This window comes from Amphiprion ocellaris, chromosome 22 (assembly GCF_022539595.1).
Source record: "Amphiprion ocellaris isolate individual 3 ecotype Okinawa chromosome 22, ASM2253959v1, whole genome shotgun sequence".
NCBI classification, from domain to species: Eukaryota; Metazoa; Chordata; class Actinopteri; family Pomacentridae; genus Amphiprion; species Amphiprion ocellaris.
Window position 1 is genome coordinate 20846545 of NC_072787.1, and position 60948 is coordinate 20907492.

The 60948-nt window shown below is 39.3% G+C and overlaps 1 protein-coding gene across 2 annotated transcripts; it reads left to right on the plus strand.

Annotated features, from left to right (window-relative positions):
• Nucleotides 1-33404: 33404 nt before the first annotated feature.
• Nucleotides 33405-60708, plus strand: cdh19 (cadherin 19, type 2). Of its 2 annotated transcripts, XM_035942690.2 has the most exons (13): nt 33405-33591; nt 38630-39009; nt 39165-39459; nt 41667-41786; nt 42926-43093; nt 44124-44314; nt 48021-48274; nt 49506-49642; nt 53093-53214; nt 53595-53712; nt 56679-56930; nt 58109-58150; nt 58785-58921. In XM_035942690.2, the coding sequence occupies exons 2-12, from the start codon at nt 38764-38766 to the stop codon at nt 58123-58125; spliced, it is 1920 nt and encodes a 639-aa protein (XP_035798583.2). In that variant the 5' UTR covers nt 33405-33591; nt 38630-38763; the 3' UTR covers nt 58126-58150; nt 58785-58921. The 2 variants fall into 2 exon arrangements, with proteins under 2 accessions (XP_035798583.2, XP_023153510.2); XM_023297742.3 differs by lacking the exon at nt 58109-58150 and having other exon boundaries at nt 58785-60708.
• Nucleotides 60709-60948: the final 240 nt, after the last annotated feature.

Here is a 60948-nt window from a genome sequence, read left to right on the forward strand (position 1 = left end):
TAATCAAAAATGAGTGAACATTTTTAAAATCACTTTCAAAATCTCCTCCATTCATTTATTCATTTTTTTTGGCCATTAGTGGGAAACACAACAAGCTCAGGACATTTAACAGCTTTTAGTGTGATGTGCAGGGCTCCTGGCTGCTTCCATTTTGGTCACAAATATGACCATTTTTTTTAGTTTTATAGTTAAAATGGTCTCTTTCATGCGAGCGTCAGGTACTGCCTTAGTCATTGTGGTTGAAAGTTGTTGTTTTTCTACTTCACCGCTTCAGTCAGCGTCTCTCGCTTCCCTGATGCGTAAAATGATCCAATTAGCCATTAACACGTTCCAAAGACAAAGCAGTCTGTTGTTATTTTAAAAAAGTCAATGAGGAAAGAGAAGAGGAAGCTGGAGATGGAGAAGAGGCTGTGATTCAGATGGCGCAGGTAGAGAGATACTGATAGAGCCAGTGAAGAAGAAAAAGTGCTACTTTTAATCACAATAGATAACACAGTAAGTTTAAATCAATCAGGTTTTCAAGAGATGAAGTAAAAAAATCACCTGCGATATTGAGATTTAAAATGCGTAAACTTATCGGAAACTAAAAATTAAAACACTTTCTTTCAGTTTGGTTAAATTTGACACTTGAATGGCTTATTTCACCCTTTTTAAAAGTCATTTTGAGCTGCTGCACTGCTGTAACTAAACAGGGAGACTAGAGGCTTCTCTGTGCACAACTGACTAGCTAATGGTTAGCGTAGCCTGCACAGGAGGCGTTTAGGTATCATCTGTAAATTGCAGAATCTATCAATAAGCAGTTGTCCAGCAAATGAGGAGTTTAGCCAGATAGTGTCCAGTTTATAGTAGTGATATCAAACAATTTTCAGGAAAATTATTCTGTTTTCAGTGTGACCAAGTCATATTCTTGAGCAACTGACTGGGAATGATAGTAGCACCTCTGCTACCAGTAGAAATATGGACTACCCTGATATGGCCAACTTGTTAGCACACTGTTACCTGTTTAGACACCCAGCCTGCAGAAAGCAACATTAGCATTTATTTTGCATTTCTGTGATGAATGTTAGACTAGTGTTCGCTCTGCTTTTAGCTCTATTTTGCAGGGAGAGTAATCAGGATCGGATGCTGGGTGAGACGGAGCTGAAGGGAGGCCTTAAGAGACAATAACCGGCACTTTATTTGCATTAAGCAAATTGGAGTTTTAGTTATATAAACATTTCTCAGAGGCAGTGCTACTCCAGAGGCACAAGTAATCTCATTAGTTCAACCTGGCAGAGGTAAATGACCAAAGTTTGTCTCTTCCACAGTTCGGCCAAGTTCTTTCCAAAAGACTTTTCTTTTAAGGCCACGAACCATTTGCTGCAAATTATTTATACTCGGACTATAAGTTAAGGTCAGAGGCACCCCCACTAAAAGATGCCATTTGTTCTGAGCACTGAAATGTGTATGTATGTAGTTAAAGTCAGCTTTATACTATTGTTTTTTATTAAAGACTGAGCAGTTTAATACATTTTATTTGATGAAATTAGGGGTCATGACTTGCTTATATTTCCCTGAAGTACGTTACCATACATAGTCACCCTGTTCACTTAGAAATTATGCTTGTATACAACTAATCTGCAACGGAAAATACATTTTGAAAAAATTAATTATCTGTTAGCATGATGAGAAAATGATTTTAATTACTGTATTTGTCTGGCAATGGAAGGTCTAGAATAGTTGATGCTGACCGGACTTGTATGATAAGGTTAGAGAAATATTGCGTACTAATTTAATACGAACATCATCAAGAGTCATATCTGACACAATAACTTGGTAAACATGTCGATATGATGTTTAAATACGTTAAAAGACACCGTGAGCAAAATAAGCAGTCATTAAACGGTAATGCATCATATAGCAACTCTGTCCCCTGGAAATTCCACTTATAGAAAGCTAATTTGCAACAGCAAATATATTTTGAGGAAATTAATTATCTATTAACACAATAAGACAAGTTGTTAATTAATGTATCTAGCAAGTCTTGCAGTGGAAGATCTGCTTGTAGTGCCTTCAGCTTTCTTTAAGTTTTTATGGTTTTGTGTAGCAACCCTACTTTATTAAGGTTAGGGAACAACTGTGGATTGGTTTAAGACAGAAAATGTCTACAGTCCTCTGAGAGACAATGTGTTAAAGACTGCTTCTGATGAAAATGAAATATTTAGCCTTGTTAATTAACATCTTTTTTTCTTTTTACATGCTAGAAGACAAATGACAAGTGAGATAAACAGTCGTTATCACCACCTTCGAACTGCAGTGTAACAAATTGTCACTTGGATTTCCGACAGCCACGATTTCATATACGAAAACGTGCGAATTATTTCAATATTGCTTCTTGCCATTTTATAGCATATAACACATTTACAGTGTTTGAGTGGATGCAAAACTGGGCAGGTGTGCTCAAGGAAGGAACTAGTTTGCATATTCACATAAATAAATATACACATAATAAAAGAACTGACCACATTTGTCACTATATTATAATAAAACAAAAAGGCTTATATAGGGATGGGTCGTCTGACAAGCTATTGATAATCCTAATTTAGATTTAATTTGCTTTCTATAGGAATTGTGCTGAATGCATTGTTGCAAAAGTATTTAATTTTAAGAGCGCATTCACTTCCTGCCAGTTTGATCTGCACCACCTCATGTTTCCCACCTGTATCCAGGCAACCATACGTTACGATACAATACAGTACGCTAACTTTTTTTAATCCCACATTGGGGAAATTTGCACTGTTACAACAGTAAAGAGGATACTGCAAACATTTAAGAAATATCAGTAGAAAAATAAAAATGAACGTCCAAATTCATCTGGATGTGAAATAACTATATTGCACATATCAATGGTGTTGCAGCCATATGCACGGCTACGCAAATGATCATGACTTCAGCTGAATCTGTGGGGAAAATCGTGATTCTACCCCAAAAATCGTCATATAATCTGTCCAGATAGTTCTTGTACTATATAAATGCTGACAGGATGCATATGCAGCCAGCCCTACATATTCATTTATATTTTCTTGAGAGGAACTAGCATGTAAAATAGCCACTACATAGACATTTTTGAACTGAAAATGATTCTTACTCAGTTTTCTAAAAGCCTCAAACTCACAGAGAGACACAAAGGACGTGTCTCGGTGTTCTCAGCAGCCGCTACAGCCCTGGGCCTGGTGTGTCCTTGTATGATTTTAGATTACAAAGGTGTCTGGGGGTGTATATGGACAAATTTGCATAAATTAAGTTTCTATTAGATGAGAGGCAGCCCTCATTCACAGCTGCCCGGTGCCTTTTCTAGTCAGGTGACAGACACAAACCAGCCAGGATGAAAGCTTTTTTGGAACAACTCTGTAATACACAGCAGACAGAGGGAACAAAAAAGATGCAGCGGCTTTTACTGTCCTGACACTGGACGCCTGTTTTAGGGAGAATAATGACACAATATGAAGTCATTACAAAGCTCCATAAAGAAGAGGCTGATTATTTATGTTGAATACTTGTGGTGTTATTCAAAGAAGAAGAAAAAAAAGCCCTGTTGTTCATTTTACCCAAAAGAGAGTTAGAAAAAATAAGAAAAATATACTATAAATATTTAACACAATTGGCTCGTTCGACACCAACGTGTGTTTACCCTTCCAGTTGTTTTTTTTTTCTAGCTACGTGGCTTGCTGTGGCATGGTCTATTGCCAAAAATCCCAAAGTGGAAAGGTTGAGAGCCCCCCAGTGAAAGAATTATTATTTTTTTTAATATTGAACTCCACCCCGACTGCATGTCACTGTCTGATTAACGAGCGCACCCTGTAGGTAGTGTTTCTGCTGCCGAGATACTGCCTGGCCTACTTTTAAGTGTCCTCCATCTTCAGTGGTCCTGATTTCATTACATTTCTTTCGCCTTCTGTCCATTTAATTAATACATTTACTTATAATGAATTTTTTTTTTTTTTTTTTTTTTAAAAAGCAGAGCAGCGTATGTGTGATCTGCTGCACACAAAAACTGCACTAAACGAGCCACAAGAACTTTGGAAATGAAGAACAACAAACAAGAAACCACAAGAAAGCTTTGCGGTGTAGCTTTGTCAGCAGCATCCACACAACGGCAGCTTCCTCCATGTGTGTATTTTTGTCAATTTTTTTGCAAAAAAACAAGAAAAGGGTCTTAAAGTTTCAAATGGCCTCAAAGGAAGTCAAATACATATTAATGCAAGTCATTTGGGTGGTTGATTTTTGTTATTTTAAAGCAGCCCTCACTGCTTAAAGGTGCCCTGAGGAACTTCTATGATGTTTTTATGATTGTGGGTCTGTATGTTTGTTTGGTGTTCACAGATGGTAAAGTGCACTGCCAGTGCTTTCACGTGAAATGCAATGCACACAGAATTGATTTTGCTGTATATAAACACAGACTGGAAAAAAAAGAGAGTCCACGTGGCACGCTGAAGTCCTACTGTACATTGTTGTTGTTGTAATCAGCTCAGATGGGTAATTTAAATGTCATGATCACGCAGTGCACATGCAAGCGACACACATGTACAGATGTTTAAGCAGGAGCAGCTTAAGTAGGGCACAGCTAAAAACCAACTAAAGTCTTTTAAATTAATCGCGGAAACGCCAAGGGAAAAACTGGCGTGTGGAAGGGAATTCTGTGCTTTTGATGCAGCAATGGAGAAAGCCTTTAATGCCTTAAATCCTCAGTCTTGGGACGGACAGGAGCCGCTGGTCAATGAAGGTAAACTAAGTAGCTGACTGGAGACTGATTATGTTTCAGTACAATTCAAAAGCACCACAAAATGCAGCCTGCAAAGGGATCATAAAGTTGACTGCTGAACTCTCGGTCCTACATGTAACCCATATGAAGGCATGTGTAACTGCAGAGTTGCCCTATTGGATTTCAATTGTTTTTGCCATGTCAGTCGATTAAAATCTACATATATGTTTGCATAAGCTAAAATACAGCACACAGCATCTACTAGGGAATACACCTTAAAGGTTTATCATGATAAAATGCTTCATTTCAGTCAATATTAATGATTATTGATGATATTTAATAACATTTTAATAACCCTCTAATAACCTCTGCATGACAAACCCTATGGACACTGTTGACCCTTAGATGGAAACTGTTAAAAAAAAAGTCAGATTTTAGATTTTCTCATGGTTCTTGAACTACTCATCTGTAACAGGAAGCTTAACCAAAACATAGCTTAAAATTGTGACATTACATTAAAATGACTTTAGTCTAAATGTCTCATTTAAAAATTAGCCCCAGAAATGATTAATCCAAACAGATTATGTTAAAAAAAAAAAAAAAAAAACAACTAAAAATTCTTCTTGGTGCAACATGAAAAACGATTAGTAACTGATGCACAACAGTTTTGTAACAACAACTTTTCGGCTGAACTGCAGGCAGTGTTTACACAGAGACGATAAGAGCTGAGTATGGGAACAAAGTGTAAATTACAAAATATCTCTTTTTTCAAAATAATCAAAGAAATTCAACTTTTTAATGATTTATGGCCTTAAAACTTCAAACGTTATTCATCATACTGCACAGACAACACTTGTTAGTTCTCTTTACTTCTGGTCATGGTTGTACCATTTCCATAGAGGTGTAGGACTTTATATTGTAGTAAAAAAAATGTTCATAGCGAGAAAAAATCTGACAGGAGTAAAAAAAAAAAAAAAAAAAAAAGCCCAGGAGCTGCTTGGGGTTCAGAGTGTTAATAAACACCAGCGGAAAGAAGGCTTATTGTGGATTTAACCACTTTATCCCATTAATCAAGGAAGACAGGAGATCATTTTAATGATAATGGATCCAATGGAAAACACACAGCAGTGTTGGAGCTCCATTTTCAAGGTATGTCAGGTTGTTAAGAACATGCATGTGATTTGTTCATACAACCAAACTCAGCTTTAAGAGTTTTCATTGTGGTTTACATCATTTAATGCTTTCAAATGAAGTCATCTTCTTATTGCAGCTGAGGAAATGTATCATTTTATTGCCTAGGCCTAATATAAGCTATATGAAGATAGGAGTTGTAGCTTACTCTGCCTATCAAACCGCATCACAAAACATATGTTTGCATAAATACTACAGCATCTCCAGGTTCATTTAGTCAGATGTCAGTGCACCAGTGTGATTCGTCTGCTTGTAGGGCCACACACACCAGATGTGTCCTTGTGCTCTGACTCAGAGTCTCACAGTTATATAAGCTAAAGCCACTGCTGACCACCGTCGCTGTCTAAAAACACAGTCGGTCCAGTTTGTTCTAACCGCAATCACTGATAAAAAAAAAAAGTTCTCTAGCTGCTCTCCTTGCTGCCGTGTTCCTGTTTGTTCACTTTTCCGAAGAACTTCCTCAACAATTATGTAAATTTCCCTAATTATTTTGATCTCTTTAATTAGTTTCTTCCCCAAGTAACTGTGTCTCTAGGTGATTTCCATTACGTGTCCTTTTATGTTGTATGGTTATCTAACGGAAAATATTAATAATATTTTAGCAGAGCCAAGCTGTGTGGGCTTTTTTTTTCTGTATATATTTTTTTTCGATAAACTCAGATTCTCACTTGGTGGAAACATACTTTTTACACCAGCTCTGGGCTGTTGACAGAGGGATGCCCACACTGTCTGCTGTACAGTACGTCCCATCCTTTCTGTTTGCCACAGGGATGTTGTAAGACAGCAGAGCACCCGAGCTCCAACCTCCATACATCAGCACTGACTGGTACTGCATGTGCACTGGCCTGCCTGCCTGCCTGCCCTGGGTCGACGTATGGAGCATTAAGTGTGCTGGGAAGAAAGCGCCACATCTGCAGTTCCACTATATTAGCTCGTCCTCACCAGGGCACAGGCGACAAAGGCGGCATTGCCATGTATCTGCTGACAGATCAGTCTCCGAGCAGTGGGAAGAAACCCTTATGTCAACTCGGTGAGACTGCACAGCTCACCCTCCCCTCTGAACAAATAAGATCAGAGTCAAAATGAAAAGCATTATTACTGCTGACATCTTTATCTCCGGTCTGCCTTATTTAATAACCAATTTCTTTCAAGGCTTCCTGGAGGAGTTTATCCTTTGGGCAAGCCTCTCTTTGCTGCTGAGAATCGGCTGTTTAGTTATGTACACTCCGTTGCCGGAGGGGAGAAGCTGCTGCATAGCTGTTAGCCCTATAGCTGCACACTACCTGTCACCCTGTCTGGTATTATGTTTATTCCAATAAAGCTCCTGGGAAGTGTTTCATTTGGGCGAAGGTGTTTAGAATACAGCGCATGAAGCAGCGGGGGGAGAAAGAAAAGACAGTTTCTTGAAAAATGTTTGCATAATGCTGCATATAATTTGTCTTTGAAAGCAGGGAAATTAGTCATATGATTAATCATTTATTCAAATCCCCCTCATTTTACCTGCTGTACCTGTTCATACACATGACTAATATAACCTTTACATACCTAATGACTAAGGAAAGTGCTGACAAGAAAGCAAGGCAAACCCATATTACATATTAAACATGCACAGTGTACACTACATATCATCATAGCATTCTGTTATAGGAGTTGATATATAAAATATGACACGACTGGACTCTTCTGCTGGGAGTAAACAATAGGCTAAGAGCAAATGCCCCTGCCTAAAGGAGCCTGGCAGCTATTTCACTCAAAACGTCTATGTTGGAGTTTCTGAGAGACAAAGATACTAAAAAAAAAATCATGTGACTCACAAGCTCGAAGCTGTGTGGGCAGACGTCTACAACAGTGGGTTTTGGAAACTAAGAAAAGTCTGCAAATGTGCATCCACAGAAGTTCTAAAAATAAAGATTTCTGAACTGTCAATGTGTCAGAAGAACGCCCCCACCCCAACATATGCACTCCAGGTTTTAACTCGTGATTTATAAGGTTTTTAAACCTGGAAAAACTAATAAACTAGCAGAACAGTGACACATTTGATACTCAGAAACCAAAACACTGTGCCAGCATTCAAAACTTAATTTCAATCTTGCAAAACCTTTCTTTCAAAAACTAGATTTCAAGCTTTCAAATGTGGGGTTTCAACCTTTTAAAGCTTTGTTTTCTCATTCTGAAATCTGACATCTCATGCAATGCTGCTAGACTACGATTTGGAAAAAAAAATTTGAGTGTTATTTCTGTGATCTATAATTCAATAAGAAAAAATACAAAAATATTCACCAGATGACTTGAATAACCCCAGTTTAAAAGAGTTAAGCTTTCTAGAATGACTGGGGTGATTGTGTAGAGGGGAGTGTCTGCACTGACAATAAAAAAGCTGAAATTTTTTTGTGCAAACCTTCCTCATATGGTGCAACACTGGCAAACAGCATCTGAAATAGCAATTAGCTTTGAACAGCATTCAGATCTGACTTTGCACTATGGAGCTTTGTGCTGCTGATTTAAATGGTCAAACAAATCAATCCGGTTGCAGCATTTGGAAAACACTGCTGACAGATAAGCCGTTTTTGGTCAGCGCCATCCTTTCCGCAGTCGAAATATTTCAATACACCTGACATTGCGTTTCTTTTCACAACCAAATCTTCCCTTTCAGTGTTTCTCTCCTGCTCATTTTGCTGTGCTCATGTGGAGCCTGCATGTCAACAAACTGAATAAAGTTACAAAAAAAAAATAAACCCTTAAATCGGAGGGAATTATATTCCATCAGACAGACTTCTCTTGTAGATTAGTCATGGAAAATGAGAGCCGTGCAAGTTTTCTTTTTGCAGCTTAAAAGTAGCAGCATGACGTGTTGGAGGTAATTTGCTTTACTTGGAATGTTGATGCTGAAATAATATATCATGCGGCTCTATGTTAGAGTGGTTAAAATGAAAGAAAACATCAATTATTTGATTCTGCGTGGTTTGTATATTGGCGTTTTGACACCAGGCCTCAGTGTGTTGACATCTTGATGAGCTCTCAGCTGTTTGTTGTCAACCTTGACCTTTAAGTCATTCGGACGCCACATACAGCAGCAAAAGCTCAACGCTGTGAGTGAGACAGTGCATCTGAGGTCCAGCGCTGTCTCCCCACAGCACGGTCATATTGAAAACCGATGCCGAACCCACTGATGAATGAAGTTTTAGTTTTAGAGTGCAACGTGTGTAGTGTGGAGTTTGTGATTGAGAGAGGATTTACAATTAATGGTACAGCAGAGGGGATCAATTGCAATTAGGTGTCTGTAACACAATGTGGCTGATAAGCATCCCCGCCATCGATCAACGTGCCAGCGCTACGGTCTCGTGAACCTGTAGGCGCTTCTCTATGTCTTCTCGCAGCGAACGTAATTGACCCCACGGGGTCAATGAACAAAGCTCAGGGTTTGTCATGGCTCCAGGATGATCCCCCATGTGAGGAAGGAGGGGGGGAAATAGCCGGCTTTGCATTTGCAGTCATACTTATTATTATGCAAATCTACAAACACACTGACACAGTTGGGGCAATATGGTGGCATCATGGTGTATGCTAATGCTAAGCAACAAGACTGTGGGTTGTTTTGAATTCTCCTGCATTCTCAGCACTGCTCAGCAATCCAAAGATTAGCTCATGGAGTAGTTTCTCAAAACAGGCTGAAAATGTCAAGTCTAGTCTTTTGACATCTCGGACTTTTCTTTTTTTTTTCCCCCACTTCTCATGCTGTTGGCCACATCTGGATATTGAATGACATAGCTCTTTTTCCTCTTTTATAAAAACAAACGGAAGAACTGTTTTCCATGCTGGTTTATTTTCTCTGTAATACTACAATAATTCAAGGGATTTCGGCTGCATAAACCAGTATTGTACGGAGCCTAATATGTCTGTGCTTTGAGTCTGTTTAGCTGGATGTTGCTGCTGTGAGTAGATTTACAGAAGCCGTAGATCTGCATGTGTTTTGATCTTTTACACAAAATGAACAGCCCAGCAAAATACCGGATTATTAAACTTAATGACCTGCTTTTGAACCAATTTTTTTTCATTATCAAACTCAAACCAAAAACTGCACATGAATAGAGATGCTTTCAGAGAAGTAAAGTTAGTAAAGTTAGGTGCTCCCATCTAATTATTTTTCCAATATCTGATGCACATAGAAAAGCTAAACCTGCGACTTAAAGTTCAGAGATAATGCCAAAACCGTATATTTTATAAGTTCTATTAAAATGTCATTAAATGCTCAGGTGGATATATGAATAGTCCTGCCATTCGCTTCACCGCAGCGCCAGCTACATCATCAAACCTTGTCATTGTTCTTCTGTAACAGGGTTGGCATTATGCAGAGCAGCCTTTACTCAAACATAATCATAGCTTTTATGATTTAATTAGGAAGATGGTTTCAACGTTTATTTAACAGTGGCCGTAACTTCAATTCATACAGTTTTCAATGGCGCTAATCAGAGCAGCACAGCGGCAGAGACAGTGCTGTGCCTGGAGGGATGCTGACCCAGTCAAAGGCTGCTGGGTATGGAGGCAGGATAGATTAAGTAGTGGGAAAAAAAAGGAGCATTCAAGAACTGACTGCAAGGGAGCAAAGCTCAAGTGAAGGAAATTGAGAGAAGTGTAGGCAGAAGCTATAGAAGTCAGATGTCACCACATGTCAAATGTATCCACTTTATACAGTTGTGCTCAAAATAATAGCAGTCCCACATCGCTAGCACGATAAATCACTGTTTTTGTAAGAATTTCAACTTCTACACTGCAAGTAAGTTTCTAGAAGGTTTAGTAAAGGTATAGAAAACCAACAGACCCAACAGGCATGACGTGCATGCTGCTGATTCTGTGAAACTGGATCATCAACTGAAAGGGGCTTTTTCAAAAAAACAGCAGTGCTGAGTTCAATTAGTGAGGTCATTATGTGAAAAAAATAGATGTTAAACAGGTGGCCCTTATTTAAGGATCAAGGCAACTGACGCTGCATATGCTGGCTGTGCATTTGTCCTTGAAAAACAGAGTAAAATGGGTCGTTCAAGACACTGTTCAGAAGAAGAGCGTTCTTTGATTAAGAAGTTAATAAAAGAGGGGAAAACTTATAAAGAAGTGCAGAAAATGATAAGCTGTTCAGCTAAAATGATATCAAACGCTTTAAAATGGCAGCCAAAACCAGAAAGGTGAGGAAGAAAAAGAAAAACGACTATTCGAATTGATCGGAGAATAACCAAAATGGCAAAGGCTCAGCCAATGATGAGCTCCAGGAGGATCAAAGAAGATCTCAGGTTGCCTGTGAGTACTGTAACAATCAGACGACATCTATGTGAAGCCAAGATACCAGCAAGAAGCCCCCGCAAAGTCCCATTGTTAACAAAAAGACGTGCTGAAGCGGTTACAATTCGCCAAAGAACACACTGACTGGCCTAAAAAGAAATGGCGTAATATTTTGTGGACTGATGAGAGTAAGATTGTTCTTTTTGGGTCTAAGGACCACAGACAGTTTGTCAGACGTCCTGAATTCAAGCCACAGTACACAGTGAAGACAGTGAAACATGGTGGTGCAAGCATCATGATATGGGGATGTTTCCATGGTGTTGTTCCTATTTATCACATACCAGGGATCATGGATCAGTTTGAGTACATCAGAATACTGGAAGAAGTCATGTTGCCGTATGCTGAAGAGGAAATACCCTTGAAATGGGTGTTTCAACAAGACAATGACCCCAAACACACCAGCAAGTGAGCAAAATCATGGTTCCAGACAGACAGAATTCAAGTCATGGAGTGGCCAGCACAATCCCCGGACCTTAATCCCATAGAAAACTTGTGGGCTGACATAAAAAATGCCGTTCATGAGGCAAAACCAAGAAATGCAGAGGAATTGTGGAACGTAGTACAATTATTGTGGGCTGCACTACCTGATGACCGGTGCCAGAAGTTGGTCGACTCCATGCACCACATATGTGAAGCAGTTATCAGAAACCGTGGTTATGCAACTAAATACTAGTTTATGATTCTCAGGAAAGTTGAATCTTCAAGCATTTCTTAGTTTATACAGTACATTTTTGAGTTTGTAAAGAAAGATGTCAACACTGCTATTTTTTGAACATTATATTTCTTGACTTTCTGCAAAATATTATCAAATTCAATTACTTTTTCCAATTTTCTTGCTTTGAAATAGAATGTGCAATGTCCTCAATGTCTTTGTGTTCATTAAAATATAATTTATTTGAACAATTTTGAGGTTTACTTACCTTTTTAAACACACTGCTATTATTATGAACATAACTGTATGTTCAAACTTCAGCATGTTGACACAGTAACCGCTGAGCTCAAAGCTGAACACAGGAGGTTTGTGGAAGTCTGCGAATAGTCATTCGTTCAAATGCTTAAAAGATTCTTGTAGACTTTTTGCTGTCATGAATTATGATTGTTGCCTGTCCAGTGCAAAAGTGGAAGTACAGCCAATGCAGCATAACAAACTAATTGCAAAGAAGTGTGAGTCAACTTCCATTCATGGCAGACTATATCCAGCTGGATGGCTGGGTCAACATACAGTAACACTGACAGTTTGAATCCCTGTTTACATAGACAGGCCTCCATAAATTCTGTCCACACAACTCCCTCTCTGGTTTGTGCCATACTTGTGACTGATTGCATTAGTTCTTACACAAGAACACTGAGATTATTGAGGATATCCACTAATCATTTAAGAGTGACATGGTTGATCCCTATGCAGTTAATCGGGCATTGTGATCCCGCCAAGACCTCATCCAAAACAATGAGCCCAACAGTATTTCTGCCAATTTGGGATTAAATTTGGAGTCAGCTGTATTAATCCAATACATTTTTTGTTAAATTCAGTGATTATCTCCTCGCAGTCTGCTAACTGTCCAAATAAACTGCTCTGGCTCTGTATAGGGAAACAAAGTAGCTAGAATTGATCCACACAATTCCAGAGTGTCCTGTACACATTTGTGTTTATGCAAAGGACTGAGGGAAGAGAGCAGTGAGAGCAAAAGTGACAGTAGTTTTATATAGGTAGGCCAGTCTCAAGCACTGACAATGCTGTGTAGAATGGTCTGACTGCACCTCATTTTTCTGCTATAGGATAAAAAAGGCTCTGGTGTGTTTGTATGTCTTTAAACTAATCACAGTCATCTTGGACATGGCTATGAACAGGACTGGGTTCACTCAAGATAGCATTGAGAAAATAGCTTTGGGAGACCGTTTGCCTACAGGGAAGCAAACCCGAGCTAAAATTTAAAAAAAAAAAAAAAATAGCTGCTTATTGAACAATCCAAACCTTAGGTAAAACAAAATTTTCAAGATGTAGGTTGCTGCTCGGAGGTTGTTTTAGTCTTTTCCTGCGTTGAGCAATGTCTGCCTGGTTTAAAGAGGCAGCTATTTCCCTCAGGAGTTGGTAGAGACCAAAACAGAGCCAAAACAGGGATTAACTGCATTGACAGTGACTACTAACACAACTCCAAATGAAGAAATGTTACTCCACAACTGCTTTAAGTGTGAAAAAGTAACTGTGTGCTATGTTTGCCATGTCAATTTAGGTCTGCAGTAGGTAGGAATTGGGAAATGGCCAAAAAAAAAAAAAAAAGAAAAACACCAGAATTCCAAATTATATAGCCTTTCTCTTGCAGCCATTCCCTCTCTGTTTTATGCTACTAGCATGCACTTAAACCATGCAGAACTAGTCAAGCTTAAAGTCAGCATTCATTTTTGATTTGAGCTTCACTCGCCTAAATGAAAGGCTTACAACTTTAACCCATTGTGCAACCACACCCTGCAGTCACTGCCTGCGTTATTGCTGTTTATGCCAACTCTGATCAGGGAAAATCTGTGATTGGCTGAAGTCTCCTGTTACTGGCTAGATTCTCTAAAGCCTGAGAATGGAGCCAGGAGGAGGAAAGAAAGTCTAACTTCCTCTCAGACCACCTGGATTACAATATGCTGAAACATTAGTATGGCCTGATGATGCCAAAAAGCACTGCCTACTCTGGGTTTAAAAAGTGACGAGACATTACTGTACTTTATTCTATGTTTCTTGTGCACAATTTATTGCATATTTACTGAAGATGTTGCATTTTAACTTCACAGTGATAAATCCCTCTCTGAGGCCTCGTCTTTGCTAGACTGATTTGGACTGGGTGAAGCTAGACTCCAGCCTCACATTTCATATCGCAAAAAGAAAAAGACCCATGTAAGGCTCACACTCTATGAACTCCATTTTGTGTACACTGGACAGGTTTGATACATTTCCGCTGAAACCTTCCCAGTATGGCAACACAAATATGAGATCACTGACCTTGACCTTGACTCGCTCCCGTGGATTAATACGGGCAAGTCTTCCCTCGAGCATTCGCTGTGCTGATTTATGATTTGGAGGTGTTTTTCAGCAGCCGTGCACCTTAAAAGTGTCTCATGCACTCCAAATGTTTGTGCCCATAATAGACAAATCATACAAGCAAGCGCAATAAATGATCCAAAGCAAACTCAAAACTGCAAGTAAAAACATTTGAATTACATGTAAAATTTGTAAAAATGACCAAAAACAGATTTAAACTCACCTGCAAGAAGGAGGAATGTAATCAAACTAAATTGTAAAAATCTATTAATGTACAATACCAAACATTTGTGTCTAATTATCCAGCATGCACATATTGTAAAGCCAAGCAGCATAACTGATTGTGTAACTTACAACAACAATACACCACATGCATCTAATTATCATTCTGTGCATAAACGCATTAAGTTAAACATTATGATTGCATTTCCCTCCTACTCCCTCATTACGGTATGTTTATATTATTTAGACAGATTTGCCTCGGATCCCTGTTTCTACAGCGTTATGTCATTTCGTTCTTAATCAGATGCATAATTAGACAGTGTGAAACTCAGATCAAACCCCCGAAAACGAACTGCAGTGTCCTCCGAGTGATATTGGATCGGGTCAACTCCAGCATCACAGGCAGCGGTGACATCAGCATGAATTCATTAGATTCTTTTCATTAACGCTGATATCTGATCCTGTGCAAACCAAATATTTGCTCATTCTCAAACTGGCAAATAAATAGCAGTAAGAGGATTATCTTCTATGCATTATACTGTAGCAAAATGCAGCCTAAAGGAGAGCTCCTCTGGAGAAGAGCGCTCCGAGTGCTGAAGTTCATTCACTTTTTTTCCCCTGAAGCTAAATACAAAAGTAGCAAAACATAACATCAAATCTAACAGCCAGCCATCGACATACTTTAGTGTTTTTTCGAACAGGAAATCTCACTCTGACTGGCCCGTCTGTTTGTCTAAGTGCCAAGAGGATTACACAAGCTAACATTGGAATCATCATTTCCTTTCTTGTGCATTAAAAGCAACAGGATGACTCAGTCTAAGAGGCCTAATACCTGGAGCGTTAGCAGGAGCAGCTCTGTGTATGTAAACATCGTCTCATTCAAATTCAGGTTCAACAGATTGCTTTACTTGGATGGTTTTGAATCTGTGTCAGCACTGTGTTACTTTGTTACCTCCAAATTAATGTGTATTAATGTTATACTGCTGTAGATGCTTGTAGCAACGGACAAATTTACACTGCGTTAACATCATTTTAATCTAATTTACACTTCCAGTCCTAGTTACTGTTGCTATGTTCAGAACAGATGCACAGTGTGTGCTGATATGATGGCAGATTTACTACTTGACTTACTAGTAGTAAATTCTTTGCAGGCTTATGAAATATTGGCTCCAAACTATCGATTTTAGTCCACTAATGTGCCAAGTGATGGTAGCAGATTTCACCAGCTGTACTCAGAAAGCTCAGCTTAATATTTTGAAGATATGGAGCCTACAAATGGGACTCAACAATGCACTTAATGTCAATATGCGTGCTACATAATGACTGTCTTCACAGCTGAATGTCCCTTTCACAATTAATGGTCCATGCAGAAGACATGGAACTAAAGAAGCGGACTTGTCCTTGTATTGCAATGTAGAGCTGGAGTTTTAAATTATACAGGAATATTATTATAATTTGCTCCACTAACCTTGGATAGTCAGGATGCTTAAGCTAAAACAGCAAAAACATACTTGGCTGGTCTTATTCAGAGCTTTTGCCTGTCAGGAATAGCTGTTAAGTATTTTCAAAATGCAACCAGGAACCACACAGAAGAAAGTAGCTGCTATAGACGTGTCGTTTTAGCGAGAGTTACTACTATAACAAGAACGAGAGAAAAATACAATTTAATGCAATTGCAAGTTGTTTGACAAACCCCAGTAGTGGCGACTTTATTGTTCTTTGACTGTGCACTTCACTGGTCGGCAGTTAGCGCATCCACATTGCTTATTGCCTCAGATTATTCCTCCATGTGAAGGATGTGATCCCTATTCAGTAGGAGCTGCCTGTATTTGTTATCACTCCGTGTCATCTTTGGATCGCAGTGAGGAAGTGAGACATGATGTATGCTTCTGTCTCTTGTCATCATAAAATAACCAGAGACAGTGCAACTATTGCAATTATTCAATTTATTCTGATGATACTGATGTTCCCCCACTTTTATTCTTTATAATCTATGATGCAATAGTTGCAACAAGGTGCATCAATAAAACATTACACGAATGTAAAAGCCAACAAGCTGCGTGACATGTGAATATGCTGATGAGTCAACTCAACTTTTAATTTTTTAAATGGTTCAGAACTTTACTAAAGACGCACTGTTTTTCAACCGGATACGTCACGGGCTGACAGAATCAGGTAAAGTAAATTCGAGGTGGCACTTGGCAAACCCCTGAAGAGCTTGGCTGTGCTCCAGTCTTATCTTGTACAGAGAGACAGAGGCACAGACAAGTTGAACTCGGCTGATTATGAAGCAGGCCAAAGAAGCCACGCTCAGATCAAAAGGAAAGTTAGAAGGGGTAGAGATTTGCAAAGCCAATCCTCACCACCCTGTTAGCTTCAGATACACTGCCTGATAAGGTCTTTGGATCGATACTCTGATGGACATGGTGACAGAGGCGGGGTGGTTATGTACTCCCGACTATCAGGATCTTTTGATGTGTTGTGCTGTTAGGGGGTTGGCCTACTGTGTTGGTCCTCGACTGACCCAATAAACACGTCTGGTAAACAATGTTCCCTGGAATGCGTCCAGTGTAGTAGTTATGCGGCTTAAAATCAGGATTCCACAGAGGCAGATAAAATCCACACTGACTACAGTTACTTATTAAGCAGGATTTTGAGGTACTTTTAAATTTGCCATAGTGTGCGAGTCATAAAATATGACAGTCCCAATTAGGGGAAATCGAAAAACCACCGGCATGCAGCGATTTTGCCATTTCAATATGAAATACCTCTGTGCACAAAGTAGGGACATTAAGAGATTATTTTACCAGTTTGATGTGGAAGAACCTGTCTGGCCTGCGCCCCAGACAAATCCAGCTCCTTTGGCATAAACCGGAACAATCTGGGAGAAAGGCCTTGTTGCACAAATCAGTGTCCATCCTCCCACAGATCTGGAATTAGATGCTAAACAATCATGTCAGAGTGTCATATTTGAATGTGCACATACTGTTAGCCATGCAGTGCATAAACTATCGTAAGATTATGCAGAATAAGATTAGATTTTGAATTTAAGTACCTTTTTGCAGACCAAATGTATGTGAGATTTTGAATGCGGGAGTTTTAAATATAAATGAACCTAAGCTACATTCAACGCTTTGCCAAACAAGCTTCCACAAAGCTGATTAATCTCATCAGCACAAGGTAAATCTTTGTGTTTTGCAGGAAGGCAGAGTTTTAAATCTGGCTTCTGTGGCACTTTGCCCCCACCGGTGCACCAATAGTAATACATTTTATGTCAACTAGCATCGATTGGTTTGCCAAAGCTAGAGAGCAAGAGAAAAACCTAGTAAGCATCCACGAGAAGTTTGTGGTAAACTTGCCTTTGAGAGGAAGGATTATGATTTTAAAAAGAAAGTGGGTGCAGCGTCATGGTAGCTCACCATGCCACTCATCATTGTTGATTCAAGATTCAAGACCTTTATTTATCTCAAGCACAATTATACATAGTATAATGTGCAGTGAAATGTATACCAGTTGCATACCATCCACTGCCTTTACCCTCTTTTCCCTGGTATTAGTATCAAACAAAGCGAAAATACAGAAAAAGAACCTGTCAACCATAAAGTATACACTATAAAACCAAAGTTCTGCAGAAACTCACTCCTACACTTCCATATACTGTGGATATCTGCAAGAGAAGGACAAAAAAGTTGCCCAAGATATCAGAACTTTTACAGGCTGGGCTCCAAAAACACAGGATCCTACGGTGCCTGGAATGAATTCCAGTGCATATCATATAGGTTCTTTGTCAGTTTCTAAGCTGAAACTACTGTAAAATTCCTATGAGAAGCTTTGTGAGAAATTTTCTCAAACTTGACAACCTCCTTCTAAAGCAATATTAAGTGCTATATAACTTTTCACACAGACTGAGTAATACTCCTTGTGATTTGTAAATTGATTTTTTTTTTCTGACATACAATTGTTGGAATGCTTTCTCTAAGTACAAGATTTCAATACGTCTTCCACTGCGGAGGTGTTACTCTGTATTACTATGATCGGCGGACAGTTCGCTCATGCAAAGAAACTATTTTGTGAGCACCTCATGAACTGCATGCGTAACATCAACAGACTTTTACTAAAACACAATAAAGTCACAAAGCTTTCCACTTCTTCATCTTCCTCTAAAAGCTGAGCCCCTCGCCGCTGTGGAAAATGCATCGAGCCGAACTGCAGGAGATGTGCCTACAAATATTGTTTTCCTTGCGAGGCTAATGGAGATTCTGCTGTTACTGGCACCAGGCCATCGAGAGAAGAAAGCCCCCCCTCCTCCTTCCCTCTCGCAGACTCCCTCTGTTCTTATCAGCAGGAGGGAGATTGAAAGTTTCAATTGGGTTTATCGTATCAATTGTCCAGACTGACATTCAGTGTAAGGCCCGGCAGCATTGTCTTGGCCAAGGAAAAATTCACTCTAAACAAAGTTGTCGAGGAGTCTTAACGGAGATGCAATGTCAAGGTGACAGTAATGGGTCAGTATAATGTATAACGCAACATTCTTTCCTAATATAGACTGTAAATGTATGTGATGTTGTTTAATATAATGTATTTTTGTACTGTTTTTAAAATAATCTAGTTGGAAAAAGTGCATTTATCTTAAATAAATAGATAAATGGAGCGTGGCTTTACCTGGTCAGGGTTGCAGGAGGTTGGTTTCTATCCCAGCATGCATTGGACCAAAGGCTACGTGCACCACAGTCAGGTTTGCTTGTCTATTAAAGTGACAGCACAGAGACAGCTCAGGTTAGAACCGAGGACCTTCTTGCTGTGAGGCAAAGACTAAACCACCGTGTCAGCCCACCTTATCCCTTGAGGCATTATATCCCTTTGTTTCTTTTAGCTTTTATTTTGTTGTTCTGAAGAGAAAATGCCAGATTTTGTTGTTGCTTTCTTTCCTTTCCTGGACTCAGGCCCAGGTGTGCTTTGAGCTAAATGCAATCAGTGGATTGATAGACAGAATATTTCAAGGTAATCTATGCAGGAGTTATAAAGAGATTTAAAATCAACCTTATGGTGTTTTGAGAGGAACTGTGTAAAGAAATGTCATTGAGATATGTCATCTGGGAACCATGAATCTCTGTTTAAGATTCAGTGACAAGCTAGCGGACATGAAATATCACTGGATATGTGCAAATATTGACCTGCTGGTGATTCAATGGGACCACCAACGTCTGTAAGATTTATCCTCTGGGAACCGTGAACATCTCTACAAAATTGCATTGCAATCCAATCAACATTTTTCATGACATATGACTTAATAGCTAAACATGTCAATTTGCTAGAGCTGCAAGAGGATCATCAAAATGAGCAAGAATCATAGTACTGTGGGTAAATAGGCAGTGCCGTAACTGAGCGATGACATTTCGTGAAGATAAGAGAATACAAGACTTGATCTGGAGATAGAAGATCAGTTTGAAATACTAAAAGAAAACACGAGACAAACTGCTTGTATTATATAGAGGGGCCACATGTGTGCATATGAATGCAAAAAATATTCAGTTGTGCAGGTAAAAAAAAAAAAAAGAAAAAGTCACTATAGCTCATAAAAAAAAAAGGGAAGCCTGCACACTGTTAGAGCTTGTCTTAACTCTCTTTTTAAACATTCTACAAGACGTTCCTCAAACAACTTGCTTCATAGAATTAAACTATCTGTTTTGGAGCCCACCAGCGTGCAGACTGAAGCTGCCACAAATAATCAATTAGGCAACTATCTGCCAACTATTTTGATACTAGATTAATTGGTTTTAGGGAAAAACAAATTCTCTGATGTTGTCTTCTTAATGTGAATATTTTCTGGTTTCTTTCCTCCTCAGTGACAGTAAACTAAATATACTGGGTAGTGGAAAACACATTTGAGGGCATCATCCTTTGGAAAACAGATTTTTTTCCCCCTTCCATTTTCTGATAATATACAGACCAAACAACTATGAACAATAAAAATAATCATTAGCTGCATCCATTGTGCAGATGCCTATTATTCATGACCTTGTATTATGTACAATGAAAAGAAATAATAAAATACGCACACATTCACAAGTAAAACAAGAACAATCAAACAAGAAGAAAAGGAGTCCTTGGTTTTAATTCATCAGCAAATTTCTTTGTTATCTAATTCCTGTGTTTTAAATGTGTGATTTATATTTAGTTGCTTCTGTCAGGCTGAGTGTACTCGACTATTATTTGGAATCTAAATGCTCAATAGTGAAGTAGTGCAGCAGTATGGAAATTCATCCAATTGAGTTCAGACAGTGGAATATTGGTAATTTTTTCTTCATTGATTTATTTCAGACATGTCACGATGCCGTAAAGGTTAAAAAAAAGACAAATAAAAAGACAGACAAAACCTTGAAATATTGTCTAAAAATTGAATAAGATGAATTAAACAGAAAAATCTCACTGACAAAAGTCTGTTCAGTCAACAGAATCCCAACTAAAAATCTGAAACACACACACACACACACACACACACACACACACACACACACACACACACACACACACACACATATATATGTATGTATATATATATATATATATATATATATATATATATATATATATATATATATATATATTTCATAATCCTGACAAACAAAATCAAAAATTCATTATCTAAGAAAAACTTTTAAATAAGATCAGATCAATAAAGGATCATTTCTTTTCAGTGCATTTTAGCTCGTTTTTGCTAATTCATGCCTTTCAGTTCATTTCAACTTATTTTAATTCATTCACTTTCTTTCAGTGCAGTTCGATACAGTTTTTGAAAGGTGTAGGTGAGTTTATATGAGGTATGGGAGGGTTGGTGAAGGTAAGAAAGACTAGTATGGAGGAAAATACACCTTAAACAGACTAAAAGGAGTAGGAGAGAAGCCTATAGATTTTTAAAAAACAAATGAGACTCGCCTTAACCAGGATCCAACAGAGACACAGACATCCACCACTGTCCAAGCAGGCCGAAGAGGCAGCTGAACAAACTACCTCCAACTCTTCTCCTAGGATTAAATCATAGTCAGCAGCTCCTCATTGACCAGAAATGTCCACAAGTCCAGCTAGTTCTTGGATTCAAAGCCAGTCGGGTTTAGTTGTCACAATTTTAAAGTAAACATTACGTCAAACTGAATCAGAGACCTCCTCTTTCTCCACTCCTCACTCTGTCGTCCACCTGCCTTAATTAGCTGCAGCTCAACAGGTGTGTCCGCACTAGGGTTGCCACCCGTCCCTTAAATACGGAATCGTCCTTTATTTGACAATTAATTGCTGCGCAAATTGTTCCGTATTTTCATAATTGTCCCGTACACGTCTGTCACACACTCAGAAAGAAGAAAATAAAACAGAAAAAATATTAAGGGCAGCCAATTTCATCTTCCTTAGACCTACGTAGCGAGGACCCGATGCGAGGTCCAGCGGATAGACTTCTCTGCGTGTCCGGTCCTGTGGCGGGTTGCCAGGTTACAGACGCTGTTGCACCCGCGCGTTTAAAAGTGTCTACACCTGAAACTCCACCACGTCCAAAAAAGCAAAAACGTTTGCAAATGTACAGACGTGAGTGTGAAGACTCGAACCCCTGGCAATAGGTACAGGACAAACACTGTGTTTTCTGTTGGACTGGCTGAGGCAGCATCAATATCTAAGAAACATGACAACGGAGAGAACCCAACCAGCAGGTCACAGTTTTTAATCCCCAATCACCTCCTGAAGTCTGATGTGATCAGATAGATCAGTATATGGTTGTGAATTTACCAGAGGATGCTTATAATCATGCTGATGTGGCCTAAGTTGTTTATTATTATTTTAAACGCTTTTATAGTTTTTAATAAACATTTATTTAATAGCCTATATGTAATCAATAATTACATATAATTATGTTTTTGCAGAATCCAGTATTACACACTGGTTGGTCATTACATTTTATTAGTTTGATTTCACTGTTTAAAATGATGCCACTTCTTTTCAGACAGAACCTGTGATAATTAAACAATACAGAATTCTTAGTTTCATGTTAATAAAGCACTTAAAGCATTTAGTATGGCTAAGTGCTTTTTTCAAAATTAAATATATCACTCCTTAGGTGGTAGTGGCCCCAAGTTCAGTAAAGTTGGAAAGATATTCACAGATTCGGACTTCCAGCATCAATAACTCATTAGATATAGGTTGTCAAAACATAAACGGTGCCTCTTTCCCATTGTTGCAAGGCAGACAATGTGCTACAAGCCCAGTTTTATCAAAAGTAGCTGTCTTTCAAGCTACAGGAATAACATTGGTGTCTATGGAGTGAACAGGGTCCGTCTGCAATTTGCAAAACCGCTGCAACAGCGAAGAGAGACACAAATATTCAGTAACTTCACTCTTATACACTGTAGTGTCACCAAAGTCACTGCAGCCTTCAACTGGCTCCTGTTGACACCAATGTTATTCCTGCAGCTTGAAAGACAGCTACTTTAGATCAAACTGGGCTTGTAGCACACTGTCTACCTTACAATGATTTGAAAGATGTATCATTTATGTTTTGACATAAATGATACGTCTATGATAACTATTTAATGAGTTATTGATGCGGGAAGTCCAACTCTGTGAATATCTTTGTAACTTTACTGAACCGTGGCCCCGAGGAGCAGTGGTGGGTATCCTTTATTTTCATTTCTGAAAGGTGGCAACCCTAGTCCGCACCCCATTTCCTGTCAGGTAGAAAAAAGGGCAGTTCTGTCTGTTTTCTTCTCCTTGTCTGCTACAGTTGGAGTCGGTGTCAGGTGGTTACTATATTCTCCTAAACCTTGTCAAGTCAGTACCGTGAATCGATTCCATTTTCTAACAGTTTGCTCAGCAGTAGCAGGATCTCTATGCAAAAGGCACCACTGAAACTGAATTAGTGTCAGTTTGCATAGCTGTACTGGGGTGCCTCATCTTTATGTTCAGTCTGTGTGTCTTTAGGGGCAGATTTAGTTGAAATATCATATGAAAATAGTTGAGGAGGCCCAAAGCTGAAGCGAACTTTAATGCAACTTTCACAGCTACAGGTAAGATCATGCAGAAAACAGCCGATATTAGCTTAGCCGTCTTAAGTTTACCACCTACAAGCTCAACTACAGCTGACTCCTGCTACCTGACTGCTGCATGAAGTTGGCCAAATGTCCAGCTTGAGGCTTCACAACTAACCAATGGGTGACAGTAAGATGGTGACATCCATCTTTAACATACAGTCTATGGATGCAAATCATTTTGTTCTGGAACTTGGCCTGACTCAAACATTTGTTTGAAGTATCCATGAGTTTGTGCATTAATAGTGATGAAAAGCCTGAACCGGGAGGCTTAAGAACACTTCGTTTTGAAATAAGCTTGTTACTCATAATCACAACCCACCTACAAAGTTAACATTTTCTTATTTTCACGGCAGCTATACTCATCTATCTGTATTAGTGTTGCTAAAATGTTGGTTTTATCAAGTCCTTGATGTGTTAAAAAACTTTCTAACATACTGTCTGCTGTCTTCTGCCTCCCTGAATAGTTACCTGGACCAGATTCCACATTTATCTACACTTCCAACTGCTTAGTGAAGAGAAAAATGTTAACAAGACCTGCTCCCCTCCTGTTGCCTGGTGTCAACGTGTCCTTTTTGCCTCCTGCAGCGTCCTGAGAGCTGCTCGTCGTCATAGTAGCTGTGCAGATTTCTTCTGGTCGAAAAGTGAAGTTAAAATAGAAAAGAATGTCTGTCTTCTCGAAATGGGGGGGAATTAGTGCATATTTAAGAAGTGAAGTTATTACAAGGACACATAGTTGACTCCAGAGAATGTAAAGTTTCAGAAAAGATCATTTAAATACAACTTACCTGCAGCAGTAATGTGATGTAAAGAATGAAGAAACTGTATTTGGAACATTATTTAGCTCAGTTTGTGTTCTGCTTAAGGACACATTTCATTAGATTGACTTTAAAAATGAATTATACAGTTAATTTATGGACTTTTTTTTTGTACTTGCTGCAATTTATATTTCCATTGAAATGAGGTACATCTTTTCTTTTTGCCTGTGAGTTGATGTCTGACAACATTTTTCATAATTTCTTCTTATTTATTGTATTGAATCACACGAACAGATGCGAGAAAAAGAAAGGAGTGCGACTGAGTCTGTGTTTCTTCAAATATGAACAAAAACTAATTCATCAGTACAATCTTTGACCTCACATTAAAATCAGAAATGTGAAATATGAAATTTCTGACTGGATTTTGACAATAAATCAGACAATTTAAGCCGACAGAATCAATGGTTTAAGGTTTGTTAAGTTGGCACAGTGGAAAAGAAATTTTCAAAACATGGCCATGACACATTGCACCCAACTTTTCATTTATTTACTGTAATTTATTCTTTGCTTTGATTGCACTCCATGAATGAGTCATTAATTTAGCAAAAAAAAAAAAAAAAGAAAATACTACATTCGTTTGGTATTAATTTAGTGAACAGCTGACCTCATTTGTCAGTTTGGAAGCTGGACAGCTGACAATTTAACTAGAACAGCGATCCAATTCAGTTTCCTCCGCAGAGACACAGTAGATCATAAAAAAAAAACAGCTGACATTCTGCCCATTCAGTATGATTTATTTCAATTTCAACTGATGTATTTCTATGATTCCTAAAGCACAACAGCTCTGAAAATTTAAAAGCAACCAGTGCCGGAGGGAAAGCAGGTTGGTGATGGAAACTGATCAGCGGGGCTTCAAACAGAGAAACAGATACAGGTGCAAATCTGCAGCTTAGTTTATCTCATGGTAGATTTTTTTACTACAATACACATTTTTAATGCTTTTATTATTCTTTTGAGCTTGTGCTTAAAAGATTCGGATCACCTGTATGTGCAAAATATTGTATGTATATATAGTGCAATCATTTCTTTGTTGGATTTTGTCTGTGCAACCCAGCTGTGGCTATGGTTTCTTTAGGATGAAGATCCACTAAAATCTGATGTTTATATCTGCTAAATCAGGAAAAATGTGTCCTCTGATGCTTGAGGTGAATGGAGCAGGCCAAAAATAGATGCTTGCCTAAAATAGATTTTAAAAAATCTAAATGAAAAAGCGAAATGCAGCCCTGTAACACTGAGTCATAAAATTATCTTCCTCCTCCATTATGTGTGTTCCCAGCATTAAGTTTTTGTGAATTAAAATTTTTCATTAACGTCTGTAAAATTACAGAGTTTGCTTTTGGTGGTTTCAGAGCATAAAGTACATTAATGAATACAGAAATTTTCATTGTTCCAGCTTCATCAATTCCCTTAAAAAAATAAAAGAATGGAACCCAGTGAGTGAGGCCTTCCAGCCAGAAAGTGTCCAATAAATCCTCCAAACTATTATAAAATATTAGCTAATCTTTTTACAATTGAGAATGACATGGATGGGGATTTTTTAACAGGTGCATTACTGCTGAAGTGCCTTGGGGGCAGAGATTAGCCACTGCGCCAATGCATGACTGCAGGACTGAATGAATAATGCCACGAGCTGAATATTACTGTGACCGGCGACTATGAGGACCAATTCTGCTGCAATCTGAATGTCAGTATTTAAGCTTATACCGTGTGACATTTGTTCACCCTGCAGATATTTTTGCAGCTCATGAGAAATAATGTCAGAATTTGTAGTAATTTGTAAACTCATCTCATTTATCACACACCAGCCGGAGACATAGACTTTTCGATGTATCAACATATTACACGGTTTAATGGTGTTTGTACAGTTTGCAGTAAAATGCCTCCTTCTTTTTAAAGCCGTAATAAATAGCAGGACAGTTGGAGAAGCAACTGGAATGTCACCTACTCAACCTCCAAGATTAGGTGCAAAAATCAGGGTGGCAAAAGCTAACAAGACGTGCTGTTCTCACCACTTGTCAACTTGTGTCAAGATGCCGTGCTTTGGCAAGCACTTTAACTTCCAATGCATGCAGATGAGCTGCTGGAGGTTTAAAAAGTGCTGTCTGAGTCCAGAACAGGAATATGCTTTGCTTGTAGTTAAATTAAAATAAAGTGATATTCCTCTAATTCACCTTTGAGCTGTGTATCTGAGGTCAAAATTGTAATTACCAAAAAGAAAAAAAGGCAGAAATTCTTCCAGAAAACCAAAAGAGAACGTTTGTATTTATATAACAGTCACCTGTTTTGATTATTTCAACTTAGTTTCTGAGAAATCGTCTTTTGCACATCAGTCTGGCAGAGCAGATGGATGGAAACGCTCCAGAATCCCGTGGGCCTCGGGCAGCGTTGCTACTGAGAAGACGCCAGTCAGAGCCGCGAACCCAAACGGTTGGATATTTTAAAACATTCTGTCATCGCAGTTGTTAACAAAACACGGCTTCATAGCTGCTAAATGCTCTCAGAATTAACAAAGACTTAACAAGTGAGGTGATTTAAGCTGCAGATTGTGTTGCCAGTTTTCTCCACACTGTGATCTTTAGCTTCCAATCTTCTCCCCAGAGCATTTCAAACATGCAGGCTTGTATTATTTGGACTGACGGCTGAACCAAATGCTGTAGGTCCTACTGTAGGTTATGTAAACTGAATTTTCACTTCCGAAACCACAGACTCTTAAAGATAGTCCGTGTCCCTTTGTACTGTTAAAATAAACAGGCGAGTTCAGCTTAAAATTATTTATTATTAATATATCTGCTTGCCTTAAAAATCTTGAGTTATCCAAGTTAAGAAATTTCAGCGTTCCTGCAACTCAGACTAAATAGTTGGGGGGAAAATATACTTAAAGCTTAATTGACAAGGTCTTTTAGTGATAACAACACGACATTTCAAGTTGTACAAATCTACACTACCATTCAAAAGTTTGGGGTCACTTAGAATTGTCCTTGTTTTTCAAAGAAAGGCAGTTTTTTACAGTGAAGGCAACATTAAATCAATCAGAAAGTCTAGACATTGTTAATGCTAATAATGGCACTTTTCTGCAGTATTTAGCAAAATTATTTGTTTTCTAATAACATTATTCAAACACATTTCTAAGTAATATAATTTTTACACGTTAATGTCCTACATTAAAGGCTACAAAGGCCAAAAAAACAAACTAACATAGAAATTATGTCAATTTAAGGCTTGAAACTGAAAAATTATACCATATAGTCAGATATGAGATTGTTATTTTCTATTATTTTCTAGTAGTTTCGACGCTCAAGAATAATAACAGATTATTCCTAGTTTTGTTTTTTGTTTCTAAGATTCTTTCTCATAGTGTATATTTTTAAAATGTGCACTTTACCTTTCCTTTCTCTGCACATTTCACCCACAGATTTACACTATTCAAATTCCAGTCCGACCTTAAACAGCCCTGTTGAATGTGTTATTGTGTGCTTTTATACTATATACACGCTGGTCCTTTTAGAAACATGAACCAGTTGTCATTTCTAGCACAGAAATGCACAGTTTCTCTGGCAATGGACCTCCGAATCAATGCACTCTATCAAAAGATCTTGATGAACACTCCTTAACTGCTCCGCCCAATGATTGCTGTATTATGGAACAGCTGTCTACCAGCAATATTAGCACAAATCACTCATTAATCACCTGTTTGCCTTAAATACTGCAGTACGGAAGGTGGCCAAAAAAGGTTCGGGCAATTTTATGCTTTCATTAGCGAGCTTACAGTGATTATTACCAGCAGGGCACTTGAAGGTGATATTGAAGTTTTTAATACAATACAGAGATTGTTAACTATGTAACCTGGGCGGTAGAGAAACTATGCAGGAACAGCTGTATGATAGATATATTTTTTGGCGAGAGATAAGGAGCCACTGCTCTGACAGAGATGAGATCACAACGGAGCTGAGATGTTGACATCGTCCCTGTTGTCCTTATATAACACGTTCCTGTCGCAGGTCTCAGACTTACCACTTCTGTTAGTGTCCCCAGAGGTGGCTGTTTTCCCACCAACTCAAGGTAGAGGACATTGCTGGGACACGCCAGCTTATACATGTTAATGTTCCCTTTTTCCTATTCTCCTCCTGTTAGATTGATGGCTCAGCAGTGGTTCTCATTGATCAATCAGACACAATCTGCGTCTCAAATGAACCACGGCCAGGGGGATTGTGCATTCTTCCAGGGGAACCACGTCCCTAAGGGTATGACAGTGTGGCGCACCGGATCGATTGTTTTCAACTTATTTGTGTAAATACTTTGTAACCTTGCTGATTTATCATCTGCATTTCTTTGCCACCGAGTGAGGAAACTACAATAGATATCGCCCAGGCTGCTTGGCACCGACTCCGGCTTGTAATTTTCATCTTTGCGGTCAAGGCTGGAGAAGGATTACAGGAATGATGAGAATTAATTATGCATTTCATCAGCATGATGGATACCGTACGTTCAACTCAAAACTATATTTCCCTCGAGAACAGAGAGGAGTCTGCTCGTTGCGCGAGTGAATCCTTTGAGAAATACTGTCAGTTCAGAAGATGAAACTTTGCTGACATTAAATAGAAAAACACTAGTATGACTTTCGATTGCATGGGAGGCTTTACTTTAAGTCACTACTTTACACTCTTGATCTTAATTCCAAGTACATGAGCAACATTTAGATGGGAGACAGTTGGAATCTTTTTGAAAATGCCTTCAGTGTTTTCGCTGCACAATTAAAATTTTACAATAGCATACCTTAAAGTGTATATTCACACATAAACCACAGCCACTCAATATCTACTCAGACTGTTAGATGAGGAAATGCATCATCTGTCAGTTGGGCTTGATCTTCATCCATGCAAGGATGAAGATGCACATATCAAATTGCAGCAACACCACGCTTTTGAAAAACCGAATCCCCAAATCCAACAAACTGAATAAATCTAACAGGAAGATTGTCTTATCAGTTTTCTTAACACTGTAATCTTCTTCTTCTCACCTTAGCGGAATATGCAGAAGAAAGAATTTTCCTCACTGAAAATGCCCCCTGGCAGTTGTAGTTAACTTACTGCTTAATTTTTTTTTCTGCACACGGACTTTAGTTTTTATCAAAGAAGCTGATGTTTTCTAATGTAATCATACAGATGATTTGTAGACTCGTACAGCTGAGTGAAAAAAAAAGCACGTTCAATTGAAAGTGTCAATTTTTGCAGCATATTTAAACGAGCAAGCATTTGTTACAGCACCTACTTGAGCAACAGCACAAGGAAAATTAGGTATTTATTCAACAGAAACATCAACAGATGCTACATTCCTCTGTGAAAATGTAAATACACCCTTTGCCTCATAAGCCAATGATAACCTCCAGGCGCTTTGCAGAAATGTCCACTAGTTTGACAACTCTTACATGCAAAATTCCTCCAGTTGCAAGATGTTTGAGGAAGTTCCTAGATGCTCTGCCTGTTATAAGTCCCCCCACAACATTTCAGTAGGATTCAAACCTCCATTCACCCTCATTTTCTTCCTTTTGAACCATTCCTTGGTGGATTTACCAGTGTTCTGAAGATTATTATCTTGGTCCAAAGGTATACTTCCTGTTCAACTTTCAGACAGATGGCCTCCCATTATCTTCAAGCACTCTTTGAAATGATGCAGAATTCATCGTTGAATCAATGACCAAAAGCTGCCCAGTAAAGTAACCCCATGTTTCACAGCTGGTATGAGCTTCCTCTCCAGAAAAGTTGCCTTTGGTGTGCATCAAACATGTCTCCTGTTGCTGCAGCCAAACAGCTCATCTGTCCATAGCACATTACTCCAAAAGACCTGCTCTTTGCCTCGTTGGCAAGACTGTGTTGCTCTAATGTTCTTTTTGGACCGCAAAAGCTCTTCCCTGGCAGGCATCCCATGCAAATCAAACTCTCTTTCTGATTGTGGATGCAGCACTTTGACACCAAACAGCTGCAAGAGCAACCTGCAGATCCAGTGATGGAATTTTTGGGGTTCTTGTAGACGTTTTTTGCCCTGTTCTTTGGCTGGATTTGATGGGCCGCCTAGTTCTGGACAAATTGGCAGTCATTTGAAATTTACGCCACTTGAAGATTTTCCTTACAGGGAAATGATTTACTTCAAGTAATTTATAAATCCGTTGGCAGACTCACTGGCATCCACACTCTTTTTTTTTCTTTTTTCCTGAAGGCCTCTTTAGATCTTGGCATGATGACACAACACACTTGAACAGCAAAGAGAACAGCAGACCTGAGATGTCAGAGGTTTGAATAAGACAGGATCCACCTGTCACTCCCTCAGGCTGTTTGTGCTTTTTGCTTTTTGGATCGTGCTACCACGAAACCCAAGAAACACTACAAAATATATAGGCCGAGATAAAACAGTGATGTAGGAAGCTGGCTTTTGCTCAGTTCTGCCTCAGAAAGTGACCAGGATTTATCAAAGTCCTCGTGCACCCAACTATCATTCATCAGCTGAGGAATTTTGTCTCCGTTTGGACTTTTGTCTTAGAACGCTATCTAACTTTTCTGTTGTGACCCAATTTTTCCTCCCTCCATCAGCGCCGCCGTTTGACAAATGCATGGAGGAGGCATACATGGGGAGAAGACGCTGATGTTTCCTGTCAAATAGAGAGCTCCACCTCAGGCAGCGTCAGCTCCGTCCTTATTTGTCATAAGTGTCGGCTGTTTCCCATGGCTAAAGACAAAGGCCAAAGAACGTACGAGCAACATGCATTTTTAATGTGACATCCTCATCAAATTCACCACAGTGGACTGAGCGGAATGCCAATGACGCTTTATTCTTCTTCCAATTACAGAGAGACAGTGCAACAATATGAGCTGTGAAGGGTAAATCTGCTGCTTACATGACAAAGCTCGAACTGTTCAGCGCTTCATCTCTTGTGAACCTGAACTTGTGAACTTTATATCGGTGTTTAATTAGAAAATGACTATTTTAGAAAACCATATTAAAAAGGCATTCATCAGAAGTGTGGAATAATGGGGGGAAATGATGAGTTCAATGCCAAAGCAGCAGTATCTTGTATTTGTTCCTCCTGGGGCGAGAATGATGTCTTCACTGATAGTGAGTAATGCAGCATATAAGCGAGCAGTATATCACAATTACAGCTTACATTATTTATACTGCGTGACATCCTGGTGAATGCTGATTTGACCAGACTCACCTTTATCTTGTTGCGAATATGCTGACCATTGCTCTGTGCCCATTATTTGACAGCGCTGAAATGTCACCGGAGACTGAGAGATAGTCGGATTCACTGCTGTGTTCAGAGAGAAGACGAGAGCTGCAATGTAAATAATTCCTGCTGGCACTAAACCGTGGCTTTCATCTCTGATGTTCTTTTTCAGTGGTCGGCCCACACTCCATCATTATAATGAGGGAGGCTCAATTAGACAAGGTCTACAATGGGGGTTTTAAATGTCACAGTGCAGGTCCTGACATTTCTCTGTTTGATATGGAATCAGAATGGGAGTGGAGTTCACAGGGAGAACTAATCTCAACTTCCGAAATAACAAATTCCACCCTGTCACGGAGCTCCGAGGGAAGGCTGCTGTGGTCACTTCGGAGACATTTAGACCCAACAATGCTAGCTGGGCCCTCTTAGATCTCTCTAATGATGGAATCAATTAACATTGTTTAGGTTTGTAATTAGCCCTCTGAGGTTAACATGTTTACCAGATGCATGCGGCGAAGGGCCTTTGGGTGTCTTATCCAAAAGGTAATTGGATTGTCAAATCAAAAATTATTCTAGAATGGCAAACTTTTAACTTGTGGTAATTGGAGTGACCACAATTACCTTCAGGGCTGCAGTGGATGGTAAGAAAGGGCATGTTAATCTGCCTCTTTGAGCCTTTAAGTGTACTTTCCACAGTAAAACTAGGCTCCTACTCACACTTTGTAGTGTAAACTCTGGCACCGCTGGGTTCCTGCTTCAGTGAAATATCATATTATCAAGTCAACAGAAGACATGGACATATGATTATATCTGAAACCATCAAATAAAGATGTTCATATAAAAGAGCAGGAAGTATGGAACAGGTTTTATGGACTTTAGGTTACAGTCAAAGGGACAGTAGAGCTTCTTTTACTTAAGTAGCAAGACCAGTGTCAAAACACTCTGGTACAAGTACTGCAATCAAATGCAAAATGTAATAGTGACAAGAGAAAAAACACGAAGAAAAGACAGGGGAGCTAAAGAGTATAGCTACCAACAAGCTACATTAAAGAAAGTAAAGGAGAACCTGCTACAAAAGGCCTGACAGATGTTAACATCAATAATGCAAACTCTCTGTTAGTTTCAGTTCTGATCGCTTGAGAAATGAAAATGCAGATTTTTCTCCGTAAGTCAGAATTTTTATGTGATTTGGCTGCAGGTAAATCAAATAATTCTGCATTTCTGTGATATAGCCTTGTGTTGTGTTCCAGTAAAGTCCATAAAAAGGCCTTGTACAGTTGTGTTTGTAGATTCGAGGTTTGGATAGCTGCGGTTATTTACCACTTTCGCCCTGATTGCCAGTTCAAGTAAACAACTAGGAGAATGTGGAGGACAAACAGCATCTCGAGTCATTTTTGCAACTCCAGGTCACGACAGGTCAACTTTCAAATGTGACCGTATGAAGACGAAGCATGCAGGAACGACACGCTCCCACCGGATTGAATGTCAAAAAACAGACTGTTGCCGTCCTATCGCTTGCAAAAATAGTGACCTTGCACTGGATGAATTACCATCCCCTCAGTGCTCTAACTCAGCTCTAATAAACGCAGGATTGTTCGCAAAAAAATGGATGGAAAAAAGCAGATAGAAATCCATTTGTAAGTCCGGGCTGTGACTATTTGCATGGCGATGAAGGCCCCGAGTGTTCTTCAGTGTTCAGATGCGAGTACCAGACAATAGAGCCTGTGTTTGTTCTTCCCCGGGAAGTTTGAGAAGGACAGCAAAGAAGAGCAGAAGAAGGGGAGGGGATTACGCATTGTGAGAACCACAAGCGTTCTCTGGTGCTATTGTGGCGACTGAATTGCTTTCCAGTACCAGGGTATTTAGTTAAGCAGATTGTGTTTCCTTCACACCCAGCGATGATCTCTCCTTGACGGCGGCTGGTGACAAGTGGCTTGAAGAGGCGAGGAGGACAGCAAGAATCACACAAACAGGTGGGTGTGGTGGCTTAGCATCCTATAAGAGGTGATCTTTTTGTCAGAAGATAATTAGATGCAGTTCCATGCATTTCGAGGGAACCGGATGTATAGAGGAGTACAAAGAGTAACAGGGGCTTTCAACATGAAAAGCAGGGCTGAGTGTTCTTTGTGTTTGTCAAATTTCTTGCCTCTTTGAAGATGGCTGCTGATAGTCTAAAAAGTTTATTTCGCAGAGAGAAACATACACTATTTTTCATCCTCATGTTGAGTAATTGACCTCTTGTATACTGGACTATAGTATGTAGCAGAAAAACACAGGCTTTCAGTGCATTCTGCCTTTGGAAATAGAGCAAAGAAAGATATATGTATTCGGAGTTGAATGTGAGATGTTTCCATGACATTTCTGTAGGAGCAGAATTTCACATATTCCCTTTGAAATAACTTGTGTGTCCATTATTTTGGTCCATCTATTCAAGGTGACTCCTGCCACTACAGAACATCCAGAAAAATGTATGGAAACTGTCAACATTACATGACTTTACTGTATATTCTCAGCCGAGAACATGATTGAAAAGGCATTAAACACAATCAAGTTTGTATCTGTCTTCAAAGTGTATGATAATTGTTATCTCTCAAACAGTCCATGTCTAATACTGCTTGAAACTTTTATCACATTTCTTCTTTTATTACTATAATTAAGTTTTTATAGATAATAGCTTCTAGTTTAAACCCACTGATCCCTTTTTTTCCCTTCTTTGGCGATAACTTCGGCGCCATCGGTTAATTGTTTTCGATGAAAAAGAAAGTGGAAGAATTATAGGATGTAGTGCTATTGCTGATTAATGTCAGTGGAAATTCATGACATTTTGCTAAACAGTAATGATTTCCACTTGTGCGCATAATAAAATCAAACAAATTACTTACTAACAAGTACATGATGGGTTGACATTCCCTCTGTTGTTCTGGCTCAGTCTCTGGACTCATTTGAGGTCCTGATTTAAGGAAACACGAGCTACATGTCAGTGTTATTGTTCTACGGAGCTGAACAGTAAACAGCAAAGTCCCATGATGGGCTCCCAAATGACCAATTAAGGACATTTTGTCTCAGATCTTAAACAAGCGAGGCTTAACAGATAGATTTTTTTTCAAGATTTCAAATCGCCGAGAGAAGCTTACATTTAGATCCATTGTCACATTTCATCTCGACACATTTTCACGTTTAAAAAAAAAAAAATCATAAGTCAGATCGATGCTAATTAATGCTCATATAAATTTAGCATCGCTTAGCAGTTAGCGTCATCGTATTGATATTGTCCTCTGCAATGTCAAGTGTTTTTTTCCTTTTCTCTTTATTGCTGTGTTTCAACATTTGCGTTGGCACATTAGACACATTTTAATAGCATCCCTGAACCGTTTCCTGCAAAAAGAGCGACATTTTATTAGCTTGAGCACATCGCCATATAGGAAAAAAAATGATGTGACGGTCTCAGCGCATCTAGTGCTTAACATTGTGAGACTGCAGCTCATTGTCATTCTGTCATGTGGCGGAGTAGCGTTCTGTACATACAGGCTACAGGAGGTCTGCTGGAAATGGGAGGAAGGCCTATTAGAGGTAATGAATGGCTGTCAACCACAGGGCGCTCTGCATGTACTGCATGTCACGGAGAAAGAAAATTTCTTTTGAAAGGAGAAAATTGACCCCGCGAGTCCGTTGATGTTTCTTTATATTTTAAGTTTTTTTTTCTCAGAATTTATGCACCTGTGAGTGATAGGTGATGGATCTCTATTATGAAGGGCTTTTATGTGGCCGACACATTGCTATACTTGAGACTTTTTTAAAAATCAGGCTTTTGACAGCGTCGCCGTTATTATCAAGCAATATGGAGATAGCCGTCACTCGGGTTTTACTCGCTTCCCTTTGCTATTTACAGACCTGCAGCTGAGGGTTTTTTTTTCTTTTTGGGCATGTCCATTACTTTCCCAGAATTTCATCACTTATTTCTCCAGAGGTCCATCTTGTTAAATTGGCACCCAAACATCTGTTGACCTGTGCACTATTCCAGCCCCACAATGAAAAGGCTCAGAAGATTTCGAGGCAGACCCCTTGGCATGTTGGCAGTTGCTCGGAGTAACATCATTGAGGGGCTGTTGTCTAGTTTTTTTTTTTGGCTCAGGGCGTTTTGGTTTGGGCACATGCTTGGCAGCCCAATGAAAGACCATAACAGCTCACGATTCACTGGCCACTAATTGGAATGTCACTCCACAATGCACGGAGATATGAATACGGCCCGTAAAGACATACATAAGCACCAAACGCACTGACTCCCATTCGCGTTCTGTATCGAAATTGAATTTAAGAAGTAAAAAGACCGCATCAGTAATTGATTTTACCACCTCATTACAAATGGGCCTTGACAGCTAATTTACTTTTACAAGATTAAACATGAACATTATGAGCTGTTAAAGCATTAATACTGCAACCGCTCCAACAACTTATTGTATATTTTAAATTTCCACCAGGATCAGCCATGCTAAAAATGCATGCACTTGTGCCACATGCCGGATTAAAGCATCCACATTGTGGGACTGTATACGTTATGTGCTGATATTACAGTGTCAAGAAAAAAAACTCTATTAAAAAAAGGTTTAGAATTATGGCTGTTGTGACTTCTAGCCCCTTAATAACAACTGATCCCACGGAGTGCTGATGTATGGTTTGATGCTTGACTGGAGAGCAGTATAAAGTCGGCTGTTCATGGCTTCACGTCTGGATGAATAATTTGTTGCTTTTTCCAAGTAAATGACAAAAGTCTAAAATGATAGCAAAGCAAAAGAACGTCTGCAGTTTTAACCCGAACACACCTACGCCACTGTAAACTCATTGCTGGGAGATGCAGCTGATTTTCTGTGCATAACAAAAAACAAGGTGTCTTTTTGAAAGCGACATGCCATGGTAGAAAATGAAAAACACCCTCAATCCATGAATATAAAGAAGATTGATGAATTAGTCGAAGTTAAACTCTGCTAACTTTAGCAAGATTGTCAGTGCAGGATAATGTATCTGTGTGGTCCGAACTAATTTGCCTTCTCGCCCGACTTTCATTGTCCTTCCACTCTTGACCCTGATCTTGGTGCACATTATAATTGGCGCATCGATTTGACTCATAGTTTGTCAGAGGCATGTGTGTCTCTGTTTTCCATGTCTGGGGAGACATTGATCTAATTAGAAGTCTTCATTAGTCAGCTGCAGAGTGCAGTGTCATGCTTAAGGAATGATGCTCTGGACTCGGCCCCCCGCCCCCATGAAACACAATACAGGGCCTTGTCTGAATTCAAAACAGAGGGCTGTTTTCAGGCGCCTGTGCAGGACCACGGGATGCAAAACAAAGCAAGGAGAGCTCAGACAAAGAGTTTGTCTTTTGCATCGAAAATGCAATTCTGCTCTGGCTTTTCTTTCTCCAATTAGTTATACATCTGCCTTGTTTTTGTTGAATTCGATAGAACTCCAGTCACTGGCAGGGATCCTATAGCGCTGTATTTCCCAACTGAATATCAGTTCATCAACACTACTTTCTGAATCGCTGAACTGATTTCACTATTAATTATGTGGATGTAGTTAATCTGCAGCAATGTTTTAATAGAAGACATGCCATTTTAGAAGGTTTGGTTGAGACTGAACCTGTTTTCATTCCCAAGATGTCAAATACCACCAGTTTATCAAAACTGCTGGTGTCTCAGAAATATGCATAAGGCATCCTTTGGCATTTGTGCAACTCACAACAATATTTGCTGCCAGTTCACGTATATGGAGGTTTTGAGCTTGTTGAGGGGGTGGTGGTTGCACACGTCACAAGACTTTCAGCAGGAGATTGAAGTTTGTGTCCTTGGTTAGGCCATTGCTCATTTTGTGACCAGTTTCTTGTGTTCAGTTGCTGTTTGGTGAAGTTTCGTCATCAAAACTGCTTGGTTAACGTTCAGAAAAAGATCATGGACGGGTTAACACTCCTACAAATTAATCAGTTGTTCCTTGTATGATTTTGGATGGATAAATCCTGGTAAGTCCGCAGCGGTCGATTTGTAGCAAGATCACAATCATGTGATCATCAGCCGGCAGCTGATGTAACGTTTACATGTAGTCATAGTTACAGTGATACCGTGCCACTATCTCGCAATGATACAGAAATCTTTAACAAATCCATGGATACAGACTATTAACCGCATCACTGCCAAAATCTAATCATTTGGTCCTTGTGTCATTTCTGACCTTCCCTGAAAATTTCATCCAAATCCGTTAGTCCATTTTGAGTAATATTGCTAACAGACTGACAAACAGACAAACGTACACAGATCGTCTCATAACTCCGCCATTCCTTGCTGGATTAAAAAAAAAAAAAAAAGCTTGTTCACAGTCTCATGGTGTCTATTTCTGATGCTGACAGAATTTTTAAAGTGTATGAAAGTACCTTGCATGTTAAAACTGACACTAAAGCGTACCAAATGGATGTACCCTACTTTAGGCCCTATTTCAATACTTGATAAGATAAAAGATATACATATAAATAGAACTTTATTAATGCTGAAAGAACTTACTGTTTAGCTAAAAGTTATCATTTTTCCATTACTATCTGCTCACTGTTGGGACCTTGTATTACTGTTACAGTGAGCTGTAGAAGGTCCCAGTGGGTCAGAGGCAAGAGACGGGTCACCAGTTCACCACAGAGCTAATATGGATTATTATCTCTCATTTATTATATTTAATTAAATCACAATTTCTCTTTTTCAGTCTGGAGACATACTCCCACTCACACTTGACATACGCCACACAGAAGACCAGTCATCTTTTTCCACTATCAGCAGTCTAGTCGAATGAATTTATTTTTGATTTTACATCATGGAACAAAATAATACATTTGCCATATATGTAATTACAACAAACTTGCCTTTTGGAGTTTTCTCCACACTAATACAGATTCCAATTTCATTTTGCAATCTTTGTGCGCCGCTGATAGTTTCTCCCTGCAGATTTTAATTGAATTGTTAACTTTTATTTCAGAGATATGAGCGTGCATATAAATCGCATCATAACAAGATGGGATGCAGCACTGCCAGGAACAAGAGTTACTGCGCCGGTGAGTGAAGAAATAGTAGCTGTGGACCGGTGAGACCTTTATCTTCTGTCCACTAACCATGGGAAACACAGAGGAAATGCATGGATGGACTGTAAAAATGAGCACGCCCAGCGTTTTGGCTGTGGTGACGGTCTTCTCCATGATTCCTGGCGGGGTGCTGAGTGATATGAGAGGCTCTCAGGGCCTGGAAACCCAACAACTGGCCCAGGGGTCCTCTCATCTGCATCGTCGCCTGAGGAGAGGCTGGATCTGGAAACAGCTGTTTGTCCCCGAGGAAGATCCCACTCCTCGAGTTATTGGCCAGGTACCGCTTCACATTGAATGTCCGCCATGTCCTTGATACGGTACTTCCCTTTGAAAATGCATGTTCTCCAGTTACCTCAGAAAAAAAGATGTTTTAAAAAAGGCATCCAGCTTTCATATAATCCCCCCACCTCTCCCCCTTCCTGTTTGTTGTAGCTCAAATCCGACTCTGACCGAGGCGAGTATTCCATCAAGTACGTGTTATCAGGAGAAGGTGCCGGAGATGCATTTGAGATAGACGAGTATTCCGGTGAGATCCGGACGCTGAAGAAGCTCGACCGCGAGGAAAAGGCCTTCTATGTCCTTCAAGCTCAGGCGATCAACAGGAGGTCCAACGAACCAGAGGAGCCCCAGTCGGAGTTTATCATCAAGGTGCAGGACATCAATGACAATGTGCCCCAGTTCCAAAATGAGCCGTATGTGTCCAGCATCCCCGAGATGTGTCCGACTGGTAGGTTTTAGAAAAATGAAAATAAAGGGTCCCTTTGACAGTAAGAGCTGAAAATACTGACATACAAGTGAATTTAAAAGGTCAGTTGACCAAAATCCCACTTATACTCCTGGATATTCTGTCTGCCTCAGCTACACTTGTACTTTTCAGCAAATGTTAGTGTGTTTACATGCGAAACTAAGATGGTGAACTTGTGCATGTTAAAATATTCATATCAGCTGATGCTAGAAGCTTGGTAATACCCTTAAAACCATTGGGGTGCAAGCACAGCCTCACAGAGCCAGTAGTCTTCAAAAGCATCTATTGTACTGACAAAACACACACACACTTTGGAAATTAATTTTCTCACATTGACTCTTGACTGAAGACTAGAGCCATTAGCTTAGTATCAGAATTAGAATCACTCTAAGTTTTGTCTACTATTTATTTATCTACTTTTTATTTCAAAGAGTGTGCTTTGGTGTAATAAGACTAGAAACAGGCTAAATAATCTTGAAAATTAGCAGCATTTTTTTAGGATTATTATCTACTTATTAAATGAATTCTGCAATTTAAGTGTTATTCATATAAGTAAGTGGTTGTGTACAAATTAAAAGTGCATCTTTTTTCTATTGCACTGATTTTAAAAAAAATCACATGAACACATTTTTAAATTAGTTTCCTCAAATTGAATCATGACTGAAAATAAGAGCCATTAGCTTAGCATCAGAATTAGCATCATTCAAAGTCTAGTCTATGATTTTTTTTTGTCTACTTTGTTTATTTTATTTATTGTAAAGCATGTGCTTTGGTGTAAATAACCTTAACATTTAGCAGCATTTTTTATGATTAATAACAAATTCTGCAATTTAAGTGCTATTCATATAAGTAAGTGTTTTGTTTACAAATTGAAAGTTAATCTTTAATAATATTTAATAATATTCAAAATTAGCTGAATTTTTATGATTTATATCTAGTCTTCAGAAGAATTCAGAAATGTATGCATTATTCATGTAAAGAAGTGTTTTGTTTACAAATAAAAGTGTAGGTTTTTGTATTGTATGGATTAAAAAAAATGACACACCGTTCAACTTAATTTCCCAAATTTGAATCTTGACTGGGGACAAGACCCATTAGCTTAGCATCAGTCTAAGTCTTGCCAATTATTTATGTATTATTATTAATTCATTTTAAAAAGTATCATAAATATTCAAAATTACCTGCATTTTTTATTATTAATATCTACTCTTTTAATTAATTGTGCAACTTTATTATTATTTACATAAATGACTGTTGTGTTTACAAATTAAAAGTTCATCTTTTTCAATTGCACAGATGATACATTTTTGAAATGAAGTTTCCAAAATTGAATTTTGACTGAAGACAATGAACAAAAGGTTATATAAATGTCTGTCATCTGTCCCCATCCAGGAAGTTAAAAGTATTAGATTCTGCATTGTGGCTCGGATGCCTTTATGGATAAATGACTTAAATAATGTTATTATAACCACTGCCCTTTCATACCACAAAACATTACCATTTCAATTTATATGTAATCTGCTTTTGCAGTATAATATCTAACTCGTAATAAATCATAATGCATTTGAGTCAGAAAGAGAGAGTGAGAGAGAGTGGGGGGAAGGTTGGAGTGAGGGCATCGGAAAAATACGAAAATGCTGCGGTAAATCCCTGCCTGTGTGAAAGACAGAGTGCTCTCTGGGAAAGAAGAAGAAAGAGAATGAGATAGAGAGAGGAGGGCTTGCGGGAGAAAAGAGATATTGTAGAAAGCAAGGTGAGGACAAGGATATGGTCAGCAGAGAAAAGGGTAGTAAGTGTGAAAGATAGAGAGGTAAAACTGAATCAGCGCGAAGCAGAGAAAACGAGAGGGCAGGTGGGTAGTGAGATGTTGCTATAGGGCTGGAGAGGTTGTCACGCACACCTGCACAGACCTTAGCGAGTTGTGAAAGGCCATCGCCGCTCCCCCCCACCCCACCAACACCACCGCCTCAGTCAACACCCCTCCTCCTCCTATAACCCTCCCTCCCTCGCTTACCCTTCTTCCATTTCCACCGCATCCCCCCCCCTGAGCCAGACAGACAGACCCCGCGGGACTGTGGCATAATCACTTTATTTCCCCGTCGACTGGAACTGCTGCCTGAGCTAACTCTGACTGTGTGATCCTCCCCCCGCCTCCCTCCCTCCCTCCCTCCCTCCCTCCCCCCCTACAGGGACCACAGTGGCCCAGGTGACAGCCACAGATGCTGATGATCCCATGTTCGGCAACAACGCCAAGCTCATCTACTCCATCCTGCAGGGGGAGCCCTACTTCTCCGTGGAGCCCAAGACGGGTACGAGACGCTTAGAGGATTCATTAATCAACGAAGGCAATTGGATTTCAGAAATAATGCTTGAAATGTATTACAAGTTAAAAAAAAAAAAAAAAAAAACAAGGACAGGCAGTTTTTCTTTCCAATTTGGACTTGTTGAGACTGAAAACTATCTCGTCTTTGGGTTCCACCCCTCTAGTCCCAATCACTTTTGACAAGTCCAAGAGCGCTTCGCACTTTGAAAACAGCATAATTTCCCCTGGCAACTCGATCTAAACGACTATCGACGGACTTGGCTACTTTTTTTTAAGCCAGTGGGAAAAGTTAACACCATGACAGAAAATTGATTTCGCTAACGCCTGTACATTTACAGTATTTTCCTTGTGCGATACAAAGGTCAGCTGCAGCGCTTCCCACACACATTGTTGACCTGAACTGTGAAGAGTTGGGTGTGGGCATCATTGACACGGATAAAAAACATTTCAATGCAAATTAATGCAACATGTAAAAGGTCAAATCTGACTTTATTTTTAGGGAGCCCATTGTTAAGGTTTTATAGCTTTGCTTGTGGCTCATGGTGATCTGTAAGGAGACAGTCTGGGGATATTTTTCTCACTATCTTTTCAACGTAAAGATAAAGAAAGAACAGGATTATCTTGGAAGAAACACATTTTTTGGCAATTCTGCGTGGGCAGATGTCTGCCACAGCACAGAAACCATCACCTAGATACTTTACGTCAGCAGCGGATTGGAAATTTGGTCAGGAAATGCTGTTTAAATGCAAAATTAGATGAACAACTGACTGAGAAGATGAGTCTAAAGGCAAAAATAGCATACAGATTTGCCGGGTCGATATAATCTTTTTGATTTAAATTGTTCTTCTGGTCACCATTTCCCACAGAGTCCAATTTGGCCAGACAGAGGAAGCATTAAGTCATGTGAAAACCCTCTTAATACTTCTTTTCTTACTGATTTAATTTGAAGACTTGACATTTATTGCGGCGCAGCATTGCAAAGTGCACGCCGTTCTCAAACACTACTTGAGGCGAAGTTTGTTTACGTGCATTTGGTGAAAGTAGAAAAACACAGAAAACCACCCACAGATGCACTTGATGCCGTCCTAATGAAGCTCCTCTTTTCCTGTCCACTTCTGCCTGCAGGGATTATTGTAACGTCCTGGCCGAACATGGACCGTGAAGCCAGAGAGCAGTACCTGGTGGTGGTGCAGGTGAAGGATATGCTGGGCCTGAGCGGCGGCTACTCCTCCTCCACCACGGTTACCGTCAGCCTGACTGATGTGAACGACAACGGACCCACATTCCAGCACCGTGAGTCACTTCACATGACTCACAGTGATGCAAACGCTGGGCCATACACTCACAGGGAATCAATGGGGAAAGTACAAAGCGTTGCAGACTGCGAGGACACGTTTAATATTATACCTACGAGGTATTTATTTGATCACACTTGCGCGGTTCTGGTGGGTGGTTTGTTGCTGCCAGCGTCGCGTTTCGCCTGTGCACGTCGCGTTATTCAGCCGGCAGCTTTAAAATTAAAAAGGAAGAAGGTGGAGGAATGAGAGGGGGGGGAAAGGAGAGATGGGGAAGGGGAGATGGGGATGCTCATCCTGCGTGTGCACGTGTACATGTGCCAGACAATGGGCGAATTTAATCATTCACACATGAAAGGACATTTGTCATGACCTTTGGAAACAAACCTAGCTTTCTCAGCGATAAACCCCACTAAATGAATGCCGCAGGAAGAAATCAATTCCGCAGGAATGGGAGAGCAGGGATGATGCTTAATGTCACATTCACATTCATTGCAGGTGCTACTGTATTCCACCGATTCTATGCTCAGTCAAAAGGCCTTATAAATATTGTATGGCTACACTTCACTTTGAACTGTACCCTCTGTTTTGTCACATAATTACAAATTATTATCAGCGGAGATTTTTTTTTCTTTCTTTCTTTTTTTTTTTCCACAAGCAGCTGGTTGCCTGTTGAGTTTCCTCCCAGTTGTGGCAGGCGTCCAAATGGAGTCGCTCAAAGACACAATCACATTTTCTCATCTTCTTATTAGAGTTAGGCTGGGATTACGTGGAGTTGCCACAATTTATCTGCAGCTCACACAAATTGACCCTCCACCACAATGTTCTCCCTTCTTATCACTTTACACGCTAGCAGATTCTCTTGACTAGCTATTAACAACTTACTGTCAAGTTGTGTATACAGTGTTTTAGTGGGGAAACTTTTTTTTATGTGCCACTTTTCTTCGAACATTGGACTTACCATTATGTTAATGCACAAGTACCAACTTGGATGAGATGTATGTTAAAAAATGCACTTCTTTCCTCAGATCTTTACACCTTTGTCGTGCCTGAAAATGCACCGATGGGCACCACAGTTGGCCGAATTATGGCGGAGGATGGAGACATTGGCATTAATGCCAAAATGACCTACAGTCTGGAGGATGATCTGGAAGAAAGCTCCACTTTTATCATCCAAACGGATCCATTGACACAGGAGGGAGTGATTCTGCTAGTCAAGGTGAATGCATGTATACAACATCTACCTGTGATATTTACACTTTATTTATTTATTTTTTTTTTATATATATATATATATATATATATATATATATATATACATATATATACATATATACATATATATATATATATATATATATATATATATATATATATATATATATATATATATATATATATATATATATATATATATATATATATTCATATTCATAATCTAACTTAAATCTGATGTTTTAGGAGCATTTGTGTGTGTGTGAGTGGGTGATTAGGCTCTGAAAGTTTTCCAGAAACTATAAGCAACTTCTACCATCCTTTACTGTAGATTTAATTAACGTTAAAGATTAAAAAATAAATAAATAAAAAATGAGCAAAAAAGGAAAAACCAAATTGGGGGAAAAAAAAGTAGAGCACAGCCTGGCACTCCCCATGTAATTGAAACAGCTGCACCCATAGCTGGCAGACGCACACGAAGCAACAAGACACCAAAACACATGCTGTAATCTTCATTATTTAGCTTGATTAATTAAGAAAAAATTTAACTGGCGCAGCCTCCAAGTGACCAGAGAGATCAGTCACCGGCAGAACGTACATAAAGGAGCATAAAATCTGCACCCACCGTATTTGCCAGTTAACGAAGTTGGGCCACGCTGCAGGGGCAGAGAATGTAAACAGCTCACTTTTCATGAGCGCACATCAGCACAAAAATGATTTCCCTATGATCCGGCCATTCAGTCAGTTCTGTTTCAGGGAAAGTGTTCGGAGACTTTTGTGCCACTGCCAGGTTCTACCCGACCGACAGATGATAAAAGCGATATCAGTGGGTGATGAAGGCCTGTGATCCTCTAGGGATGTAATTGCTTCCTTGCTGAGAGTTAGATGAGAAGATTGATACCACTGTCATGTCTGTCCAGTAAACACAAAGCTGCAGCTAACAGCCAGCTAGCTTAGCTTAGCACAAAGAGGTGAATAAAAGTACAGAAATGATAAGGTACAGTTTTATCTGGCTTCATGTGCTGGACTAGGGATGATCCAAATCAGAAAAAGATAAATGATCTGAAAACGTTCTCGTTATTTTCAGGGAATAAACATCAGCTTCATGGCTGACATGCCTGTGCTTCAGCTATTAGGTTTCTTCAGATTGATTCATGTCATTTTGCATGTTGTGCTCATTCTGGCTGCAACATAAGACTTTGAATAACTTGTTGTTTTATTAAGTACATTTGCAGAAGTGATCAACCACTGGATTGAGAGCTAAGAATCTGGGGTTTTTAGCTGCATGTGGTAAATTCCTTGGTGTCTCTTAAACTATAAATTCAACGTAAATGATAGTAATGTAAAAATGGTCTACCACTGCAATGTATTTGACCATAGGGCTCTATTACTGGAGTGTTGTTGTATTACTGTTCTTTAGATAAAACAGTTTTACTTCAAATGCATTTGCCATTTTTTCTCATCCACATTACTAAAAGGCACAGAAAGTATGCAAATAAATTAAACCCACGTGGAATCTGGCTGTTTAGATGATTTAGATTTAAAACCTCTGCTTTAGGAAAGAAAACAGTTATAGCATGTGTGATGGAATAAAAACGAGTGGTGTCCACTGATTAAATATAGTCTTTCTGCTCTCTGAACAGAGAAAAAAAAAAACAGACATTCACAAAATGTGTGATACATAACAGGCTGTTTCTTCATGCAAAATAGATTTTGGCTTAAAAAGTCAACTAGGCTGCTTTATTTTAAAAGCTAAGGTGGAGGGCGGGTCATTTTTGACCCTTAGGACAAGGGGAATGTACAGGACCACATGACGGTTAAACAAGGGCTGCTCATTTTTGGGAAAAACTGTCATTGCCACATTTTGTTTTTCAGTGCATATTTTGTAATATGAAAAACTACCGTAATATTCATCAGAGGACCTGAATAACTTTATTTAGAAAGAATTAATCATTAGAGAGTGATAGTTGTGATTATTTGTGGGAGTGCATCTGCATTCAAAATAAAAAAAATAACCACAAAATAAGCTGAAAAAAGCAGTTTGGAACCTTTGCCATATGGTGTAAGACTAGCAAAGGTTTTCAAAAATATATATATATTTTTGTTGCTGGGAGCACTGTACAATCGGCCCAACTATTTGATACAAACATCATTCGAAATTTGTGCAAAACCACAAGAAGCAGAGGTGTGAATATCAAACACTTAACAACATCTGTAATGCACAACTATATGCATTTCAAACATCTTGTCTTTTATCAGAAAAATAGATTTCTGTCTCTGTTCACCTCTGTGCTTTACTCTATTTCTTAGCTGAAGGCAGTAACCTCCTTAAATGTTCACTGGTTTCCACAAAACTTGGATTTTTGACAAGACCGGAGAAAATTAAGTGAATAAGCCTAACATCCAAAATGGCAAGCTAATGAAAGGAACAAATGGAATCACCCACGATACTAACATGACTCTCCTCTCACTGCAACAGATATTCAACACACCTTTTTAATCATGCCATGACTGCACCGCTGTAAGCTGAATAAAATAAGAGGATCATGGGAAAACAGAGAGCGCTGACAGTTATTGACTGAGCAGAATTCATTGATGTAAATTATAGCATATGTTTCTTAGAAGCCCTGTGATTGGGTAATCCCAAGCTCTAAGTGAATGAACATGGTTCTAGGTAGTCCTGTCACATATTTACTCACCGTGACCTCATTTTTCACTGCAATATAAAGATCTGCACCTCTATGGAAACGACATGACCATGGCTAGAAGTACAGAGAATTTAATAATATCTTCTGTGCAGTATAACAAACTTGAAGTGCTATAAATACTGAAAATGTAAACAGAAAAGCTGAATTTTCACTAATAGCTTCTCATTTGCTCTGAAGACCACATAATTCTTGTTTTTTTACAGAATTTAGTTTTGGCAAAGAGTTTATTTTTGATTTTTTTTTAAATACAGCCTGCGGAATAAAATTATTTTCATGAAATATCACAATTTTAAGCAAAAATTTTTTAAAGTTTTGCCATGTCACAGATGAGCAGTTTAAGGACCATCAAAATCTCCTGATTGTTTCTGCTTTGTAGAGTTTTTGTCTCCGATAAAACGTGTGATTTGACAGATTTTTAATGCTAGCCTGCCTTTCAAAGCTGCCTGAGGGTTTTGGGTTAAAGAGGGTTAAACATATGTTCAAGAATGGTACCCAGTTATTTAGAAAGTATTAAATACAGTTCTATCGGCTCAGACAATTGAAATAAGAATGTAGCTCGATGTTAAGGCTTCTTCTGAACCTGTGATTATTCCTTTTTCCACACATACAAGCAATATGCTTCTCTTTTATAGACCAGGAGATTTCAATTTAGCAGCTGTGATAATAAAATAATGGGAAAAAAAGACATTATTGACTGTCTGTGAATCGTTTTGGGAACATGGTAATGGTTTGCATGCTGTTTTGTTATTACTAGCTTCATAATGTTAATCAAAAACAGAAAATTATTTAAGTGTGTGCTCACAGCTGGTAGCTTATTGACATTGACTAAACAATTCTAACATCTAGTCATGTCCTCATCTCAGCGGGATAATCATCGGTCTTAAACACAAGTTGGCAGGGCTTATTTGAAAAGCAGTTACTCTTTAAGCCCATTTAATGATGATAAAGTGTTCCAGTCTGTGTATTAATACAAACTGTTAAAAATACTCCTCTCCCTCGCAGCCACTGGATTATGAATCCAAGAGACGTTTCGTCATGGCGGCAGAGGCGGTCAATGACCATGTGGACACTCGTTTCCTGGCTCTGGAGGAGTTCAGCGACAGGACGACGCTCAAGATAGTGGTGGAGGACGTGGACGAGCCGCCTGTCTTCCTCTCGCCGCTCTACGAGTGGAAAGTTCCCGAGAATGCAGCTGTGGGAACTGTGGTTGGCAGCGTTAGCGCCAGAGACACTGACACAGTCAACAGTCCCATCAGGTAACGTGAACCGTCTAAACCAGGAACAATGGCATCTGCCATCCGACTACCAGTATGATAACGACGAGGCAGATACCCAAGCGGGCGTGGGCGGAACATCCTCAGACAGTTTCCTCCACAGGGTGAAAAATCATTCCATTTCAAATAGCGTTACTGGCTCGGTGCATCCATTTTTACCCTTGATCTCTGGATACCCTGTACATGGTCATATTTATCTCATATTACTTTAGTAGGAAATGAGCCCTGCTGAATAAATCATGACAATTTTTTTTTTACCTCACAGGCTTTTCTATCTATTGCGGTGGTATTATCACAAAGCGACGTGCCTAGGACGTGGGAATGTAATAAAGCACCATACGAGGTGGCATATGGAATTGAGATTTGCAGTCATTTGCAAGTGGGGCACGTTGCAGAGGAGACAGGAGCACTACTGGTGCCTGTAGTCCATCTCAGCAGAGCTTAAGAGTGGCAGGTGCTGCATATCATCTTCAGCCTAGCGTCTATTACTGTCCCTTTGGTGACAGTGTCTCATTGATTAATAAATTCATCCTGACATTTTAGGGGTTTCTACAGTTCTTGTAAATATGATTAAGTTTGCTGTGGTCAAATTGGCTTATTTCCCATGTTGTTATCAGCGGAGTAGTGCACAGAAATGATTCATTACTCTCTTACCCTAATTCACTGTCGTGTTGGAGCCTAATCACTTATATTAATAAGTGTTAAAGGCATGATGACGTGAGAGACCTATGCCATAGAGAGCACATATTTCTTTCATAAAAAAATCCAGCGTGGTCGCTTTGTGGCTGATAAATTTGTTTCTTTGAGATTACTTTCACATTAAAAAGTTGCAGGGCCTCACTTGTCAGCCGCTATCAGGAAACAAGTCGGAAAAAGTAACACTGTGTGGACAATCTATTATTCAAATGTCAAGAAGGTTTCTACCTGCTCTTCCTCGCTTACGACAAACGGGAAACATCTGTGGCCAGAATAAAAATAATATTCAATGTCACTAACCGAAAATGTACACAAAGTCTCGTCTGTGCCGTCTGTGTGAGGCGCTTTGTCGTCGCAGTGTTGCTCGTGTGTGTCTACCCGCTTTGTTGGATATCTGTCAACAGATTAAAAAATTGAGCAGTTTGCCTAATTAATCTCCCTGTGGTATCGCAATGCTTTGTGTGCCCAGAAAACAACCTTGCCTGCTAAATGTCTGTCTCCCTGATTTTTCTTCCAGATACGCAATTGACAAAAGGAACGATGCCACAAAAGCTTTCAAAATAGAGCCAAACAATGGGACTATAACCATCGCTAAAGCTTTGGACCGAGAGACTTCAAACTGGCACAATGTGACTGTCGAAGCCAAGGAAATAAGTAAGGAAAACTTCCTGGATTTGTATAAGAGTTTCCAGTTTATATGGTCAACTGTTGCACATTTATCATTAACGATGAGAGAAATCTGTCCTGAATATGTTCTAGCAACCAGACCAGTGATTCCCAATGAAGGAAAGCCCATTGGTCCATGTAACAGTTTGTAGTTCTTTGATTAGTTTGCACCTTCATAACAAATCCAATGAAAGATGAGTTTGAAACTTTCATTTTTTAATGATCTCTTGATTTAATTTCGTACATTTGATTATTTCTCAGTTATGCATTTGTGTTTGGACTGTACCATAAGCACCCAAGGCAGTAGCCCACAGTCAGCCCGAGGCAGGTCACATTATGTATGATATGGCACATCTGACCTTGCAGTAACTTACCTGGCATGTTATTTATGGAGGGTTTGGAGACGTATGTGAATATTACTCACAGACTGCAGCTTTAGGTCATGTATTGTTGTTGTTGTTGTCGGGATTAAGCACAGAATAACAGCCTTGAAATTCCGTCATAGATGTGTCTTGACCTGAACCCCTGATCCAGGACGGTGTGCATATGCAAAATCCTCAACAGCAACAGGGCTAATAAATGAATAAATAAGTAAATGAATACATGGCTATGAATGCAATGAGTGAACATTAAATGCAATATAGAATACATAATCCCAAACTTGAACAGCTAAAAACCAAACTGAGAGACAATTATCCGTTTGTGAAATGTAAAAGTTTCAAACCCATCCCTCATTTGATTCATCTGAATTGTGTGAAATGAACAAAGAACTTCAAAGTATCACAGGCACCTCCTACTGCTCGTGCAGTTACCCGGTGGTATGTGAAGTGATTGGAGTAGCTTGACTAATTTGAAAATGTATTAATCCACATATTGAGTGAGCTGTAAGACATGAACACAGTGTGGGCTGCAATTAAGAATGCATGAAGCTAGCTGGCAAGCAACCTGCTCGGAAATACTAATGGATAAACAGAAAGGAAACATAATGTGAAACAGTTGGAATATCCCAAAGTTAGATAAATGGTTGCCATATCAAGTTAAAAGAATGAATAAACTATTCATGAATTTTGCTAAAAGCAGTTGAAGGAACAGTTCAAATAGCCTACATTTAACAGTAACTGGATATTATTTTACTTGAATAAAACCGAAGCAGATATTGTTTGCCTATAATAATGTTTCAGAATGTTGGATGGTCAATGTTCATGTCTATTTGGTTTAATTTGCTTTTGTACTAGGGGACCATGTTCACTAAACTACTTGGACTATGTGGCCAGTTTCTACAAATCTATAATAAATTTGCAAGAGAGTGTTAATTTGCTAAAGATACTGACCCAAGTTTGATATTTTATGAATTATGATCTAAAAATGTTGCCACTACTGATCCTTTGAGTTTGAGTAGAAGTCAACTGGGCTTTCTATTTGCGGTTCTTGAGGACATTTTTAACCTGTCATCCAAGATGCTTTTTCCTTTTTAACTGGCTGATCAAGGATAAAGGGACACCCATTTAAAAAAAAAAAAAACAACAATGTTCACATCCTGGACAGAGATGATAAATGGCTTTAGAGTGAATGAAGCCATCCATGCTAAACTGGAGTAGCCTCTCCATAAGTGCTTGATAACAGGTGTTATCAGGTACTTACAGAGCAGTCTTGAAATCTCAGAGTTTCGCCACCATTAACATCTTGAGTCACCCCTTACCTGGCAGTTTCACAACCGGTCACACCTCAAAGAATGTGAGACTCAGTGTGAATCATTAATGGGCCATTAGCCATGTGAGCTGGCGGTGACAATATATCTGAGACTCCCCATCAGTCAGTTGGAACTGAAGACGCCTCTCTGATGAGAGATGAAACATCGTCAAGGACCAAAAAGAGAAGTCCAGTTGCCTTCTACTGAAGCCTTTAAGATTACAATGATCAAGATGACTGAGAATCTACACAGACATTCTGGTAACAGGTTTTTCATTAATGGCAAACATGTCAATTTCCTTTCTTCCATATATGCACTACTGTTCAAAAGTTTGGGGTCACCCAGACAATTTCATGTTTTCCATGAAAACTAACACTTTTATTCATGTGCTAACATAATTGCACAAGGGTTTTCTAATCATCAATTAGCCTTTCAACACCATTAGCTAACACAATGTAGCATTAGAACACAGGAGTGATGGTTGCTGGAAATGTTCCTCTGTACCCCTATGGAGATATTCCATTAAAAATCAGCTGTTTCTAGCTAGAATAGTCATTTATCACATTAACAATGTCTACACTGTATTTCTGATTAATTTAATGTTATCTTCATTGAAAAAAATGCTTTTCTTTCAAAAATAAGGACATTTCTAAGTGAACGGTGGTGTAGTATTTCTGACAATAATGGAACATACTAAAAACCACCACCGACAACAAAACTGAATGGTTTGCATCAGTCTCTTTGAGTTATGACAACTTCTCATAAAATTATGTTCAGCCAAGAGTTGGAGGAGTTAGCACATCCTCTACAATCAGTGGTATTTGAAATGATTAATTATTTAATAATTGGTAGCATAGATACAGTTTTTAAGTTCCTTCTGAACTCAAGAAGGAGAAAAATGAAGCTATCGAGACTATCCATTTAATTTACTAGAGCTTGAATTTTGTTTTAAATCCTTAAATGCAGAGATTTCAGTTCAAGTTATACACAATTTGCACAATTACCAGTATTATCACGTCATCAGAATTAATCAAAACAAAGTGGTGGCAACAAGTCCCCTGAACTACATTTTACTGTGCATTATTCACAGATTTCCTGGTTTCTCACAGACAGATGCAGTTAACCTGTTACCATACATCTGCAGCAGGATCATATGTTCATATCCAATCTAGAGTCCTAGAAAACTTCAAGACTTCCAACTTCAAGATACCTAACTTGCATTGCATATGAAAACATGACCTTGCTGCAGAGTTGCATCAACATTGCCAAAGGTTAATCACAACTGTTTGCCAGATACCTAATAATTTGGAAGGATTAGCAGTCCCTTTACCTTAAATCAAGTCTTACTACACTGAAAGAAACCCCAGAGACATCTTGGACTCGCTGGTAGTTTGCAGATGACAAGCTGCTAGCTGGTGTTTTGTTCTAAATATTGGTACATAACGTCATATTCATACAATCATGCCAATGGGTGTGCATCTGACAAAAACGGTTGGGAATTACTGGTCTAGAGTGATGCAAACCATTAAATTCCCATAGAAGATTTTACTGTTTTTTACTCTTCCGTCAATTAGCTTGTTTTGGCAAAAGCAGTGTGACGCTGATGCCCATTTTTTGGCTCCACAGTTGTGATGCAAGAAAGTGAAACATTTATCAGTCTTAAGTGTTATTTTGACAGAGCTTTTACAAAGCATTTATGATACGTGCACCCAGTGGACTCCAGCAAATGTCTATCTTCACTACTGCAGCGCGGAACCATTTATCCTCCTCTGTGGTGGTGTTCATCAAAGTGCTGGACATAAACGACAATGTGCCAAGGCTTGCAAGAGATTACCAGCCATATATCTGTGAAGGGACGCAGGCGGGAGAAGTATGTATATTATGATGCACTGATTTTCAGGATTTACTACTGTATATGGCAGTGTGGAAACCAGAATTTACATCAATGTGGACAGGAAAAGTTCTCAAATTGCATCCTATTATACTACACCACAATATTTCTGCTATTCCTTGAAGCCTTTCCAACAACAAAAGACTCGAAAGGAACCACTTGAGTGTTATAAAGCATGATATGTACTGTACAGCATTCATTATATCTTCTGCTGCTGAATGAGATTTTGAGTGTTGTAGTTCCGAGAAAGAAAACGCAAAGATTCATATGACGACCTAGGATTCTTGGAAAATCTGTTATTGTATGTTACTGCTAGTGGTGCTCATGGTTTTCCAGTAACGTGTCTTTGTGTGTCTCAGCTCATTCAGCTGCTCAGTGCGGTTGATCCAGACGACCCTGTGGAGGGACACCACTTCTACTTCTCTATGGTCCCCGAGAAGCACATCAATCCAAACTTCACTATCAGAGATAATCAAGGTTATATTCAATGAGACAATCAGGCATACAAATCCAGTGCCTATTAAATAATATTCACCCCACTTGGAAGTTTTCCCCTTTTATTGCTTTCAAAATTGAATCACGGTCAGTATAATTTGCCATTTTTGACATGAATTTACAAAAAAAAGACTCTTCTATGTCGACATAAAAATGATTGCATGAGTATTCACAATCTTCAAGTCAGTAATTAGTAGATGCACCTTCCTTCCACAATAACAGCATTGAGCCTGTGTGGACAGGTCTCAATCAACCTTCCACTTCTGGATACTACAATTTTTACAGTCTTCTTTGCAAAACTGCTCAAGCTCTGTCCGATTGCACAGGGGTCATGAGTGAACAGCCCTTTTCAAATCCACCCTCAAAGATCAGGTTCTGGGCTCTGACTCAGCCACTCCAGAACTTTCATCTTATTTTCTTTAAATTATTTAAATGTATCTTTAGTTGTATGCTTTGGGTCATTGTCTTGCTAGAAATCTTTTGCAAAGTTGCAATTATCTTCCAGGTTATTTTCCAAGATTTCCTTAAACTTTACTGCATTTATTTACATTTCCAAGCCTTCCATGGCCTGCTGCCAAGAAGCATTCCCACATCACGATGCTGCCACCACCATGCTTCATGGGGGAATGGCGTGTTTGTGATGATGTGCAGTGTTTGGTGTCAACTAAACATAGCGTCTAGTCTGAAAGCCAAAAAGCTAAATTTTCTTGTATCCATCCCCTGACTTATGATTTTCAATCTCCTTTCCATGGAGTTACTTAGAGTGTTTTGTTTTTTTTTTGTCTTCATGGTGCAGTTATAGCCAAGAGTACTGATTCATCAGTGACTGGATCTTCCAGATACAAGTGTATTTGTACTTCAATCTCCAGACACATTCACTGCAATCAGAAGATCTCCATTTCACTAGTTGTGTAACTTTTAGGCCCAGCTGGCTGCACCTGTGTTGAATTAGGTGAGTTACTTAAAAGGGGGTGGAAACTTATGCAATCATTTTAATTACTTTGTATAAATCTGGTTTTACTTTGACATTAAATGGTATTTTTTTTGTAAATTCTTGTCACAAAAGCCAAATTAAACTGACCGTGATTCAGTGTTGAGAAGAAATGAAAGGAGAAAACTTCCAAGGGGGTTGAATAACTTATACAGGCATTGTACATCTCATAATATCTCTATATTTACTAGAATAGGGCCTAATAAGGCCACAACAGCTCTGTCCTGTTCACTCTTAAAGGTCAAATAGTGTGTTATACAAACAGAATCTTTTTGTGTTTGAAGGAATACATTTGCTTTTTTTTTTTTTGCTGAGAATTACATCAGAATATTGATACTACTCTCATACAATATGTAGCTACAGCCAGCAGCCAGTTAGGCGAGAATAAAGACTCAAAACAAGGAGGAACAACTAGCCTGACTCTGTCTGATAGCAATAACATCAGCCTATTAGAACCCCCAAAGCTCTCTCATTAACATATTGTATCAAATTTATTTAATCTGTCCTGAAATTGAGGAGTAAATATGACAAAGTGTGTTTTTTTCCACATTATGTGCTCTGCTATTTCTTGCTTGGATGCTGTGACCCCCTGAGGACTGCTCTGTCGCAGCCCAGTCTCACACTGAAATGTGTAATAGCTACACTGGTCCGCAGACCATAATGTATTATTTTCACACACACAAAGAAAGCTGTAAAGAAACTTGCAAGTCATGGATGCTGGGCAGTAGACCAACAAACATAGGCTGCTCAAAATTTTACAGCCTTTACACAATGTCATGCATTTGGGTTTGTTAGGTGCCAACTTCACTTTGACAATAAAGTCACATAACTTTGTAAACCTTAGAGTTGCTGCAGTCATATTTCTATATCTTTCAGGAGAACCCGATTTTCTGTCTGCTCCTGTTTCTAGCCTTCGCTCAACTTACCCACCAGGTTGTTGGCTGTAGCCTCATTTTTGCGTACAGTGAGAGTGGTATCTATCTTTTCTTCTTCTTATTTCTCCCGTAAACAGCACTGTGTAAGGAACCTAAAAGAGTAATCATACAGATCTTTCCGTCATCTATGGTCACAGTTGGCTGATTTTTCTTTTAAGTGCAATGAACCAGCTGCTAAAAGAATCAGTTGCAGTGAAACTCTCAACATAAATTAAATCTGTATAATTATACATCTCGCACCAGGAAATGTCACCCTGAAAATAACTGACATTTTCTGTTAAGCTGTGGGGCAAACATGAAAACACAAAAACAGATGAAACCATAGTTACAGCTCCATATTGTAAGACTGTACAACAACAGAAAGTGGCAGCCAAAATCATGACCAGCATGAACAGTGTAAGTACAAGTTAGAATGATTACAGAAATCTAAATTTAAATAAATACTATATGTTCATAAGTCAGCCTGGATATTTTGGGATCTAATCCTTCAGCAGGTTGTAAATTAGTTTGAGTGTTTGCCTTAGAAGTCAGTGGGGACTTTAGTTGAAAACTGGCTGCAAAACTTGAACAGTGTTAGGAAACATGCAGCATGTTTGAATGTGTTGAATAAGTTAGAATGAAATGTATGCAGGTGCAGCGTATGGGTGGTTAGCCACGCAAGCACAGCAGTCCAGTCAGCAGCTCAGAAATGAATAATGAATCAAGAAGAAACACATTTAATAAAATACATTTCCATATGCCACGAGGCTTATGTGACTCCAGCTGAGTTCTTGTTTGGTGCCTTGATGAACTCTTACAGGTGTAACAAAAACCGAGAGTCATTTTCCAAATTTACTTCTGCGCACACCAAAAATGGGCCTTTAGTGGAGCTTGGATCGGATTTAAAACAACATTAAGTGTATCAGTTCGCTTGTTATTTTTCAGTTCCCCTCCAAAACATGAGCACTCACAGTGGCAGCAGACTTCATGTTTTTTTTAAGAATCCTGAAAAGTGCATCTCTCGCTCTCGTCGTCGCTTTCAGACAATACGGCCGGCATCGTGGCACGAAGGAGCACTTTCACACGCAAGGATCGAACCCAGTACCTCCTACCGGTGGTGGTGGCGGACAGCGGCTCTCCGGCCCTCTCCAGCACCAGCACTTTGACCATCAGCGTCTGCAGCTGTCAGCCTGCAGGCCACTGTCCCTCAGGAGGGGTGGAGGCGCTGGCCCTGTCTATGGGGCTCAGCATGCAAACCTTGGTAGGGATTCTGGTCAGCCTGGTCACACTCACAGGTGAGCATCTCATCGATTTTCATCTCCGTCTGGACTATCGCACCGTTATATAATAACTTCCAGCAAAGAGCACACTGGCATTCATTTGGAGTTTGGTCTTCTGGATGTCTTAATCTGGCTTTAAAATCAGCTCTGTGTCTGGCAGTAAGTTGTGGCAGCTAAGACTGGAAGATTAGTCTTTTCCATGAAAGATGTCTGAATGCGGAGCCCCAAAAGGTTATCAGATGAGTCAGAAATGTAGCTGTCTCACCAGTGATGACTGACATGTTTGTTAAAATATAGAAGAATGGATTTTTTTTTTTTTTTTCTTTTTACTTTTTGTCTAACTAGAGCTCCTCTGGCCTGTATTAGGATAAATGAAGAAGTCAGAGATACTGCTTTTTGTGGATATATTTCAAGTCAATAAATGTGCACCAGAGAGAAGTTTCACAAAATGTTCAGAGAAAAACATCCAGAGGTGCTGGTCTGAAGTGGTGCCTCTGCAGCTTTTTCAAACCATACCAATATATAAAGGCTACTGCAGGATGACCAGAGATGCTGCTCTGCCAAATTTTTGGCAAGTTTCTTCAGACATCATCGTGATTGACATGACAGACAGCTGGCTAAACACGATTAATCCCTCTAAGAGCCTCGTTGCAAGTGTAGTTTGTTTTGTTGGAACTAGAGAGACGGTTGTTTTTGCACCCAAGACATCAAAAGGGAGAAACTTGCAGCTTAAGGAATCCTGAATAGACATCTAGGGGAGAATTATTTAACGCTAAAGATGGTAGTCCTGCCTTTCCACCAAAAAAGCCAATCAGTGTGGTAAGATGGTCTAAATGCATAGCAGAGGTGTATTGTGCAAGGAAAATGCTTTGTTAAAGCTTGCTTTGAGACAAAGCCACCAAATGTTTTAAGCGTTTTTTGATAAATTCGACTGGCGACTCTATACATGTAATTTTTATGTCCTGGTGACCATTGAAATTGCAGTTATGGACGTGGATATACAGAAGATTTCATTAGAGGTGGAGACTGAGATTTTAAGAGGAAATAAAACTCTAAATAATGCCAGACATGTATTATTATTTAATCGCTGAGGTAACCAGTAGATCAAACTCCCAAAATGCGGCAGTAGCCCTTTAAGACAAATCTCAAATGTAACTGAAATTTTGTTGTAAAAAAGAGTCGTTCTTTTTCAGCGGATCTGTTGAGCTAAAGCAGTTCCACCTCACATCACTTTGGCAAGTATATGACCCCGAGTGTTAAACAGCAGGATTTTTCATTAACCAATCTGCGCTTTTTTTTAAAACTCACCTGCGTGCCTTTAACACACACTTTTAAAATGCTGAAAGCTTGCAGAGCAATGATGTCAGGTAATGAGCGCATTGGTTGCAATACATCAGTAGCAATACCATCCTGGGACATTGATGGGTTTGCATAGTGAAGAGCTTTATTATGACCTCGGCTGCTTTGTGTCCTCCCTGTACCCATCACATGAAAGATTAATGACAAAACCTGCTATGCTAACATTCTGTCGGATGAGAACAATAGCTGGTAGAAAACACAGCAGAAAAAAAAATAAACAGTCTGTTAGTATTCTGTGCCACATAGAGCAAATTATGGATTACTTTCTTTATGTGCGAGCTGAAATTAAAAAAAAGATAATTTATTGCTTAATTTGTCCCCCATTCAGTTTTTTTTCTGCATCCACAAGTTACAGAAAAACAAATCTGGCTGCTGTTATTTTCAAAGCACTTGCACATCCTACGTGCATGCTCCATCAGGCACCGTAGATGTTTTATTATTTTTTTCCCCTCACTAAGCTCATGCCCTGGTGTTTAACTGTAATGATCTCCCACTGTGTTGTGTCTGCAGTGCTGTCAGTTCTAATGCTGATGGTGAGGAGACACAGGCGGAAACAGCAGGAGGGGCTGGAGGTGGAGGTGAGGGAGCTGGAGCTGCCGGAGACGGTGTCGCAGAAGGTGCTTTATTACGGAGAAACGGGAGGAGCGGGAGGTGGAGGAGGAAGGGCCAACCTGGACTTGTGCCAGCCCGTCGTCCCGCTGCGACCTCACCCCAGGAGGAGGGAGAGGAGGCTGAGGAGGGAGGACGTCAGGGCCAGCATTCGGATGTCTCTCCGGGAGTCACACCTCATTGGGCCTGAGGACGAGGTCTTCAGGCAGTTTATTCTGGACCGGCTGGCCGAGGCTGATCAGGATCCTTACGTTCCCCCTTTTGACTGCCTGAGAACTTATGCATATGAAGGGTCAGGGTCTCCCACAGGGTCCCTGAGCTCACTGGATTCTTCTACTTCGGAGGTTGGACCTGAGCAACCCGTCTCTAATCCCAGACCTTATTTAGTAAGACTCACCCCTTGGTATGGAGGAGGAGAGGAGGACACAGTCTTCTGAGGAGTCATTTTTGCCTCATAGACGAGGGCAGTGCATGTCCGATAAACACTCATCGACAATGATGTAAAGATCGCATTCTGTTTCAAAGAGTTGACTTGAACAACAAGTTTGTTACGATCAGTTTCACTTTTTAAATTTGGCTTCAGAAGTACTGGTTGGCAGATTCCCTTACCTTTGGGCAGAGCTAGGCTACCTGTTTCTCCATTTTTTTCTAAGCTAAGCTCAGCTAACTTGGCTGTGAGAAAGGGAACTCTTCTAAAATGTTGGACAGTTCTTTTTTTAATACAAAATCAAGACCTACTGCTGGCATGCTATATACTACTGGACCAGATTTTGTTTGCTGTATTTTTTATTCTATGTACAGCTGTTCTACAACTTAAACAACTTCATTACTTTACAGTGGAGTTTGGAAGCATTAATGACTAACCAAATGTTTGATTAGATCAAATGTTGCTTATAATAAATGTGTCACTGCCTTAAAATCAAATAGGAATGGATGGCCTACCATTTTGCATCAATCAAATGTCATCAATCTTTATATTTTATGTCATACATCAGAAGTCAAGCTGCAAAGTTGGTTATGGAAAGCATTCCCTAATCTCCAGAGACAACAGTTTGCATCCCGTCTCCTACTAAAAGCCAAAGATCATTTTGCTCTCCTAATCTTAGAGCTGCATTTTTATTTTCTTTTTGACAGAACAAGCTGAAAACATTGACAACATATATAATATATTACATAGTAAAGGTCAGCTACAGTTGACTCCACACACAAGCAGCAGAGATGGAGCAACAAGGTCACTTAAAAAATATATAATTTCAGTATTTTGAACCCTGTTTTGTTCTCCACCTCTTGAGAGCTATATAGCTTGTTAGCTTGGTGACTGCACCACCACTAGTATATTCAGCTCTGTGTGTTGTGCTGCGCTGGGTAGGGAGTGCACAGCGGCTTTATTAGTGTTTTGCTGAAAAGAGCTCCCTGCTGCAGCTGGAAAAGGACTGTTGAAGACTGTGTTTTTAGGCTGGAATACCAAAACAATGCGTGTAAAGAGGCTAAATGTGCTCTTAAAGTCGAGGGAAAATATCTGATTTGTAATTGAAAATGTTATATGGTTTGTTTTGAGGTGTGCAAATATTAACTGCAGTATTACTGACCTGTGAATTTTTAATTTCTGGTGTTATATTATTCAGTTCTTGTCATGTTGCTGTTTTATATTTGGCATTCTGGCTTGTATGTGCATTATGGAATATGTAAGTTATTGTGTAGTCCCCATGGATATGTCAACATATTTTTCTAAATGGAGATTTTGTTTCTCGATTACCCTAAATCTCACAGAAATTAAAGTTTATATACAGAGAGTATGCATTAAATATTAAGCATTTAACATGAATTATGCTGTATGATATGGATTTCTGCTTTCTGTCGAGTCACCAGAGAACCCACAATGCTACTGATGTCCGCCAATCAGCAGCATCAGAAGAAAGCTAAGGGATGACTGGCAGCAAAACTCAGAACAAAGTAAGGTTGACGGAGGACAAAAAGTTGACTTGATTTGTAATGTATAAGGGAAGAGACACTCTCCAGACACGCAACGGCGGCCTGAGTGCTGTGAAAAAAGTGTATAACACAG

What these genes read in the sequence shown, in the direction of transcription:
- cdh19 (XM_023297742.3), top strand. Translation starts at nt 38,764, where the DNA reads ATGGGAAACACAGAGGAAATGCATGGATGGACTGTAAAAATGAGCACG. An exon ending in ACAGTCAACAGTCCCATCAG is followed by an intron (nt 48,275 to 49,505) that starts GTAACGTGAACC and finishes TTTTTCTTCCAG; the next exon opens with ATACGCAATTGACAAAAGGA. An exon ending in CACTATCAGAGATAATCAAG is followed by an intron (nt 53,713 to 56,678) that starts GTTATATTCAAT and finishes CGTCGCTTTCAG; the next exon opens with ACAATACGGCCGGCATCGTG.